This window comes from Populus nigra, chromosome 17, assembly GCF_951802175.1.
Source record: "Populus nigra chromosome 17, ddPopNigr1.1, whole genome shotgun sequence".
Taxonomy (NCBI): Eukaryota; Viridiplantae; Streptophyta; class Magnoliopsida; order Malpighiales; family Salicaceae; genus Populus; species Populus nigra.
In genome coordinates this window covers 10835382-10896503 of record NC_084868.1, presented here as the reverse complement: position 1 = coordinate 10896503, position 61122 = coordinate 10835382, and the positions used below count along the sequence as shown (strand labels likewise).

At 33.8% G+C, this 61122-nt stretch overlaps 7 protein-coding genes across 15 annotated transcripts; 5 read left to right on the top strand and 2 right to left on the bottom strand.

The window, feature by feature from the left end:
* Nucleotides 1-1559: 1559 nt before the first annotated feature.
* On the top strand, nucleotides 1560-4862 carry LOC133677104 (putative pentatricopeptide repeat-containing protein At3g13770, mitochondrial). The gene is made up of 2 exons (XM_062098936.1): nucleotides 1560-2111; nucleotides 2749-4862. Exons 1-2 carry the CDS (start codon nucleotides 1622-1624, stop codon nucleotides 4191-4193), a joined length of 1935 nt encoding a protein of 644 aa, XP_061954920.1. The 5' UTR covers nucleotides 1560-1621; the 3' UTR covers nucleotides 4194-4862.
* A 526-nt stretch (nucleotides 4863-5388) lies between these two features.
* On the top strand, nucleotides 5389-8910 carry LOC133676486 (uncharacterized). 2 transcript variants are annotated; one of them, XM_062098157.1, is made up of 2 exons: nucleotides 5389-5848; nucleotides 8046-8567. In XM_062098157.1, exon 1 carries the CDS (start codon nucleotides 5490-5492, stop codon nucleotides 5832-5834), a length of 345 nt encoding a protein of 114 aa, XP_061954141.1. In that variant the 5' UTR covers nucleotides 5389-5489; the 3' UTR covers nucleotides 5835-5848; nucleotides 8046-8567. The 2 variants fall into 2 exon arrangements, with proteins under 2 accessions (XP_061954141.1, XP_061954140.1); XM_062098156.1 differs by lacking the exon at nucleotides 8046-8567 and adding an exon at nucleotides 8645-8910 and having other exon boundaries at nucleotides 5390-5848.
* Nucleotides 8911-14192: 5282 nt separating this feature from the next.
* LOC133677210 (uncharacterized) lies at nucleotides 14193-19466 on the top strand. Of its 4 annotated transcripts, none has more exons than XM_062099100.1 (9): nucleotides 14193-14301; nucleotides 14946-15019; nucleotides 15124-16261; nucleotides 16355-16646; nucleotides 17120-17329; nucleotides 17528-17701; nucleotides 18143-18337; nucleotides 18446-18559; nucleotides 18854-19466. In XM_062099100.1, exons 3-9 carry the CDS (start codon nucleotides 15180-15182, stop codon nucleotides 19208-19210), a joined length of 2424 nt encoding a protein of 807 aa, XP_061955084.1. In that variant the 5' UTR covers nucleotides 14193-14301; nucleotides 14946-15019; nucleotides 15124-15179; the 3' UTR covers nucleotides 19211-19466. The 4 variants fall into 4 exon arrangements, with proteins under 4 accessions (XP_061955084.1, XP_061955085.1, XP_061955083.1 ...); XM_062099101.1 differs by having other exon boundaries at nucleotides 14204-14430; nucleotides 14946-14992; XM_062099099.1 differs by having other exon boundaries at nucleotides 14204-14430.
* Nucleotides 19467-20583: 1117 nt separating this feature from the next.
* Nucleotides 20584-23651, bottom strand: LOC133677208 (probably inactive leucine-rich repeat receptor-like protein kinase At5g06940). The gene is made up of 2 exons (XM_062099098.1): nucleotides 21232-23651; nucleotides 20584-21095 (listed from the first exon to the last, which is right to left on the bottom strand). The coding sequence occupies exons 1-2, from the start codon at nucleotides 23522-23524 to the stop codon at nucleotides 20725-20727; spliced, it is 2664 nt and encodes an 887-aa protein (XP_061955082.1). The 5' UTR covers nucleotides 23525-23651; the 3' UTR covers nucleotides 20584-20724.
* Nucleotides 23652-36578: 12927 nt separating this feature from the next.
* LOC133677355 (zinc finger A20 and AN1 domain-containing stress-associated protein 8-like) lies at nucleotides 36579-38779 on the bottom strand. Of its 4 annotated transcripts, XM_062099345.1 has the most exons (4): nucleotides 38633-38779; nucleotides 38474-38533; nucleotides 38122-38173; nucleotides 36579-37424 (listed from the first exon to the last, which is right to left on the bottom strand). In XM_062099345.1, the coding sequence occupies exon 4, from the start codon at nucleotides 37409-37411 to the stop codon at nucleotides 36899-36901; it is 513 nt and encodes a 170-aa protein (XP_061955329.1). In that variant the 5' UTR covers nucleotides 37412-37424; nucleotides 38122-38173; nucleotides 38474-38533; nucleotides 38633-38779; the 3' UTR covers nucleotides 36579-36898. The 4 variants fall into 4 exon arrangements, with proteins under 4 accessions (XP_061955329.1, XP_061955328.1, XP_061955330.1 ...); XM_062099344.1 differs by lacking the exon at nucleotides 38122-38173 and having other exon boundaries at nucleotides 38633-38778; XM_062099346.1 differs by lacking the exons at nucleotides 38122-38173; nucleotides 38474-38533 and having other exon boundaries at nucleotides 38633-38778.
* A 3609-nt stretch (nucleotides 38780-42388) lies between these two features.
* Nucleotides 42389-45343, top strand: LOC133676891 (chaperone protein dnaJ 6-like). Its single transcript, XM_062098677.1, has 8 exons — nucleotides 42389-42776; nucleotides 43593-43691; nucleotides 43784-43885; nucleotides 44217-44276; nucleotides 44369-44475; nucleotides 44567-44649; nucleotides 44838-44928; nucleotides 45011-45343. Exons 1-8 carry the CDS (start codon nucleotides 42648-42650, stop codon nucleotides 45219-45221), a joined length of 882 nt encoding a protein of 293 aa, XP_061954661.1. The 5' UTR covers nucleotides 42389-42647; the 3' UTR covers nucleotides 45222-45343.
* A 2182-nt stretch (nucleotides 45344-47525) lies between these two features.
* LOC133677202 (serine/threonine-protein kinase Nek6-like) lies at nucleotides 47526-52396 on the top strand. 2 transcript variants are annotated; one of them, XM_062099086.1, is made up of 15 exons: nucleotides 47586-47674; nucleotides 47908-47964; nucleotides 48087-48211; nucleotides 48565-48631; nucleotides 49098-49163; nucleotides 49292-49338; nucleotides 49570-49615; nucleotides 49701-49781; nucleotides 49867-49909; nucleotides 50014-50063; nucleotides 50326-50407; nucleotides 50486-50535; nucleotides 50676-50749; nucleotides 50922-50973; nucleotides 51052-52396. In XM_062099086.1, exons 3-15 carry the CDS (start codon nucleotides 48093-48095, stop codon nucleotides 52198-52200), a joined length of 1926 nt encoding a protein of 641 aa, XP_061955070.1. In that variant the 5' UTR covers nucleotides 47586-47674; nucleotides 47908-47964; nucleotides 48087-48092; the 3' UTR covers nucleotides 52201-52396. The 2 variants fall into 2 exon arrangements, with proteins under 2 accessions (XP_061955071.1, XP_061955070.1); XM_062099087.1 differs by lacking the exon at nucleotides 47908-47964 and having other exon boundaries at nucleotides 47526-47674.
* Nucleotides 52397-61122: the final 8726 nt, after the last annotated feature.

Sequence of the window (61122 nt, the reverse complement as noted above, 5' to 3'; positions counted from 1 at the left end):
TTGGTATGAAGGGTTCTTGCATGGAGGTGAAAATTTGGCACGTTAGGAGTTTACAAGGGCTTTGTGTATAAGATTTGGTAATAGAAAAGATGTGGTGGGATACTTTAATAAGCTAGCACAAAACAAGAGTACGAATGAACATGTAGAAAGATTTGAAGAACTCAAATCTTAATGAATGCCCTGAATCGTTCCTTGCCTAAATCATATTATATTTCCAGCTTCGTAAGTGAATTAAAGGATGATGTAATGCTGAAAATTCCCAAGCCTACAGTGTTGGTACAAACTTTTGAACAAGCTAAAGCTAAATGATAAGAGGAGTCCAATAATACCATGGCTAAAAAGAACCTATTCAATCCAAGAATTGCTCTTTCATGTAGCGTGGATCGAAAACCAAGTAAACCACAACAAAAAGCTCTTGCCCATTCTAAAATAGAACTGCCTTGCAGTTAAAGACAAGACTTTAAAACTTTACATGAGTAGAGAAGGAGGTTGGGGCAATGTTTTAGATGTGCAGAAAAGTACGCACTTTGATATCAGTGTAGCATGAAGGAAATACGTGTGATAGGAGTAAAAATGGATAGGTTCCTGGATGTGGAAGAAGGCAATAGTATGAAATTATAGTTGAAAAAGGCGTGTTCAATGAGTATGGAAGAGCGGTCAAGTCTGTAGCAAAGCCTGTAGCAATCTTGGACAGGAAATTGATGAAGAATAACAATCAAGTAGTGGTCATAGAATTTATTCAATGGTCATATCTATTCCAAAAGAATACTACCCAGGAAGAGTTAGAAGAATTGTCCAAACAGTTCCTAGAATTCAAGATTGATTATTGAGGACAAGAATCTTTCGAAGAGAGGAGTGTCGTTACAAGCCGAGGAGTTGAATGTCAAATCAATTTTAGAGGGAAAGAGCAGCAAGTAACAGTTGTAAAAGCAGGTATAATAAGCATATAATGGAAATCAGACAGTAAGCATGTGATAATACATAGCTAGATCAGTTAGTTGTTAGTTGAAAAGGTCAGTTTCTAGTTAGTCAAGTAGTAGAAGCATGGTTGTAGTCTACTATTATATGTAAACTTGAGAATAATGAGCTGGGAAAGCAAGCATTAACATTAGGTTAATTTAGCAGTTTTGCTGGTAATCTTCCTTGCTCTCAGTTTTCTTCTACTCCTCTCTTATTTTTCTTACAAACCTTGCTTGTTAAGGAGACATTCTCAATAGATTTGTTTTAAGAACTGATCGGTCTTCAACTGATTCTTGAGAGGCTCGGCACCTTTTACCTTTTTTAATAACATCATTTGACATTGCTGTTCATCAAGATTTTATACTTGAACATAAAATGTTGTAATTTGTAAGGAGTTATTTTAATGGTTGAAAAAGTAATCTCATGTTTCTAAATTTTTTAGGTTTACCCTTTGATGCAGCACTAAGTAAGATTTATTAAATTTCTTGAATGCATTAAATTGAGATTAAGTTTTTCGAAGAAGTATTTAATCTCGGTTAATATTAAATTAATATAGAAATTTGTCTTATCATTGAAATAAATAAATAAATAAACCGGAAGTGTCAAAACTGTTCCAAAACTTTCATCTTTGTGGCCAGCACCAGTAGTATCATTTTAGGACATGAAATTGCTCTCATACATCGACTTGTTTCTCCACTATCCTAAACATGCAAACGCTTCTATCCTTAACCAATTTACTCGCCAGCTAACAACCCTCTCTTCCTTCCTGCCAACTAAACCAACTAATTTAAATGTTCTATGCACTAAAGGCCAACTGCAAAGGGCACTACTAGAAATGGCAATTCAAGGTCCTGAAATTAAGTTTGATGGGTACAATATGCTGCTAAACGAGTGTGTCAATAAAAGGGCTGTTAGAGAAGGCCAAAGGGTACATGCCCACATGATCAAAACATGTTATTTACCACCCGTGTATTTAAGTACTAGGTTGATTATCTTATACACGAAGTGTGAGTGTTTGGGTTGTGCAAGACATGTGTTTGATGAAATGCGTGAGAGAAATGTTGTTTCTTGGACTGCAATGATTTCGGGTTATTCTCAAAGAGGGTTTGCATCTGAGGCATTGCATCTTTTTGTACAGATGTTAAGATCAGGTGATTTTTTCTTTTGTTTCCTGGTGCTTTAGATGAAGTTATGGTTAGTAACAAGTGATATGTTTTGGGGCGTTGTATAAGTTGTGATTAGTTTAGTATTACATTAAGCTTTTATTAATCTCAAATGTGTTCTGTAGCAGAATTGCTATAAGGTTATTGGTGTATGGGTTGATTATAATAACATTCTTTTTTCATGTGTTAGAGGAAGATACAGATCTATTGTTTCAATTTTGAGTTATAATGATGGAAATGATCTTATGCATTTTGTGAGATTAAAAGTTAAATTGCCATGATACATAAAGGATGACCTCTTAAAACTGTATAAGCTCACAATGAAACGTTTTCATATATATTTGCATGATAGGAGTCAGGTAAGCATGTTTGATTGTAATTTGTTTACTATGTAAATGACCCTTGCAAGCTAGTCAGAGCATGCATTTTATTTTTTTTTAGTCTGCGCTACTTGAACGACCTGGTGGGGAGACCATTGACTGAATATCCCAGCTGACAAATAGAAGATCTTGATTCCCATAGAGATTCAGGAACTACAGTCCATGGTGTCCATTATAGTGAATTAAGTTCTTTTTCTCGCAGTGCTTAATTACATTTTACTAATACCGATATGCAATTTGTGCAGATACGGAGCCAAATGAGTTCACTTTCGCTACTGTGCTCTCCTCTTGTACAGGTGTTTCAGGGTTTGAGCTGGGAAGGCAAATTCATTCTCACATATTCAAGAGAAACTATGAAAACCATATATTTGTTGGGAGCTCACTTCTTGACATGTATGCCAAGGCTGGTAGAATCCATGAAGCTCGAGGAGTTTTCGAATGCTTGCCTGAAAGAGATGTTGTCTCCTGTACTGCAATAATCTCAGGCTATGCTCAATTAGGCCTTGATGAAGAGGCATTAGAACTATTCTGCCGGTTACAAAGGGAAGGAATGAGTTCAAATTATGTTACCTATGCCAGTTTGTTGACTGCACTGTCTGGGCTTGCTGCACTGGATCATGGCAAACAAGTTCACAGCCATGTGCTCAGATGTGAATTGCCCTTTTATGTAGTTCTCCAGAATTCACTGATTGATATGTACTCAAAATGTGGAAACCTTAATTACGCAAGAAAGATCTTTAATAACATGCCTGTGAGAACTGTTATTTCATGGAATGCAATGCTTGTGGGGTATAGTAAGCATGGTAAGGGGATAGAGGTGGTTAAACTTTTCAAATTAATGAGAGAAGAAAATAAAGTCAAACCTGACAGTGTCACTTTTCTGGCTGTTCTATCTGGCTGCAGCCATGGAGGATTGGAAGATAAAGGGCTGGAAATGTTTGATGAGATGATGAATGGGGGTGATGAGATAGAAGCAGGGATTGAACATTATGGGTGTGTCATTGACTTGCTTGGGCGTGCTGGCCGAGTAGAAGAGGCTTTTGCATTGATAAAAAAGATGCCTTTTGAACCTACCGCTGCTATTTGGGGTTCACTTTTAGGAGCTTGCAGAGTTCATTCAAATACTAATATTGGTGAATTTGTAGGTTGCCGTCTTTTGGAAATAGAGCCTGAAAATGCTGGGAATTATGTCATTCTCTCAAATTTATATGCCTCTGCAGGGAGGTGGGAAGATGTGAGAAATGTAAGGGAATTGATGATGGAGAAAGCTGTGATAAAGGAGCCTGGAAGAAGCTGGATTGAACTTGACCAAACCATCCATACCTTTTATGCAAGTGATCGGTCCCATCCTAGGAGAGAAGAGGTATTTTTGAAGGCAAGGGAATTATTGGTGAAATTCAAGGAATCTGGCTATGTTCCTGACCAGAGTTGTGTTTTATACGATGTGGATGAAGAGCAAAAGGAGAAAATACTTCTAGGCCATAGTGAGAAGCTGGCTTTGGCTTTTGGACTAATTTCTACTTCTGAGGGAGTCCCGCTCCGAGTAATAAAAAACCTCCGGATTTGTGTTGATTGTCACAATTTTGCCAAATTTGTATCGAAGGTTTATGGAAGACAAGTGTCTATAAGGGATAAAAACCGGTTCCACCATGTTGCTGGGGGAATTTGTTCTTGTGGCGACTATTGGTGAGTTTTGATGATTTTTTATAGGATATGTGTTGGTTTCTGCTGCTGGAGACTCTGGGAAGGTTATTCAGTTGTAGTTTCTAGTGGGGAACAACCTTACTCAAAAAACAACCTCCGTAACACCGTCGCGGTTGTTTACCAGCTCTATTTTATTTGATTCACCCAGCTATCCAAGCCCAGAAAGATCAGTTACAGGGAGGTGGACTGATTATGAGATACATCTGTCTAAAAGCTTCTGGTTAACCAGATGCATGATGGCTTGCTTCACCATCACAGGTATTTTCCTTCCTGTTCAGAGTTGCATTCAACTGCTTGAGAACTTCAGATATAAAGGACTGCACAGGCTTGAAGAATTTAACACCTGACATAGAGATATAAAGATAAAGAATCCCTTTTTATAGCTGGTGGAGCAATCATTCATAACCAGGTTTTAAATTAGAGAATGGATGGTTCTTACCCAGAATAGATGAAAGTTGATGGGAGGATGTTCATGTGCAAACAACACTTTCACCATAGAATACTTCTGAATAATTGCAGTTTGCTTTGTCCCTCACGCCTGCATTTTGCACCATCATATGGATCCTACTTCTCTTATCTGATGTAGCACTCATTTAAATTTTCTTGTACTCATTTTCAATGTAACTAGTATACAAAGAATTGACTGTCCATTAAACTATATATATATATATAATGAAAAGAACCCTAACAGTGTGTGTGGAATATTGATTAATGGAACAGAAAGAAAACAAAAGAAGTAAAAGGGATGAAGAGAAAAGTTAGATTCCAAAATTTTCTTTTGTATAATAAAAAATTTGCTCTCGAGTCTGGAGGAAATGGGTGAAAATTAAAAATTTACTGAAAAATTTTCAAATAATATCCTCAGCAGATAAAAATGTCAAATATAAATCAGGAAATTAAAGTAGGAAAAAAAAATAATTTGTTAATTTACCCTTTTTTTTCCACCAACTTGGCCAAACAAGAGACATTTCTTTAATAGGAATGCTCAATTTCACTTTTGTGTCCCTATAATTATAAACTCAAGGGAGAAAAAAATACAAAAATGATTCACATAATTGTTTCAAGAAAAAAAATATAATTTTTTTAAATAAATCTCAATTTATAATTGTCCAATCAAAATGTTTATCCATTCCTAAAAGGTAAAAGAAAAAGGAAAGCACATTTAGACGACAGTACGACGCTGTTTTGCGTCGTTTCCAAAATTCTTCAAAACAGACTTCTCTCGTTAAACTCAGTCTCTGTGGGCTTTCTTCAGATTTCTCTCTAAAGAAAACCCAAAATAATGCCCTTCACAACGGCATCCTCCATGCTCCGCCACCGCATCTCCAGCGCCCTCCGAACCCGCGGCGGCGCAAAAGCTGGTCCCAGCAGATGGAAATCTCCGGGACACGAGGAACAACCCAAAGGTCACTTTCTCAATCGGACCCCACCACCACCAGGAGAGTCTCGTAAATGGGAAGATTGGGAGTTGCCTTGCTACATCACCAGCTTCTTAACCATTGTGATCCTTGGCGTTGGTCTCAATGCTAAGCCTGATCTCACTATTGAAACTTGGGCTCATCAGAAAGCACTTGAGCGACTCCAGATGGAGAAGTTGGGCCTCTCCGGTTCTGCTGATTCTGAGTGAAATCGGAGATCTGGGTATGCTTTTTTTTTTTTATCAAACCTTTGTGGGATTTTTCTGGGGTTGTTGATAATAACGTGTAGTCAAATAAAAAGGGTTTTTGACCGACTGACTGATTGACTGTCTTCTGTAATTTGGATAATTTTTAAAGTAAGTTTATTTTTTGGTTAATGTTTCTGGTAGTATTGTGATTTTCCTTTGCCAGTTATTTGGTGAATTGAATTGTCTGTGTGGATGCACTTTCTTTGAATTGAATTTGAGTTTTGATTATGTTAATGTGAATGTGACTTGTCAGGTAAGTTGTTTGTTTCTTAATGAGAATTTTTTATTCATTTTTTTATTAGCATTTTAGTACCTTTGATCAATTAATTACCGTGTTTGAAATGCAATGCGGGGCAGCTTTTCATGGGTTGGAGCTGCTGAGCATTATGTCTATGCGGGGATTTTCTCTCGTTGTTATATTTTCTGATGTTGGCATTGTGTGGTCGAATAGGGTTTTTTGATTGTTGAAAAGTGTGCTTATATGGAGCCTGGTTAAGTGTTTATTACAGCATGACTGTTACACCAGTTTAGAAATTTTTTGGTCAGAATTTTTAAGTGATTTTGATTTCGATAACATGTTGGATTTAACTTAAAGTTCCTTCATGAACTGGATCACTGAATTTGAATTGGCTAAATACTGGTGTGATTAAAGGATATAATTATCCAGAATTCTGCCATGATGTTTCTGGCATATTTGATGTTTGAGGTATTATGAGTCTTCATAACTCTGTTATGGTCAGGTTAGGATTTGGGACTTGGGATACTGAAGACATGATGATTATAGTACTTCAGGAATTTATCGTGGTTGTATCTATGATTTCTAAAAATATTGAGGCATTGGGTGTTTCATTACTATTTGACAGAAAGATGCAATATGCTATTGTGGAAATTACATAATGCAACCTGGATGTGGAGTTTCACTTTCACGTGCCCAATATGCATATAATCATTATTTGATATGAATATATTGGATTCTTGATGTAAATTTGGATGCTTCTGCAAAAACAAAGTTAGCAAGGGGGTTGCTGGAGAGAACTTTTATATATGGTTTCAGGGGAAGGTGGACTGATGTGTTTTAATTAGTACCTAGCAAGCTTTATGTGCTGAGATTTGTTGCATTGTCATTTGTGCTTTTTGGTGGTGTCTAGTGAGGCATTACTTCAAACTGTTTGGACTGTTCAAGAAGCCTGTTGGAGAAATGACTCGTTAAGAGTATTATAGGGAAATGGGGGATTCGTGACGGGTAGTTGCCTTGGTAAGCAAGGTTCATGTAGAGGGGTGTGGCAAGACAGTGTCCTGTAGGTGCGTTGCATGATAAACTTCTGCTTAAATTTGGTGTCCTCTCTGCATAATACCATTAAAGCATGTGTGGAACAGGCTGTTGTATCCATTTAGGAATTTACTAGCTGAATTTCAAAAGAATGGCTACTTGTAGTATCTTTGGAGATGGATAGTAAAACTGAGATGCTACCTATGAGAGATGGTTGTGTATGTAGGTGGACAGGTAGCAGGACAGCAGAATGATAACACACCACAGTGAATGGCACAATTAATTATCATGCATAAATTCAGACAGTTTTTTTAGTGTGAAATCTAGCCGCTTATAATTGAGTGATTGTTAGCTTTGGTTGTTTGATTATGGTTTTCTTCACTTGTACAATTCAGCTTCTTCTGATTTTTTGATTTATTATTTTTAAATTATTAAGTTTATATATTGGGTTCTTTGAAGCTTTTATTATTACTACAGCTTTGGACAGTTTTTCTTTCATTGTTGGACCTATATTTGCCTCGAATAGCAAGGTTTCTTCCCTTGTTTAATGGAGTGGTTTAATAATTATTTGTTTGCTTGATTGGGATTTCTTGGAGCTCAGGTGAGCTCAATCTTTGTATTAGTTGGGAGGCTGTTAAACTTCTAGGTCTTGTGCACCTTGCGTGTTAGTTGGTGGTGATATTAGCTGCTTGCATACTTGGTTATGATAGCGTGGTTGTAATAGCGTGGTAGGAAGTGTGTCATTATCATGTTCTGTCTTAGAATTGAAGTTAAAAATCTCTGACTAGTTCTCTATGGTGCAAAAAACTGATGCAAGGTTCTAAAATTGAAATTTTTTTAAACATCTTGGACCTAATGTTTGATCTGCCTAGGTTGCATATAAGTGTTCTTTGTTGTTAAAGAAAATGCAGGGAAGTATGGGGCTTGCATGGGGATTGTTGCATAGGAGTCATGGATGGTGCTGTGGTAAGGCGCTATGACATGGGCATGAAGCATGGTGAAAACCTACCTTTGTGGCCGTCCTCAATGCTTGATCTGCAGTGTATTTCTAAGAATAAACCAGAGATGAACCTTGATTTTATTCAATTATTTGGGTTCATTGGCAGAACTTGTGGGGATGCATAATTGATTGTTGAGGTGATAGACATTGTCATTTGCAGAATGTAGGAAAATGAACTACTAGTAGCTTTGAAGTTTCAATGACCATTCACAGGCTGACCCCTTATCCTTTGTGGTGTTTCTTACCACCTTTTCTCTTTTGGCAACTCTGATGGGGTGGGGTGTGAGCAAGGTTTTTGAGTTTATTGGGTCATTCTTTTGATTAATGATCCTACTAGATGTTTTTTATCTGCCATATTCATCCAACTCGCAGATGCCAGTTGGTTGGGACTGAGAAAATGAAGAGATAGGGATTTTCTTTGTCATGCTTTATGTTCATTTCTGTTGACGAAAGCTTGTGTTCCAATTCTTCTTCTGTCCTGGCTGCTGCTCTTCTTAACAGGGTCTGCTTTCGCTTTACGAATTAGCATGACCAGTTGCATAAGATCAGCCTGGATACACTTGCTCCCAATCGGCGAGGTTGTGCCTTCAGCTCACCTACAATAAAGCGAATTTTCTTTCATAACCAGAGCAATTTCTCTGTTTGGTTAGACTATTTATGTTAGTAAATATGTTGTGTAATTATTTTTTGATCAGTTGAATGATGCATCATGTCTCAAATTACTCTGGGTGTTGGACATAACTCTTAATAATTCCTAATTTTTCATATGTCATGGAAGTCTCCAACTGTCAATCCGGATGTACTCTTTCATTTGTTTCGAAGGGTGGTTGAGACTTGAGACTTGAGAAGGGTTTTCTGTTAGTTTCCCGGGCTACCTTTGGGCCTGTACAGACCAATCGAAGGCCTCTTTTGTAAAAGCTTCAAAATGGGCTCTTAGGGTTTTAATTTTTATCCTTTTCTCTTAGGGTTATGAGAAAGTAAAAAAAAAAATGTTTGGTTGATAATACAAGATGTTGAGAAGCCATGGAGCCTTTTGTAAATTGCAGTTGCTGGTGTTTCTTCGACATTTCATGGGAAGTAATAACTCCTAGGAGCTACTGATATTTAATTACAATAAAGAACAGAGGTAGAATTTAAACTTCTAATCATTTGATAAAATGGACTCTCATCTCGTATCAATTAACAAAAAAGAAATATACATATTTAGTTCTCTAATAAAAGTTATTCTATGTTTGGTAGTGCCAAACTGTATTTTTTAAAAATTTAAATTTTATTTTTATTTAAAATTAATTTTTTTATATTTTTGAATTGTTTTAATGTACTGGTTGTTAAAAATAATTTTTTAAAAATATATATTATTTTAATATATTTTCAAGTAAAGAAATATTTTTTAAAATAATTGTTATTTTATTTCTACACACCTTTTGTATATATAAAGGTTTGCCTGAGAACTGGACGATCTAGGCTTTATGTTATATGATTTACAAATTATAATAATATCAGAGACCGATGACATCATCATGTAATGTCCTTGAATGATTTTTTTATTCTTTTTATAATTTGAGGTGTCCAAACCAGTTTACGCGCATTGCAATTAAATCTCGAACCTACTAAATACCCTGCAAGCTCAGTACATAGGTAAGGCACTGCGAGGATGATATGAATGTACAGAAAAAATCACACCTGAATACTAAAAAAAAGAACAATTCACTGTCATGATCGCTACGTCACGACCTCAAGTGTCCTTGAATGATTTCTTAATTGGAAGAAAAGTCACCAAAACTGCTTGGCAAGTGATCCCTTTCCTTTCCTTTTTTGTTCTTCTTTTGCCCTTTCCTTGTTATTTATAGGCCAAAGGCCCTTTTGTTTAAAGTGCTTTTATTAATGTGCCTCTGGAATTCGCAGAAAACAGCAACAATCTGTACAATTATTACAATCCCAAAAAGTTGTAAAATGTGGGGAAGCCATGATCATGAAGTTTAATTTGTAATATACCTAGCTGAACACACCAAGAATCTATATATATATCTTCCCTTTAATTCTTACAATTGTACAAGCAAGTCAAGCGGTGCAGATTCTAACACAAAACATGAGAGGAGCTATGGGAAAGAACCACACTGGTAATATGGCACAGCAAATCTCTGTCAACAAAAAAATCCCAGCTTCTAAACTGGATAACCCCGCTATAATCAAAGATTTAATGAGAACAGATGATGAAATCCATGGTGCATCATTTCCTCAAATTTCTTACAAGAAGTAGTTGTGATTCTGACATGGTACCTAGCACTGCCAGTGAACTGGATTACAAAACTATAACATCAGCACCCATTTTCACACATCATCTGTCTTCATTTCAAGCTTGACGACGATGTTCAGTCGATCAGCAGGTTTATCCTTCACTGACAGTTCTTTCATTGATGTGAACAAGGTCTTAAAATCAAGGAAACTTTGTCATATGCACTTGTTGCTCTCTTGATCAAGGTCTTGTAGCAGGTGATTGTAAACGACATCATGATTTTTAGTGCTAATAAATGAATTTTCTTGCATCATCAAGTCTGGTAGGGAGGGGGCAGTTATCGTGACCTGTGGTTTAATTAATTATTGATTCAAATGCATTGTTTGTATATTATAAGTGCAATTTATACAAGCATACTTTGTAGCCTGAATAGCTGATTTAATGATTTTGTTTAAGCATTGTTAAATGTCATAATATATACCTCAATATTCCCACTAACTCCACTAACAACGGACCAAGACCCTAAACATTTTCCAATTAATATGAATCAAAATAGTTGGCTGGTCGTGGATTGAACCTTGATTATTAAACTTTTCCATATCCTTTAAGATGAACAGGAATTTATTTTTAGATAAATTAAAAAAATATTAAATTAATGAAACTTAATTGACCTGGTTAAAATGATCAGATTTGATCGACAATTTAAAAGATAATTTTTTTAAATAAAATTATATCGTATTAATAAAAATAATTGATTGAATAACTTGTAGGTTAACTCGGCTATCCAATTCCTTTACTTTACTAAAATAGTTGCCAAAATCAAGTTCTACAAATATGAATTTATCTAAGAGGAGGGTAAAATTGTTTATAAAAAAAAATAAAAAGAAATTATATAATTTACTAGCCTACCCATTTTAAAAAAAAAATTAACATGGGTATTCGATTAACTCGGGGATACAAGGTCTTGTTATTAATAATGATCAAAATTCTTATACGATGGTAAATCAATATTGAGCGTCACGTAGACTCGTTCTAAATGAACCTAGGGTTTATTTAGGGTTTTTGCCACAAAGATCCATACATGATTGCTAATTGGATGCATCCTAGATTTGGGCAATTTTACTCCTCTTTCTAGATAAGCTGTGGCTTTGTGGGAAGGTGAAGATTTACTTCTTTCTCCAGCTACACTGTTGCTTTTGTGTAAAAGGTGACATGAAAGGCAGAGAGATCTCTTTCTAGTCTTTGGCAACGTTGTTCACACTCTTGAATAGAAAGTCATTGTCGGTGCGTTCAGCTGGCCTTGTAGAAAAGGACACAGATGACGGTGCCCTCATCTTTCACTCACATTCAGTGGCCTTGTAGAAAATGACACAAAGTTAATCTGCACTCGAGTTTCAATTAATTTTATTTTTTTTATTTGAATTTTTTTATGTCATTAAATTGTTTTGATGTTATGGTTTTTTAAAAATAAAAAAATATAATATTTTAAAAAACAATCCCAACTACATTTATGAATCTACCCTATTTATTTTCGGGTTTTAAAAGCGTTTTTAAAAAAAATTAAATTTTTTATTTTTTTCTTTGCTTCAAATTAATATTTTTTGGTGTTTTTTAAATCATTTTAATGTGCTGATATCAAAAATAATTTTTTTAAGATTAAAAAAAAAATTATTTTGATACGTTTCCGAGTGAAAAACACTTTAAAAAACAACCAAAACTACACTCTTAAATACACTACACACATATATTATATCAAGATAGCTACGTCAGTAGTCATGATATTATTATAAGGGGTTGTTTGAAAGTGTAGTAAAGATTGTTTTTATAGTGTTTTTAACTTCGGAAATATATTAAAATAATATTTTTTTATTTTTTAAAAAATTATTTGTTATAACAATACATCAAAATAATCAAAAAAAATTAAAAACAAAATTAAAAACACTTCTATATTTTTATTAAAAAATATAAAAACATTAATTTAATATTTTAAAAGAATAAAAAAATAATAATTACTACATTATGAAATAGACACTAATTAATATTTAACAGGGTAACTTATCTCAGTAGAATTATGTTACGTGATTAAAGAGAATGTTTGAGGGTGGAGTAATAATTATTTTTTAAAAAATATTTTTAATATTAATATATTTAAACAATTTAAAAATATAAAAAATAAATAAAAATTAGGAAAAATGCTTTAACCCAAGTAATATTTATAATATTAACAATAACATTAAACTTGCATGACCCAAGTTTAAGTGGGTCTGATTGTAATATCAAACCCAATAACCTTGAATTAATTGGCCTTGAGATTTGTAGGGCTTGAATTGGTGATCTCTAGAGAGTAAATTCAGGGTCTAACTAATTGAGCTATACTTTTCAGAATTGATTCAATTTAGATCTTGTTTGAGGAAGGGTGTGGTGGATATTTTTTTAAAATGATTTTTATTTTAAGGTATATCAAAATATTTTTTATTTTTAAAAAATTATATTTAATATTAATATGTCAAATCAATATAAAATAATAATCACAACAGGGTTTCAAAACAGTGACTAAACTTGCTGAGTTGGTGACAACAATTTATGGCAATGTGGAGACCATGGATCTCAATATCCATCCAGTCAGTCAGACATATCTGGACTTGTCAGGAGTAATTAATACTCGGGAAGCAATCGTAGAATTGGATTAAAGTTTTTTAATACGGAAAATTATAAGCAATGGTCCTACATTATCTCGAATGGGAAAAAAATCTTCCAATAGATTTGCTGTTTGACCTGAAAGGCAAAGAAATTAATGGCCGTCTAAAGTCATGAACATTTAAATACCCGAAACACCCTCACCCTCCTCCTCCCAAGCTATTTGCTTTCTACCGTCATGGCCTTGTTTTGTCCACGATCCCTTCATTTTCTTTTTATTGTTCTCAGACAATTTCTCAAAAGTATTTAAATCGCAGTTGATTTTTGAACTTATCTACTCAAAAAAATTAACTCAAGATTTCTAAGATTAAACTTGGTAAAATCTGATCTCTCTCGGATCTAAATTTTATGGTTAAACAAGTTTGGGTTTTACTATTTTTTTATGATTGAATATTGTAAAAAGGTAATTTTTCATTAAGTTTACCATAAATAACTAGCTTTTAACTAAACTAGTAACTTATCTACTCAAAAAAATTAACTCAAGATTTCTAAGATTAAACTTGGTAAAATCTGATCTCTCTCGGATCTAAATTTTATGGTTAAACAAGTTTGGGTTTTACTATTTTTTTTATGATTGAATATTGTAAAAAGGTAATTTTTCATTAAGTTTACCATAAATAACTAGCTTTTAACTAAACTAGTATCCTAGAGAGAAAATTAAAAATGTCACCAACTTAGAAAAAAAAGGAAAAATTCTTGATTAAATTGCTTAAAAAATACAGTCCTAAAATTTGGTATACATGGACTACTTTAATCCACAACCTTACTATATTGAAAATATATACTATAATTCTAAGAGTAAGTTCAGCGTTGCAATTGAATCACTGTTTGCAATTTAGTTTAAATTAATTTTTTATTTTAAAATTATTTTAATATATTGATATAAAAAAAAATTAAATAAAATAAATACTTTTAAAAATAAAATTTACCGAACATTATCTAATAGTGAAACAACGAGAGATGGCAGTTTAGGTATACCGAAAAACTCTTCCACGTAACGCGTCAAACCCCAAACTGGTTATCCCCAGTCACCTCCCTCCCACCGACAGCCTCTTCCCGGTCATAAACGTGTCCGTGCAAAAATGATGCCCTCACCTTTTTAAATGCCAGCCAGCTTCCCGCACTCACTCATTGCTGGAGCTCTCTCTCTCTCTCTCTTCCAGTTGCAGTATAAAGCTTCCCAGTTCACATGCCGTTTTAACCACAGAGAGAGAGAAAATGAAAGGTAATATTTGTAGTTCTCACTAATTTGTTTATAGACAAGTGATAATCCCGAAGAGAGGAAGATCATTGTTGCCTCTCTTTATCTTTCTCTGCAAGCATTTTTTGGAAGCTGAGCAAACAAGACGATACGGTAACTTCTTCTTTCATTACTTTTGTTTTTTAACCGCGACAACAGCCGCTTAGCTTTCCCTAGTCGTTTCGTACAGTCCTTTGCTGTCGTTTTTGGAGCCATTAATTAGAGAAGACGAAGTGCATTGTGTTTTCTCGATTTGTTGAAGGTTACAGTTACAGATTATTTATTTTTGTTTGAGAAGTAAGTGATGGTGTAGTAGATCTGGTTTTCTGAAGGTGATTGATTATAGTGAATGCTTGAAATTGGATTGGATTTGATGCTCTTTTTACCTGTGTTTTATTTTTATTTTCAATGGAGAACAACTGGTTTTTGTATGTGATGCAGGATCTATTGTAAAATAAAATAAAATAAAAACGGTGTCGTTCTTCTTCAGAAATATCTATTCTCACTTGTCTTATTTTGAGCCAGCTAGTTTTATTCCTTTTTTTTTGGTTGGGAGTGGTCAGTGTACCGAGACTAAGTTTTATTTATATTAGCTTCTAAAACTATGGAAACTTGCTTTCTTATTGCAGGCTTTGCTCTGCAGAAACTAGAACGAGTTTCCTTTGCTTGTTACAAGGTGAGGGAATCAGCTTCTGATTGATAGGTAGGTGTGATTATGAATCTGGATTATAGCGTTAATCATCTGAACTTTAATATTTTTTATTTATTTTCTGGTTGGTTAATGATATTTTCTCTTGTTGACCGCAGCTTACTCGCTCGCTCGCTCATTTGTTGCGGAAGGGAGGAGGTGAGACAAGTTAAGAATGAAAGAGAGTGACAAGAGAAGAACTCCCGGTAATAATCAGTCGAAGCGCTCGGGAAAAACTGAAAGGAGAGACCGTAAACCGAATCAAACGACGAAGGGGATTGAATCTAAATCCTTGCATGCTATACCAGACTCCTCCAGTGCTATTTTAGTAAGTGATTCGAACACGGGCTCAGAGCCCTCTGAAGTTTGTGATAGCTTTGTTATACATTATGTGGATAATGTCAACAGGTCTGAGGAGGCTCCTCAAGATTCAAAAGCCGATTCCATGATTGCCAAAGTCAACAAGGATGAGGCTTCAGATGACCATTCTGGTGACTTAGATAGAGAAGCTAAGGAGGGGAAGGAAGATGAGTCGGATTCTGAGACAACACAAGATTCTGTATCATCTCAAGGGGATTCGGTGACAGCTGAGGGTGAGAAAGTAGAAAACGTTTCGATAGTCCCAAAAACAGTTTCCAATAAGAATTTATCAGAAAGCGGTCCTCCGCGTGGATCAAGGGTGAAATCTGATCGCAACACTAGTATATCCAGGTCTAAAGCAGTAAATAACACTCCTAAAAAACCTGCAAAAACAAATAAAGGGCCCTTGAAAGTTACTTCGAAAAGTTCTTTTGATAAGAATTCTAAAGACATGAGAGTTCCTCCTAAACCTTCATTAGAATCTTCTGAAGGAGTTGATGATAAGCCTGCAGAAGATGTCAAAGAAATAGATTTTTTAGATGAGGCCTCAAATGGTACTCAGAGTGTTGCAATTGACAACGAAACAGATGGTGCTGAAGAAAATGGTGAACACGAGGATGAAGCAGAATTAAATCAAAGGATTGAAGACATGGAAATGAGAATCGGGAAACTTGAAGCAGAGCTCAGAGAAGTTGCTGCTCTTGAAATTTCACTTTATTCTGTAGTCCCAGAACATGGGAGCTCAGCACATAAGGTGCACACACCTGCAAGACGCCTTTCCAGACTCTACATTCATGCTTGTAAGCATTGGACTCTAGTTAAGCGAGCTACGGTTGCCAGAAACACTGTTTCAGGACTTGTATTGATTTCCAAGTCCTGCGGTAATGATGTTCCAAGGCAAGTAAATATCACGTTTTATATTAAAATTTGTTTCCAAGTGTAGCTATTTTTTCATAGTGGACCAATAAGATTTTCGTTCTGTTTGTGAAGGTTAACATTTTGGTTGTCCAACACAATTGTGCTGAGAGAGATCATTTCTCAGGCATTTGGAAGTTCACGGCACTCCAGTCCCCTTGCAAGGCTTGCTGAGTCCAATGGGGGTAGCAAGAAAAGTGAAGGGAAGCCTACAGCACTGAAATGGAAGGGTGGTTCTGGTAGCAAACAAGTTAACGGTTTTATGCAGTTTGCTGATGATTGGCAGGAGACAGGAACCTTTACTGCTGCATTAGAAAGAGTTGAATCATGGATATTTTCCCGTGTAGTTGAATCCGTATGGTGGCAGGTAAGAAAGAGCGGGGATCAGTAAATTTTATAATTTTATTGTTGATGCTTGTAGGTAAACCATAATTATTGAAAACCCCTTTTTTCCTCTCTCATTTTTTTTAGTAAATAAATTCCAGGCCTTAACTTTATTTAGTAAATAATCATATTTTCATTAATTCATTGTTAGAAAAACTGTTTGGGAATGTAAAGTGTAAACAAATAAAGAGTGGCTTAGAGTCAATCATGTAATAGCATTATAAAGCCCACTAGAAGAGCCAATCTATTATGATCTTCACTTAATTTACTACCCAATTAAAACTCGTACCTACAAATACCTATAAACACCTAGGAGGGAGTGTTTCTTTCCAATATGGGATATAAATCTTTTTATTTTTTATTCACTTACAAACTATACCAGCATTCATGTTACGACCTTTACATTTTAAATTCATTTATCTTGGTAAACTTAATTCTATGTTCTGATGTTTTCAGGCTTTGACTCCACATATGCAATCTCCTACTGGGGATTTGTCCTCCAATAAAACCACTGGAAGGTTGCATGGACCAGCCTTGGGTGACCAGCAGCAAGGCAGCTTTTCTATCAACTTATGGAAGAACGCTTTCCAGGATGCTCTCCAACGACTATGTCCTGTTAGAGCAGGAGGTCATGAGTGTGGTTGCTTGCCTATCATTGCAAGAATGGTATTTAGTATTTCTAGTTGTTTGCCCTTCCTTTTCACCTGCAGTTTCTATATTGCAGTCTTACACGCATGACATTATAAGTTCAAGCCCGAGAAATATCCCATATTTCATAAATTTTTAGCTGACTGTAGTCTGGTTCTGGCTTTGTTCTCAACTCTTGGCTTGGGTGGGTTACTTGGAATTTAATTTGTTTCACAGGTTATGGAACAGTGTGTTGCCAGGCTAGATGTAGCAATGTTCAATGCTATTCTGCGCGAGTCTGCCCATGAGATTCCAACTGACCCTGTTTCGGATCCTATCTTAGATTCCAAGGTTCTGCCAATTCCTGCTGGAGACTTGAGCTTTGGTTCTGGGGCACAACTCAAAAATTCTGTACGTATTAGTACAGCCTTAAAATGATTTTACTGCCTCGATCATTTTACAATTGCTTGAAATAGCGAGTACTATTCTGATGACTATAATTCTCTTCACTCTGGCCGAACAGTTTATTAAACTTGTCACTTTGCACTGCTCTGCTAGATAAGCGTACTGTACCAATGGAAACTCTTTAGGCTTAAACATACTCAGTGAAGCTTAAATAGCACGATGTGGTTTTCATCACTCTGGCCAAACAGTTTATTAAACATGTCACTTTGCACAGCTCTGCTAGATAAGCTTGCTGTACCAATGGAAAATCTTTAGGCTTAAACATACAGAGTGGAGCCTTGCTAGCTTGATGCGGTTCTTTTCTGCATCACATATTCCTCTGCAAAATCAAGTTGAAAGTTTACTTTCTACAAGTGTTAAAACATCAGTGGCTGACTCTCCATGCAGGTTGGTAATTGGTCTAGGCGGCTTACTGATATGTTTGGTATCGATCCTGATGATTGCTTGAAAGAAGATCAGCATGGCAGCGAGGATGATGACAAGCAAGATGGTGAAGCTAAACCCTTTCTTCTTCTTAATGACTTGAGCGATCTTCTGATGCTTCCAAAAGACATGCTAATGGACCGATCAATTAGGAAGGAGGTTGATTTTATAGTCTTATTGCTTTTGCATGGAAACATATGTTACTTGCACAGCCTTTGACTTAATTAATTTCACAACTGATTAATTTTCTACCTTTATGTTTCAAAGGTGTGCCCATCAATTGGTCTTCCCTTAGTTAAGCGGATACTCTGCAATTTTACTCCTGATGAGTTCTGCCCAGATCCTGTCCCTGGAGCTGTATTGGAGGCATTGAACTCCGAGGTAAATCTTTCTTTCCCGTCATTTCAATATCATTTTGATGTTTAAAGCCGGATAGTTTTGGGAGAGCTGTCTTTTTTAGAGATAATACTGTCAAGCTTCGGAGATAACATGCTTAACAATGAAAGAATACCTGGTTGGAGTTCTTGGACCACCTATGTTTTACAAGGGTGCTGATGCTACCTCGTTGGCTTATATTATATGCACATTTGCCTTCATGTCAGAATACTAAGCAAAAACAACAAATATAGAAACTGATGCAATAAGCCATCGGTGCATGTTTTTGACATTTGTCAGAGTACCGTGGAGTGGAGATTGTCAGGAGATGCTGCCAGAAACTTCCCTTATACAGCTGCCCCAGTTGTGTACACCCCACCTTCCTCTGCTGATGTGGCAGAAAAGGTTGCAGAGGCAGGGACCAAGTCTCAGTTGTCCAGGAATGTATCTGCTGTGCAGAGGAAAGGATACACCAGTGATGAGGAACTGGAGGAATTAGATTCACCTCTTACGTCCATAATTGAAAGATTGCCATCATCCCCAGCTAGCATCATGGCCAATGGAAATGGAAAACACAAGGAATATGCAGCAGCAGCAGCAGGGGATTCGATGGCAAATGCAAGGTATGAACTTCTTCGTGAGGTCTGGTCTGCATGAGGATTGGGAGTTGATCTTGCTGTACATCTTTTCTTTTCTCATAATTCCCTTCTTATCAATGTAAATATGAAGAAAAAAAATCACTCTTGAAAATAAGCAGTGAAAGATGATTCAAGGTTTCAGGTTTGTTCAAATGCAGCAGCAGAAGCCATGCCATTTGCTTTCTTGTAAACTACAGTTTTTTAGTTGCTATGAATTGTTTGGATGAGAATATCAATTTAATTCAATAAAATTACATCATCACCATTTACGTGCCTGGGAGTCTTGTTTAGTTCAAAGAAAGCAGCGGTCAGATTTCACGGTGTCAGAGATGGCCAGTTCGCAGGCGTTGGCAGGACATGGCACTAGCTGCTAGTCAGAGGGCCAAGACTCATGGGCGCCGCTCGTGACTTTGAGTTTGTAAGCTCTTGGCTCTTGTGGAACTCGTGTGGGTCTGTTCCTAAAAATGAAATAAAAAACGAGATGGTTGCCTTCGATATCGAACCCGGCTTAGGGTGGCTTGGTGGCCCAGAGTCTAGTTTAGGTTGTCTTGTCTTCTTTAAACCATTTTGGATATTGGAACTTGTGTGATTCAGTGAATTAATATGTTACTCGGTTTAACTCGTGAGACTTGATGGAGCCAACTTCAATTAAAAAGAAAATGCTCTTTTTCTTAAACTATTATGTTTTAGTTTTTGTGAAAAAAACAATTTTATTTTCTTCAAGGAAAGTCACTATAACAACATTATTTTGGGATGGGTTGATTTGGGTTTATAATTTGAATCAAATTTGAGAATTATAATTAATTGAATCAAAACTAAATAAGTACTAAAATAAAAAATATAGGTGGTGTTATAAACAGTTCCAAAAACCCTAGTAATGAAACAAAGAAAAAATACTTCACAAATTAACTAGTTTTTTAGCCATAAGCCCTCCACTAATTAACTATTTTCCCGTCAACAAATCAATTAGAATACATAGGGTTATTGATTAACACACGTGATTTCCACTTAATAGTCTTAAATTCGAACATAAAGAAATGGGATGGGCTTTAGCAAAGAAGAAAGAGGATCCCCACTGTGTAAACCTAGTTCTTCCGGGCTTTCCAAACCGAAGAAAAGGGTGTGGTAAATGACATGAGCATATTCATGCTTGGGCAAATTCCTCAAATTTCCACTCCTGATTCTGCTGTGAACTTTTAAATATTTTCAGAACAACTAATATCATGTCTCGTCATGGAACGAGTCGAGATTTTTACCATTAGCATTGAGCAAGCTAGCAATTAGTTCTTTTAAAATAATTGCCCAAGCATTTTGATGTTTTAACTTGTTCGATCACTGTCCTGGCCGAAAGGTCCAAAACCCCAAACCCAAAGTCTGGCGGAGCAGAGAATATCATACAAACTGACACATTGTTTCTTTATGTTTTCTTTTTAAGAGGAAAGTCATAACGAGATGTATGAAATCAAGTTTCATTTACATACAAAGACCAGAAGCCAAGAAAAACAAAGAGGGCTAATCTTCTGTTTCGAATATTTATACTGGGACTGAGTTCTCCTCGGGAGTGGACAAGTATGAGTCTGAAACGTGAGTTTTTGAGCCTAGAGACTGAAGTGCTCTAGTGACTTCAAGCATTGTTGGTCGTTTCTCTGGCAGCACTGAAGTGCAACGAATGGCAATGTCTAGAGCTGCTAGCATCTCTTGTTGGGAAGAATTTGATATCTTAGAGTCAAGAACTTGGACAGCTCCATTTGTGATGTTGATTTTCCTCCGGACCCACTTCACGATATCAACAGAGTCAGCTGGTTCTGCTCGGTCAGCTTGTCGGCCTGCTATCAGCTCTAGAAGCACCACACCGAAGCTGTAAACATCCATTTGCTCGGTTGCTTTCTTTGTGTATCCACATTCTGCAATAAGCAGCTAATGAGAGAACAATTCAAAGAACACGCACAATATGGATCTGTGAAGCTAATTTTAAACACGTGACAGAACAATCTGATCGCTGTAAATACAAAATACTAACTAGGGATGAAAGAAGTGTACCAGGAGCATTGTAGCAAGAGTTTGCAGATTCTGAAGCAACAGTTGTTTGAAATGAGGCTTCTCCCACGATTCGGTCGAGAGCAAAATCTGTGAGCTTTGGTTCAAAGTCCGCATCCAGGAGGATATTAGTCGACTTAATGTTTCTGTGAAGTAAATGCTGGACATAATGCTTGTGAAGGTATGCCAATCCTTGAGCAACCCCAATGGCAATCTTCAACCTATCACTCCATTGCAACTGAAAGTCCGGTCTGCTAATTAAATCCCCTAAGCTCCCCTTTTGCAAGTATTCGTAAATTAGAAAGATTGATTCCTCTGAATGGCAAAATCCAAGAACTTTAGTGATGTTCTTATGTCTGATCTTGGCTAATGTCTTGACCTCAGCCTTCAATGCTTTTGGAGATTGGTTCCCGATATTGACTAGCTTCTTCACGGCAACCAGTTCACCACTTGGTAAACATATAATGTACACTCTACCAAAAGCTCCACCATTTCCAACAGAACTTTTCTCATCCATTCCCATGACTAAATCATGCTCTGTGACTCTGAGAGGATAGAAAAACACCGAATGCCAACTACCCATTTCAGATTTCCATTTAGTGGATCGATGGAACACGAAAAACCCAGCAGCAACAAGCAAGACTCCCAGACCAAATGCTATAGATATAAGGGCACATGCCAATGAACTAAGACCAGCAGAATTGCGATGTCTTGGCAGATCATCAAAACAAGAATTGGGCAATCCTGGGCCACAAAGGTGAGGATTTCCTTCCAGGAATGAAGCAGGGAGTCCAGAGACTAGAGCTGGGGGGACTTCTCCAGATAGAAGGTTGAAGGATACATTGAAGAGAGCAAGCTTCAGATTTTGAAGCTCTTCTGGGATTGAACCAGTAAGGTTGTTATCAGAAAGATCAAGGTAAGTCAGCACAGGCAAATCGGCAAGGGATGGAGGGATTTCCCCAGTAAGACTATTGTCTGCCAAAGACAAGGAGACCAGTTTCCTGCACTTTTTCATCTCTGGAATTTGACCAGAAAGAGAATTGTGGGATAAGTTTATGATACTCATAACAGGGGAATCACAAAAATTCGGAGGTAATTCACCATAGAGACCATTAAGAGATGCAGAGAATCTATACAAGCTCTTAACCAGACCAAGACCATGGGGAATTTTTCCAGTGAAGCTGTTGTTATCTATCTGAACTTGCTCCAATTGAGCTGCCATTGACATTGAATCTGGTATTGCACCAGAAAATCTGTTGTTCTCAGCTCTAATTAGCTTTATTTTGCTTAGTGACCATAACCCACCTGGGAAATCACCAGAAAACTCATTGTTTTGAACTTGAAACCTCTCAAGATTAGAGCATTCACTAATGGAGTTTGGTATCGAACCATTGAAGAAATTAGTGTGGAGACCGAGGTTTTTAAGGCCTGGTGCGCTGCATATATCATTTGGAAATGACCCTAAAAGCTTGTTTTGAGAAACATCAAAAGACACCAAGTTCTTAGAAGAAGACCCTAGTGTTTGAGGAATCATACCACTCAGATTGTTCTGTGAGAGGTCCAAAATGGTTAAACTTTGCAAACCCACAAAAGAATCAGGAATTTGACCATAAAAACCAGAACTTTGCAACAAAAGCTGCTCAAGCTTCCCAAGTTTCCCAATCTCACTAGGAACACCACTCATCAAGTACAAATTTTGAGACAAATCAAGAACAACAAGCTCAGTGAAATTCACAAATACAGAAGGAACACTACCTGAAAGCAAGTTGCTTCCCAAGTTGAGTACTTGCAACTTCACCAATGAGCCAATGCTTTCTGGAATCCTTCCCTCAATATGGTTCTTGCTAAAATCAAGAACTCTCAGAGACTGAAACTGAGAAATCTGATCTGGGATAGGACCCCAGATGAGGTTGTTACTGACATTCAAACTCTCCAAAGAACTACATTGAGAGAGGTGTAAAGGTATAGGCTGGTTAAAAAAATTGTCAGCAAGATTGAGAAGAGCCAAATTGGTTAAATCACAGATTGAAGAAGAGATTTCACCAGAAAGATTCAAATTTTGAAGGTTGAGAGAAGTTACAGTGAGTGAAGGTGAAGTAGAGCAGGTGATTCCAGTCCAGTTACAGTGATGGGCATTTGAGCTGTTAGACCAGCTTGAAAGAGAGTTCTTGGGGTCTTGAATGGAGTCTTTGAAAGAAAGGAGGATATCAGCTTCAGTTGAAGAAGCTGCTGAGCTAAACATGAAGAATGCGAGGCTAAGACAGAGAGCAAAAGTGTATGTGCAGGCGGTAGCCATTGGAGGAGAAAGTGAGAGAGAGAGCCTGGTTGTGTTATTTCGATGTTTTTCTATTTATCAGTGAAGCGAGGACTGTGAGTGAGCTTGACTTGAAGAAATGGTTTGCCAGATGTTGATGGGTTAAGAAGAGTATTCATGTATAAAAAAGGCCATTAGAAATCTTTTGGGTGAAAGCGATAACAAAAGTGATTCAGATTTTAGCATGTATTCGAGATACAGTGGATGAATGATGCTGATTTTTAAAAATATTTTTTATTTAAAAATATTTTTTTATTTTTAATATTAACATATAAAAAATATTAAAAATCAATTCTAAACGCATAAATAAACAATACTTTATGGAGTTACCTTGTAGGGTTATGGGTAGGGTTTGCTTTAACAGATCATTTGGAATTGCGTTATAAATAATATTTGTTAAAAAAAATATGATTTTTTATTGTTTTGATGTTTAGAATGAAAAATATTTTTTAAAAAATAAAAAAATATTATTTTAATTTATTTTAAAATATAAAATAATTATTATCGTAATCTCAAACACCCTAAATCAACATTGTTCATCAATCAATAATGATAAAAAAGTTATCTAATATGAAATGAAACAAGGTTAACTCTCCATTGATTACTAAGAGAAAGAAGGATTAAATTTATTTCACGGTTAGTTTTTCTTGTGGATCATCTTATGACCTTCATTTGGATTAAAAAATAAGATGATGCCAAGGCGAGGAGGAACATAAGCCATAAATACATCTAGGGTGATTAAATTAAATTAAAATAATTAATTTTTAATCAACATGAATATTAGAGTCAGTTTGCATATATTTTTATTAAAATTATTTTAATTAAAATTAAAATAATTACTGCAACTGCTGGTGTGTGGAAACAAAGAATATTATGAAACGTACATTATTAAGTTTGTCATATATGGTAGAGGCATAGACAGGCACAATCAAAGACCTGTAATTGATGTGGGCCCCGTCATCCTCGAGGCTAAGAGTGTAGAACAAACAAAGATAGGTTAAATTTAAGAAAAAAATTTAAAATTATTTTTTTATAATTTAAAATTATTTTGATATATTAATATTAAAAATAAATTTTAAATTATTTTTAAATAAAAATACTTTAAAAATAATAAATATTCTTAAATATTATATACTCAAAGAATTACCCGTGCCACCCAACCATTTATCATTTTGAGATAGAAAATGGAAAAATAGGCAGCGGTCCACTTGATTTTTTTTTCTGTTTAATGTGGGTGTCTAGATCAGTTTGCACGCACCTCAACTAATCTCACAGGCCTTGAAATTAACGACCATATAAGCCTCCAGTGACTATCATATGAGCAATCACAGGGCTCGAACCTGAGACTACAGAGAAAACAAACCTTTTAATTTCAAACTCTTCCCACTTACCATCACTTATATTTGTCTTTGATATTACAGTTACCGCCACAGCTGTAAAATAAAATATAACGTGTTTTTACTGTATACATTTCTGTACCCACCTTCGTAAATTATTGACAGCACTGTTGACTTTTTCCTCTTCTATCTTGATCGTTGACCTTTATCTCCTTGCTATTTCATCCTCGTGATTTATATTGTCATAGTTTTATCTGTTAAGATTTACTTCACTTTGCACGCCATTATTGCATATACGAAGTGTGAAAATATTCTGATATCAAATTAAATATTAATATTATAAAATAAAACTTTGATTTATAATTAAAAAAATAAGAACAAGGAGTAGAATTAAACACATCAAACAAACAACAAAGCACTTTTCGTTTTCAGCTAAACATGGAGAAGTTTAGTTTAGTCATTTAAGTTTCAATTTATGTATTATTTGATCCCTGGTATTTTAGAATTTACATTTCTCTTCCCAACTTTATTTTTTCACGTTTCATTCTCTAGAAATTAAGATAAAAAAAAGTTCGGCTAACTATATTACAACTACAAAAAAAAATGATATTAAAATCAATATGTTCATTTAAATAAAAAAATTTAATAACAATGATTTTTTCATTGAACATACCGGAAAAAATAAATTAAAACCGGGAAAGTTTTTTTATTGCGGTTTGTTTCTTCTTTTAAGTGATTGGATAGTGTTTTATTTTTAAAATGGGTTTATTGAATTTTTAGGGTATTCTTGAGATAAAAGAAAATATGGTGAAATTTTAATTTATAAATAAAAAAATTGATCACATAAAAACAATTTAGTAGACGATATATTGTATATCCTATTAAAAGAAAGAGAAAAAGGTGCCCAACCCTAGGTTTTTTTCGCTTCTAGACTAGGTGGGTGAACTAATCTTTTAATTATTTTTTTATTTGTTCAAATTAAATTATAGAGAATATGTACAAAATTACCGGGTTATGTCGTGACTTTAAAATAAAATTATAGTTTGTTATAATTAATAATACTAATGATTCTTTTAGGAACACTTATATATGAATTTAATATGTGGTTTGTTTTTGAAAAAATCTCCCCCGAATATTTAGTGAGAATAAAATATTTATTTTGTTATATTTTTATTGTCATTGTTTTATATGATTGTTCCAAAGTAATTATTTTTTCGTGGAAGCAAGGCATGACTTTTTTGTTTTTCTTCATGAAAATTATGATAATCCTTTTATTTTAAAAATCTTATCAGCAGAGGCATGTTAAAGATTTGAGTAATTTTATTATTAATTTTAAAAATTCATATACATGAATTAATAATTGATCTTAAAAAAAATTATATTTATTTAATAATTCAAGGCAGAAAAATTACAGGCTACACCCTTGCTTACCTGTAATAAGATATGTTTTTTTTTTAAAAAAAAAAAAAGAAAACACGAATAAAAATATGTTTCTACCATGGTTCCCGACATCATGCAGTGGAAAAAACTATTATAGCTTAGAGACAGTCTTTTTACTATTGTGGTGAAAATATGCAGATGACAGTGTCTGCCCCCCGCAACCAAACAGTGACAGCTACATTTGGACCACTGGATCGAATACTATCTATCGTACGGTATATAAATGGCCGCGTGTTGAGCACATATGCAATCCTTCTATCCGTTTGTACCCTTTCGTTTTAATCCAAGAATTCTCGACTTTATAATTAATTACCAAATGTTACCCATCTAATTTTCTTTCTTGTATATCTAACATGAATTATTGTATATTTTATATTTACGTACTCGCCGGGGGATTTTATCGTGTGTGTGTATATATATAAAGATCAAAACTTATATTCCCTTGACAATGGGACTAAACAACATATAAATATGTTTGTTATTGTTTTTTATTTAAAAATATATTAAAATAATATATTTTTTAATTTTTAAAAAGTTATTTTTGACATCAGCACATTAAAATAATATAAAAATATAAATAAAAAAATTATTTTTTTAAAAGGTTTCAACCATGTTTTCAAACACAATCTAAAATAGTAGTGTTTGGGATACAGTTAATACCGTTTTTTTTTTAATTTTAAATTTTTTTGTTTAAGATTAATTTTTTATCTTTTCAAATTGTTTTAATATATTATTATCAAAAATAATTTTTTAAAAATAAAATATTAATATATTAATATTTTAAAAATTAATCACTACTATATTTCTAAATAACATTAACAAATGTTGAGTTCATGGTCTTGGTTGATAGCCTAATGCAGGTGGAAATGGGGCATCACAGGTTAATAATTGCAATTGGAGTTGACATTTTGTTTGACAATTTTCACAAAAACGCATCAATTTTCAAAGATTCTCATCCAAACCATCATCAATGTAAAACGATGAACAGTCACAGATAGTAAAGGAAGTGCACAAGAAAATGCTCCATAAACCCGATAAAATCGTCAAAGTGATGAAGTATTATCTTATCAAAGCCGTCGTTGAAAGAAATAAAAAGTAGAAACCAGAGGCCATTTTGGCTCTCTGCGTCAACTTCAAGAGCCATGTAACGTTGTCCTCGAGTGAACAAAGTGATGTATTTCCGGGCATGAATTATCGAACCAAGACCAGGAACAGGACACTGGACAGTGACTCCAACCAAAGTCAGAACAGACGGAATAAAACAAGAGAAAGAGGAACAGAAAAAATAGAAAAGGAACCAACCACTATAAAAGAACCCAGAAAGTCTTCTCTTCTCGTGAGTGAAAGAGAGTGGTCCCTGAAGATTCCGAGAAGAAGAGACAAGAGTCTACCTCGCACGTACCGATGTGCCTCCTCTTTTCAGTGACCCATAGACATCATCTTGCATGGGTTATGTCATCGCTATCCTACACTGTTGTCTTTCAAGGCCCAAAAATACCCTAAAACTATTGCATGAATGTTAGTTTTACTCTTCAATGATTTTAATTTCTCAATTAGTGTTTTCCGTTAAAAAAGAAACGATAAATTTGTTATAAAATGACATTATCTCTTGAAATTTGAAGGATGAACTTGATACAAGATCTTGTTTTACAGGCAGAAACGAAAGATGATTGCAGAGTTAGAATGTGTTTTACAGGCAAAATGTTCCCTTGTTATCGTTAACAAGATATTCCCAGAAGGGCTTCATAAACAGCATCAAAAAACAAGAAGAGAAAGAATGAGGATGAGAGTGAGAAAGAGAAGGAGAAAATTGGTGTTTGGTCACTGTCTGGTTACAGTTTTGCATCGATTTTGATGGGTTCTCTCTGGAATAGCAGGAAGATCACCCGGTTTCACCGCTGAGTTCATGAGGTGATGTCGTACAGCAATTTGTTTTTCTTTCTCACTGCTCAGATTAATGGTGAGGATCTGCTAGGATACTCAGGACAAATTCTTTTATTACAATTATAGAGTATCTATCAGGACCATCTTTGACTGGCAGTGAATCCAATCAAAGATCGGTCCCAACGTGGTCGACTACATGACGATTGATGCGGATTGGATGGTTTTGAAATTTCCTTCGTTTTGTTACCTATTGTAATTATGTTAGCTATACTTTTTTTAAGTGATTTGTATTTAAACATATATTAATATAATATTTTTTTATTTTTAAAAATTTATTTTTAATATAAACACTTCAAAATAATCTACAAATTTATTTTAAAATAGAAAAAAATTTAATTTTTTTAAAAAACACAACCACACATCTAACACAATCAAAGCCTCAATCAGAGTTGATTTGGTTGAAAACTCAACCATGAATTAGACAGGTTAATCTAAAATTGGTTGATCAAACAAAGTTGTAATTTTTAAAAAAATATATTAAAATAACATTGTCTTGATAGTTTTTTAAACTAAACTAATATAATTTTAATACTAAAAATAACTTATTTATCAGCGCAGTACGATCAAATACTTGGATCCTTCCGGTTTTATAACTAAATCAATTGTTTGTGAGTATAGCGGAGTTATATTTTTTAAAAATTTTGTTTTCTTAAAAAAAATCAAGTTAATATTTTGTAATTGTTTCTATATAAAGATATCAAAAAAAAATTTAAAAAAAATTAAGAATCACAAGCATGCTCTCCTATTGTTGTGAGTAAACAATTTCTGAGGATTTCGAAACTATTCACCTCCTCAAGCATCTTCCTATACATGAATAGTACAATTTTTTGGATGTTTTGGTACATACAAATTTTTAATTTTTAATTTCTCATCAGTAACCGCAAAGCCAGGGAAGGAGACAAGCTCTTAAATTCGAGCCCTTGTCCTTGTCGTTCAACCAGTAACGAATATGATGGGATTGATAATGGAGCCCTCTTTAATATTATTTCTGGGAGGGTCAATGGAATCTTGGGTTAGCTAAGAAAATATTGGGATTTTAGGCCTTCGAAATATTTATTTTCTTTCTCAATTCCATTTATTTGTTGACGTAAATGAGATTTCTTTCCACCGATAAAATAAGTGACTGTCACCGTAAATCAACTTGTTTGAAATATATTAAAATAATATATTTATTTATTTTTTAATATTAACATGTTAAAAAATAAAAAAATATTTAATTTTTAAAAAAACTCCTGTTAAAATGTTATTCCGAACACCCTTTAAATTTAGCATTTCCTGGCATGTCTCTAGGTAGAGAGTCTCGTAACTCATTTTATTTTTCATTTGAGTTCAAAATCATCTTTCTTAGGGATGATAATGATAAATATGGATTGGATTAAACTTTGATTCTAAATAATTATATTCGGGTTATTGAATTTCAGATATTAATTTGGATATCCATTATATATCAATCTTTTTTTTTAAAGAGTAAATAAATATTTTTAATAAATTTGGTTAATTGCATGTAAATAAAAATATTATTAACATATAACCAAATATGTTTATTTAAAAAACAATGCATTCATAAAAAAGCTCTGTTTGTTGTTGCATTTTAAAAGAGTTTTTAAAAAAGTTTAAAATTTTTTTATTTTTTTTTAAATTAATATATTTTTGATATTTTTAAATAATTTTAATATACTGATATTAAAAATAATTAAAAAAAAAAGAAAGAAAGAAAAAAAAAAAGAGAGAGAGCGCATTGAACAGAACGCAGGACCTGAAGATTTATTTTAGTTCAGGGTTTATGCTAATTTATGTGACAATAAAATTTATGATGATTTATTATTATTTAAAAAAAGAAGGTGAGGGATTTTAAAGAGCAGCTTTAGTGGAGACCAGAATTGATAGCCAGGAAGGTTTTGAGTGACAATTGGCTGTAGTCCATTGACAGCAATGAGATTGTACATTCCGTACAGACTTCTCACTGCAGAGTAAAAAAACACGGCAGTTACAAACTGAAGGTTTTTTTTTTTCAACACAGTAAAAAAAAATGATAAAGTAACCCAGTTGAAAAATATATTTAGGCTACTGTTACACGAGTCGTAAATATTATGAGTAATTTGTTTCGAATTAAAAGCTTGTTATATGTGTATTAATTTATAATGATGAGAGTGAATTTAAATTTGAGTTTGTTATGATTATTGAGATTAATATGTTGAAAATCTACTTTAATAACAAATTTAAATGAAAAAACTATTTTAGTATGGAGTTGACCTGGATTACAAGTAACTTTCAAAATTTTACAAAGATATCAATGACAGATGATCCATTTAGATTAGGTGATAATAATAGCAGACAAGTATATCTAATGGAATTTGTTAACATAGAGCCCCAATTAAGTATGACATCTGCTCCATATTTTAATGAAGAGTCAAAACTAAGTAAAAACAACAACGTTTATATGTAAAAGTGTTATTAGAATGAGACGTATTGTAGTAAACACCACATTTAATTTATGTCATGGTGGACTTTAAGAGATTGAAAAGGTTGAGCGTTTTAAAGCTGCATTAGCAGAAGATAAGATTGCTTATCATGGGAGTGTTGGGGATGTTAACTTATCTACGAGTATCCTAAACCTGTTCACAATCATCTCATGCATGTCCACGAGTGACTCATGCCCATACACTAGCTGGGATGATATTAACCATCCTTAAACCTTAAACTTACGACGAGACAAAAAGATTATGAGACATAATTATATATTATAATAATTGTGGATATATATATAATTAGTTTTATTTTTAATAAAATATTATATTATTTTAAATGTTAGTGTATATTTTTTACTTATAATTTAATATATTATACGCTGTTTATGTAAAGTATATTTTAACAATGAATAACTGGTTACTTGTGATTGAATGAATTAATGTTTTTTATATATATATATCTAAAATAACGCGATTCATAAATAATATTTATAATAGCTGAATCGCATATTAAACATGTAACTCGGACGTCACAATATCTGTGACTCTCTAAACTCTGGCGTACTCCTAAATATTTTTCCTGTTACTTTACAAATTAACTATTTTAGATGTGATAACTTACCAAAACCCCAACGGTAAACAGCTTCCTACTTTATTTCCAGTTGACTTTTTTCACCCAAATCTTGACTTTAAACTGTAAAAGTGCAAGGCTGGAAGAAGAACACCATTATTGCATCCTGTGGCGAAAGATCTACTAAAAATTTTCACTGCCAGGCCCGCTTTAAAAGCATCCCAGGAAAATTCGAATTTTTATAAAGTATAAACATTAGCACAGTTTAGGGGAAAAAAAGAAAATTAGCATGGACAAAAAAATATATTTAAAAAATAGCATAGAAAAACTGCAGTTCTCGCTTGCGAATTAAAAAATAAAAAAGCACAGGTGAGAATTCCGGTTATAAGCAAATTAGGGAAATTTAATTGATTATTTTAGTGATCCGCATTCTTTATTGTCTTTTTTTTAAATAGATAAATTATGAAATTTATATCTTATATCTTATTTATTTTTATATTTTAAAAGTGTTTTTAAAAAAATTAATTTTTTTTATTTTAATTTGCTTCAAATTATTTTTTTTATATTTTTCAGATCGTTTTGATATGTTAATATCAAAAATAAAATTTTAAAAAATATTATTTCAATGTATTTTAAATAAAAAATACTTTAAAAAATAATCGCTGCTACAATATCAAACGGGTTTCAAGTATTACATAATTTATGATTTAAGTATAACATGGCAATGGCAGTTTCTGTTTGAATATTTTTTTATTTTTGGGAGCAATGTGGCAATGGCAGCTGAGAGACTAGAAATTATCATCTAGAGAGATGAAGGGTAATTAGTCAATGCGGTTATAATATATAGCCCAAAAAAACACTACTATAGTAAACATTCAAGGGGTAATTTTTCTTTTTCTTTTTCTTTTTCTTTTTTTCAATGAAGAACATGATTGCCATTTGGGATTTGTATTGTTGCCTTTCCAACTATATATAGTGCATTATTATTTTAACAGGGAAAAAAACTATGGTGCATTATTAAATTAATTCAATGCGATTGCTAAAAGGAGGCCATGTTAGCTCATAATTTCGATTCACTATTTACCCAAAAGAGGTCCAAGAAAAATTGAAGGCAAATCCCCAAATACTTTGTATCAAGCAACCATCATTGGCAAGAGTCATTGTTATGTAATCAAGAGTGGTCGAAGAAATGATTGAATATTTTCTTATACAGGGCTGGCTGCTTCGTTAGTTTTTGCTGGCGAGTCAGCCCCATTCAAACACATATCACCGTGGATTAATTTTATTTCTCCCACAAATATTTCTCTTGGAAATTTCGTTGTTTTGTTTGGCGTAGGGCTGGTAGATTAGAATGTCAACCAATTACACGTTGTTCAACAACTAAAAGTTATGCTCTAAACTATGTAGTATAATAATAATAATAATTTAACCAGGAGTGACCTAAAAGGTTTACTTGTAAGTATAATTAAACAACTAAAATCTCCTATTTCATAAAGTTTTGCATGCATATTATTATTCTCTAGTGTAGTAATCAATAGTCAACTTTAAAATGATAGAAAGACAGTCGTCTGAAGCATCCAAGGCCATAAAGATACAAACTCCTGTTGGCGAGAGAGAGAGAGACTAGGGAGGTTTATGGGTGTTTGAGCTAGTATTTTGGCTGTAATATTCCCTAGAGAGAGAGAGAGAGAGAGAGAGAGAGAGAGAGGAGGGAGGTTTTATGGGTGTTTGAGCTAGTATTGTGGCTGTAATATTCCCTAGACGGAAGCCCCTCCTCCCTCAAGTCCCAACAAAGGATCTGAGGGTGCCCTCTTTGTCATTTGATGAAAAAACCAGGCATGATGTGGTGGGCTGTTGAAAGTTTGCTATCATCAAATTTCACTTATTGCATTGAAGAAAGCTATAAGAACAATACTCAATACCCAGCATTGCTTTCAACAGACGGTGGCGGTAGGGACACCACTCCTTTGTTTTGCTTGCCATGTTCCTCTATGTCCTCCTTGTCCGACTATTAATAATTATCATTATTTGGTCACAGGATTTAACCCCTACACATTAGAGTATAAATCTTTGACATACTTAACCCCCCAGGGTGAATTTGATTACCCCCTTGGATTCATCAATATTACACTTTTTTATTTTAGGAGTGTTAAAAAAAACTGACTTATCTATAATATTTGTATTATCTAACCTAATACAGCATATCAAAGTCAAATAATATGATTATTATGAATGATAATGAGTCAAAAAAACTGATAAAAGATATTATAAATTAGATATGGGATGGAATTTTGAAAACTCGCTCAACCCGGCTTAACTTATATAACTCAATACAAGTAATCTAGTCCTTGATATAAATAATATTTTTCTTTCTCTTCTTCATTTCTTTCTTTTCTTGCCCTCACACTCACAACTATCTCTTTCATTGAATCTTTTTCCCTTCAATTATTTTCTTCAAACTTCATATACTTAATTACTTATTTTTTTTTTATCTCTTGCTCACGTAACTGATATACTTAATTACTTATTATTTTTTTTATCTCACGTAATTGATATACTTAATTACTTATTATTTTTTTTATCTCTTACTCACATAACTGATGCTCTTTATAAGCAGTGAACTTAAAATTTCTTTTAAAGTTTGATCTGATGATGAAGTGACAGTGCATTTTATAATTTATTATTTTTTGTTGGTAATTAAGAAACCGTGAGAAAACAAATGAAAATTTCTATAATCTAGGTTGAATTTTTATTTTTATAGTCAAATCACAACCCTAAAAACACTTTATAGTCTCTTTTTGGTATATTTTTATACTATATTGTACCCTAACTGTTTGATAATATACTTTACTATAATTTTTCTTTTGTTTTTATGTGGAAATTATAAGTTTTTATGTTGCCCCTAATAAATGCATTTTAGAGGTCTTATATAGTTTCAATAATTGCAATTCAACATTTTTCTTAGGATCGTCGGAGAATAAGGGAATCAATATGCTCAACTCATAAATATTTGTAATATCTATAAAAAATTTATCCCAACCTACTCGGGTAAAATTAATAATTAAATGTGTCTAGTTTAAATTTTGTAAATTATCTTAAGTTGGATTAAATACAATTATCAGTAAAGAACCGACCCCCTCTATCCATGAGTAACCCTTCTTTTTTTATCCACGTGGTTCTAGTCGGTTTTTTTTTTCTATTTCAATCCTGTAATTTCAGTAAAGATTCAATTTTATCCTTGACTGTAAAATGGCTTACGACGTCTAAAGGAAAGCAGTGCCATTTCACCTTTTTTTTTCACTTTTTCATTACTCTTCTTTCTTCCTCATTTTTATACTCAATCCTCATACATATGATGTTATCTATAAGAGCAATCGAAACAAGGGGGAAGAAAACTCAAAAAACAAGTTAAATGTTGCGCTCTTGGTTGATTCTCATGAGCTATTAGCAAAATATGGGTAACAGATTTTTTTTTTCAAAACTAAAAGGGTAAGTTGGAAATATTCGGTATAAGGATAGAAGTGATACGGTGGTGGATCAATAAGGCAAAAGGATATACCTCACCAAAACATAGCTTGAAAGTGAAAAGGAAAGCATGAAGCCCACCCATGGTAGTCAAGCTCCCAGTCCCTCACAGCAGGGAGAGGGCCTAAAGAGAACTGCAGCTGGGCTACTGGACTCGAAGTGTATTTGAAATTATAATAGTTTAAAATATTTTTTAATTTAGAAATATATTAAAATAATTTTTTTATTTTTTTAAAATTATTTTTAAAATTAGCACATTAAAATAATTTAAAAATATTAAAAAAAATAAAATCTAAAAAACCAGGATGACAGACTCCACTTCAAAGCAAGAATCCCCGGAATGTAAAAATGCCCAGTGTTTATTCTTCCACTGCCTCTCTAACATCTTCTCTCTTCAAATGGGATGTTATCAATTGCTCTAAAGGCAGGCAAATGGGATTTCATCAAGTGCTTTATTGTATGCTCACATTTTCACAGGCATATAAAATCAATTGACAACTAATGCATTTCCATGCGAATTTTCTCCATCGGGGTTTGGAAGGACAACAGAAGTTGGTCTAATCACACTTTTTTTTCAGGAGACAAAAATGTCACATGTCGAGAACCCAGGTACCCTGCATCTATCCCTACCTTCTCAACTCAGAAATCCAGGAGGTCAATTGGCAGTAAGTTTTAGCAAATGAGGGGCACATCAAGCTCGCAACCGATGAGCAGAGCCACCTCCGAGAAAAAAAAGATTGACGTAAAGAAAAAGGCAAAGAAACCAAATACCCAACAACCATTCTAACCACATTACAGGCTTCAACAACTTCATTCGCAGTGAGGTTCACTTTAAACATTGACACCAATGTCAATTATTACGTGCTACTGAAAGTTAATGAGTGCCGGGGGGGGGGGGGGGGGGGGGGGGGGGGGGAGAGTGGAGAGCCTCGGAGGGGCAGCTGTTCAAGTCTTTGCCACTAGGCATGTTCAGGCCAGCAGGAGTTTTGATAAGAAACTGAAGATTGAATTCCAATCCGATCTTGAACACAAATTAAGTTTCATAGAACTTTTGGGTTACAATAAAACACAACCAAAACAAAGTGATAAGAGAATATAATAAATATATTCAACATCAAGGACATGAGGGAAATGAGGCTAATATAATCTGAGCTTGCCGTTATAAATGCACAACAAAAACCAAGATGGAAAAACCACCTAATCCCATCAAAGGAAGCCTAAGAAACGTTCTCCCCGAAGCCTGTCCCAACTCAAGAAAAACATGGATGCATAGTTGATAAATGGAGGAAAATAAATTGTACCTTTACCTTTAGCAATAAGAAGAATAAAAACCAAGTGATCATCTATAGCAGTCACGCAACAAATTACATCGAGAAAAGGAGATGCCACAATTTCTATCCTGGGACAGTGTATCCAACAGTTTAGCACAAAATGCACCAATGCATAGGAACTGTCAGTTCTAATTGACTATATTAGGAGGAAAGCATTTCGACAGAGAATAACACCAAAAGACCACATATGAAAAGTTTCTAAAATGAAACACCCTTGAGCCTTTTGATGGTAGACATCTACAGCTCAAGGAACCCTTTATCCAAATATAAAGCAAACAATCGTGCAGAAAGTGAAAACAGGCTGCCAGTAAATGGTTTTACACAGCATTGCTTCAGACCATTGAAGGGCTGATAGCTAGGGTAAAAGCATTGAACAGCTAAAAGATTTATGAACAACTGAAAAATGTACACATATACGCATTGGGGCAGATCAATTTTCCATGCAATACCAGAAAGAAATGCGTACCAGCCAGCAAATAACATGACAAAGTAACCCATAACAATGTCCACAAACCAACACAAATAAAGACTTGCACACTGGAGCTAACAAAGGAACCCTCGCCAATCAACTAGAAATATAAAGTTCCCTGGACTGCGACAATGTCCTATCATGCCCTGAACCATTTTTATCAATAAAGGACACTAGACAGGACAACGCTGCCACACTTAAACCAGGACGCATGGACAGAAGGAGAAGAATCATACTTGATTACATAAACAATCACTTCAGTCCATGGCTCTTAGATCTTATCAAGCTTCTCTGCCTTGACAACTGGGTTGGCTTTAGCAATAGCATCACGAGCAGCAGTCCGATAATCAAAGGGACAGTCATGCTTGTCAGAGTAACGATGAATTGCACAGAACAGGTTTCCACATCTACAACCGAACCCTGTTAAACCAACACGCTTTCGGCAAGCGGTACACCTACTAGGTCCCTCTTTTGCCTTCATCTCAGAAGGCTTGCTTGAAGCAATGGATGGTTCTGTGGAGATGATTTTCACCTCTACAGGTGCAGCTTGTACATCAACAGCACCAGCAACCACAGGTTCTTTTCCATTCCCACTAGAGTTTCCATTCACAATGCTTTCAATGGATGATGCTGCCAGTTGGGCTTGTTGCTGGTTCAGGATGATGTCCTTGTGGCACTTGGAACACATGTTCATGGTAGCAGCACTTCCAAAGAAGCCACAGTTGTTAATGCAGAGGATGGGGCCCTCTGGAGCTTGGCATCCAGTCTCATCATGAGACTCCATCTTCTCAAAAGTCCTGCAAGGAAATCACCTCATGATATACAACCAGAGCACACGAGCAAACACCACAACCCATTCACTGCCAGACAGATGCTAATTTTCATAGGATATGAGCACAATCCTTTACATACACACCGAGCGCATGCATCCTTTGGTTCAAGCATACAAATAGGATGTTCAACTGCCTAATAGCAAATAGGAAAAAGAAAAGGAGAAACAAGGTTATGCAAAAAGAGCAACTAATTTTTACCTACAACGTCAAGGGCACCCTAGTTCACAAGTAACTGAAGTTTCCACACAAACAGGACATAGGCTCTCTCTTCCTTCCATAAAGGGGAAAACAAAGGAGAAAGAAGACAGCGCCAAATGAGAAGAGATTCATATGCATGAGCAGTTGAGAGAGTTTAAACAGCTAGAAAGCCATGCCTTCCTATGCAAGAACAATATATGAGGGACCTTCTCATGCAACACACATCCTCCCCGTCCTGAAGCTCCCAGTCAAGAGCCACACTATCTGCTGCTTTTTTTACTCAAACCAAGCACCTTCCTCTTCGGAGAGAGAGACAGAGAGAATCATTACCAAACAAACATCCATAGGTAAAATAAAACCTTCCCAGCTTCAGCGTAACTCCCTAATTACCTAAAATGTCATCTACCTATCACTTTGAGGAATTGTTACTCGTCAAAATTGAAACAAAAACAATCGTTTTCACCTTATAAAATGACACCCCAGATGCCCAAAACAGCATCTAAACCGATCAATATCTGTGAAAACAGCCATAAACACATAATTGACAATTAAAGCATAAATTTTTACCATCAAATTCACTCCAAAACGCTAAAAAGTCAGTAAATCATTGAGAAATTCACTTCGAACATGCATGGTATACATAAAACACTCGGTTTCTCCATTAATACACGGAATTCAGCATCCAGAAGCCATGATATGCAAAGTTTTCATTTAAATTAATTAATCAGGATTCCATTTCATTTACTTTCTCATCGGTTTCAATTAAAACACAAATAATAAAACCAAAAAATGTTAAAAAAAATAAACCCACTAACCTCTTTAATAATTCTGGCCGATCTTGACTAACAAAATCGAACCAGGTAGTTTCTATCAAGCTAAAAGCAAGAAAAAATATTCAAAATTCAATTAGAAAAAAAAATCAATTAAATTAAGAAATCTAGAAGAAGACGAAAAAAAATCAGAGACAACCTCACCTTAATCAAAGAGATAGAATCAATCGTGGGTTATTATCGAAGAAATCGAGACCAAAGAAAGAGGGAGAGAGACGGAGAGAGATTGGGTTATTTTCGGTGGTGTTTGTTTTTTATATTTCTGGTATTTTTTAATTTTCTAATACTAGTTTTTCTGTATATATACATATATCTATTTAGGGCTGATGGTGTTTATTTGGTCCTTTAACTCTCTATCCTGTCTTATTTTGATCCTTTTATTATTATTTTTTCAAATGTCATCTTTATAACTCTTTATTCATGTATTCATGAGCTCGGTATAATACTAATATCCGTCAATATATGGCACCAAGTTATTGAAACTAACCACCCTGTGCTCAAAGCTATGTTTAAAAGCTGGTTTTCTCGCATTGTTACTTGAAATATTAACCATATGATTACCTAGAACTCACAGTAAATAGATCTTAACTTTGAGAAAGGTAATTATAATCCACACCAATCACACACTCTCTCTTTCCATGCTTTCCAAGTCACTTCTGATTATTTTTTATTTTATTGGTCAACAATTTAATTAAAAAATTCTGATTATTAATCTCTAGTTATGTGTTTAGAATCATTCTTGTTATCCGTATGTATCTTTTAAAATACACGATTATAGGGGTATTTGAGATAGAGTTTTAACTAGATTTTTCAAAAATCTTAAATTTTTTTTGTTTAAAATTATTTTATTTTTATTTTTATTTTTTCAAATCGTTTTGACATGTTGATGTCAAAAATAATTTTTTAAAAAAATATTATCTTGATACATTTTTAAGAGAAAAAACACTTTAAAAAACACAATTGTTACCACTGTTAAAAACACCCCTATATCTTTTTAAATAACTATGGATTAATTTTCTTTTCAAAAGATAAAACAATCTTTTAAAAGTTTTAAAGTAGATGTTTCATGAACTAAGATGAAAGGGGACAAAAAAAATTTTAAAAATTAATTTTTTGTGATTAAAATTTTATATTTTTATTGCCAATTTGCTTATAGGTTTCTGATCCTGCTAGTAATAATAAAAATAAAACAAAAACTTTGATGTAGGATAAGTGAATTGTATATTTAAATTGAAAAGGCATAGGAAATATTAGCATAAGATGACATGTTGAACATCATTTATTATGATTTAACATCTTTTAAAACAAGGATCACGTTATTAGAAAAATATTATTAAACATAGGGATAATATTGAAACACGACATAATAGAGGGACTAAACTGGGGCAACTTCTATAGTTGAAGGCTCAAACACAATCATTTTTCTTGTAACGTACTTATATCTCATTATTATTTTTTATATCACTTTTTTGTCTCTGCCAACAAACTCCTTCCATGGAGTCTGTCATGTTCTGACTATTTACCCTCCGAATTTGTTTTTTTTTACTTCTCTAACCGTTACTTTGATGTTTGTTCACTTGTTAGATTTTATGTATTAAAAGTGTTTTTAAAAAAATTAAATTATTTTTTTAAATTTTAAAATAATATTTATTTGATATTTTCAAATGTGATATTAAAAATAATTTTTTAAAAATAAAAAAATATATTATTATAATATATTTTTAAATTAAAAAAATCATAGTTTTAAATATGTATCAGTGTAGTGGTGGGCTGACCTGTCTCGGGGAGCTCGTGGATAGGGCTAGCAAAGTTGAATCGGTTTTGTCTCGTATTGTATTTTTATTTTATGGATTAATTTTTTTATTTTTCATTTAATTCTACCAGGCAATTATCAATAATGATGATTTCAAAATTCAAATGACGAGTTTGACACTTTAATCATGTTTGTTTGTTCATTGTTGTGGGATTAATGAATATCTTGATTTCTGGTTGGTATATCATCATTATTCTTTGTAATAATTTTTATTTTTATTAATAATTCTTAATGTGTGTTCTTGTTACACTGTGTTTTTTTAAAATAAAAATATATTAAAATAATTTTTTTTATTTTTTATATTAACACATTAAAAATATATTAAAATATCTTAAATAATATTTTAAAAATAATAATAATAATAATAATAAATACTCAACATAATAAAATCCCAACTCCAAAATTAATTATCAAAAACAAAAGTTTCAACCACGTATTAGTTTTTTTTTTTTTTTTAAGGATTTAAACTACAGCTATGTTTTTCATTCAGTGTCGACTCAGAAGGTTGTCAATTCAATTCTCCCGTGTTTGGAATGGCAAGTATATCTTGTTATAGTTTAAAAAACAAAATAAATTATAATAGATTTCATTTTATTTAGAATTTTGGTTTGTTTTGATTTAAAAAACAAAACAAATCTGAATAGGTTGTCAATTATGATCGGAATGTTCCGGTTTTATTTTGACCAAATATTTTTTTTATTTTTTTAAATATTGTTTAATTTTAAGATATCAAAAACATCTCTTTATCTAATTATTGGATTAAACTGGTATTTTACGAGGAGTCTCCTTATATATTTTTATATTTCAAGTTAAAATTGTAGGGTAGTCGAAGTTTAGAAAAGTCTTGTAAAATTGGAGGTAGCATTTTCATAATTTATTTTTGAAATGTTTTTTTTTGTTATTTTTTTATATTAGATTTTTCTCGTTCTCATCATTCAACAATGGGGTTATTGAATTGAATTTTATAATTTGTTTTGATTTGTTTTATTTGAGGTTGTTATGATCTCATGACATGGGTCACGAATTTGGAAGGTTAACCCAAACTGGCTTAGATTAATCAAATATATTATCATTTTAGTGTTTTTTTTCTTAAAAAAATATGTTATCTTGAATTTGTTTTTAGACAAACTATATTTTTACCAGTCATCCATGTTGTCTCTTGGCCCATCAAGTCGATCAAGTCATGTCGATTCAACTCCTATTTTTTTACTTGTGTTTGAAATCTGAACTACATAATTTTAAATTAGTTTATATTTGAATTTGAATTAAAATCATGTTTGTTGAATTAATATTTTGAAAATATAACTGAGTTTCATAATTTATTTTGATTTGTTTTATTTATAGTTATTATAATCTCATGAACTAGGTCACGAATTTAGAATGTTAATTTAGATTGATTCAGATCAATCCAGTATATTGTTATCTTAAAAGAATATGTCATATTTATTTATTTTTTATCAAGTCATATCAGTTTAATTTTTACCTTCTCTACTTGTTGAGTATGTGTGTGTATGAAAAGTACAACTCCAAAACGGCATGCTGAAATTCTCCAAAACCGAAACATGCCTTCAATTGAAAAAATAAAATGTCAACCGAAATAAAATGGACAATCTTAGTAAAAACATGAATTATATACCATGGTATTTGATTTGATTCAATATTTTCTAAGTTTTATTAACCATTACATATTTTAAAAATAATTTAATTGGTAGTTATTAAATATATTGGTTCACCTAAAAAAAACTCTGCACACCAAAATTAAAGAGACTTAATTATATGTAGATTTTATTCGAACAAAAAGCTCTTTTAAACAAAAGCAATTCACAAAAAAAATAATTAATAGTAATTATTACAATAATAATTATAATAAAAGTAAATCACAAACATTTATTCACAAATCAATAAACCATCTTTGATTTATGGTTTTTTAAATTATACCGTGTTCTAATTGGGTCAATTTTATATATTACACTTAATTCCTGCGAACCAATCAGATATTTTTTCAAAACTTTTACATTCGAACTATTTTCTGACATTACCAACATTTATTTTTCAACTTTTAAACAGTAACCAAACACAGCCTCGCCTTGAAATGATCGCACACGCAAGGTCCACTCAAGTGAAACTCATCAAAACCGTTTAAATAATGGGTCCCACATAAATTTCGCGGTTGAGATGTACCTTCACATTACACACCAGACCATCACAGAGGAGAGGAGCCAACAGATCAGAACATTCCGGCGGGAAATCGAGCAAAGTGGCGGGAATATAAAAAGAAACAAAACCTCACTTCACTCGTTTTCACTCTCTCTCAACCCACTCTGCACACAAAATTGAAAGCTAAAAATGGGAAGGAAGGGAAAGAAACCTAGGGTTTCTCGTGAAGAAGAAGAAGAAGAGATTGAATCCGAAGTAGAAGAGGAACATCAAGAGAATATGAACCAATCCTCTGCAAATGAGAAGAGTCTCTATGAGGTATTTGAACATTTATATTTTGTTTCATTGTCTTATTTAGTTTGTTTGTTTGTTTTACATGCTTTTAGTGATTTTTCGGGCTTAAATTTGAAATGAGGTTAATGGGTTTTTGTTATTTCTTTGAATTGTTATTTTTTTTTGCGCTTTGATTGCAGTTTAGCTCAGATTCTATTGAATGTTTTTATACGCTGTAAATGGGAAATTAGGGTTTCTTGTTTTTTCTGCAACTTTCTTCATTGAATAACTTGCAAAAGGCATTATGACAAATGCTGAATCTGTGAAACTGCGGTACGTAAATCTAATTGGGGAATAGGTTTAAGAACACGAGAAAGCATTGTTTCTTTTAGGAAATTAAGCGAGGGTTTGCAATTAGCATACAAAATAGCGAAAGAGAATTCGCTTTCGATGTTGGTATACTTGTATAGATATTGTTTATTTATTTGAAGTTTATATGTTTTGAGTAGAATAATTGATTGTGCTAAGAATATATTTGAGTAGTTTAAGTAGGTTGCAGTGAGTATTTATTTGTCGAGGTGCAGTGCAGATGGTAGATTGAACCTGTCCCTCTTGTTCTAGCATGTGGTAAGCAGGTGACTCCATGGCAGAATTATGCATTTTTGGTACTTCTGTTTGCTTTCACTTTTTGGCTCTATTTCTGCCTTTGGTGCATTGTTCACGAGTTAAGCGCTCTCTGTACTTCTGTTTCTTATCTTGTCTGAGCTCTGACCCCTTCTTGTCTTGCTTTGCTTTGTGATGCGGTTTATTATGCAATTTGTAATGAAGTGAGCCAACAAAATGGCAACCCACTTGTTGTAGGTTCTTGGTGTTGCGAAGACAGCATCTCAACAGGAAATAAAGAAAGCATACTATAAGTTGGCGTTGCGACTCCATCCTGATAAAAATCCAGGTGACGAGGTAATTTGTTTGGATTCCTACTTTTCTTACTGGCGTCTTTGTCTTTGTTTTAGTGCTATTTGTTTATGACATGTGATTTTGTCTCATAATAGGAAGCTAAGGAGAAGTTTCAGCAATTGCAAAAGGTGATATCGATTCTTGGTGATGAGGAAAAAAAGGCGGTCTATGATCAAACTGGCTGCGTCGATGATACAGTAAGTGCTTCTGTTTTAGCTATTTTTATTTGGATTAACGAGTCCAGGATTATAGGATGTTCTTAGGCTACTAAAATTTTCTGTATATGCCTTCAAGTATTTGACTTGGAAGGCAAAGCCAGTTTGCCATCCATTGCAAAATACTTGCAGTCACAGAGAGCAATGATGTGCCGGTTTCAATTTTCTTCTTCTTATTATTGTGAAAAGGAAAAAAAATTAATTCATTCCATTATTATGAAAAGAAAAATGAATGATTAGGTTCTTGGGGAATTGAAATGTTCTCTTTTCATCCGGCATTGAGAACCTCATTGATGCTTTTCTTGTTGGTCAGGATCTTGCAGGGGACGTTGTTCAGAATTTGAAGGATTTTTTCAGAACTTTTTACAAAAAGGTCATAATATCTGGTCCTGCATGTTTCCTGTTTTCATATACTATTATTTTGGCTTTCCAATAGCTTGAGTTGACACTGGACTTCAAAGTCAGGTCACTGAAGCTGATATTGAAGAGTTTGAAGCAAACTACAGGGGATCTGATTCTGAGAAAAAGGATTTGATTGAACTCTATAAGGAGTGCAAGGGTAACATGAGCAGGTAATTAGTTCCAGGCTTTTCTCCCAGGTTTCCTAGTTTGAATTGAACTTCCTTTTTCCAGACTTTATAGTTTGACACGGAACATTTTCAGGCTCTTCTGTTCAATGCTTTGCTCTGATCCTAAGCTTGATTCACACCGATTCATGGACATTCTGGATGAGGCAATATCTGCAGGTAAAAGTGGCTCTAAAATCTCTAAGATATGTTGTCAGCAAGTGTTCGATCTGGACATTTCAATAGGTTAAAACTTTTTGTACTCTTTACCATAACTTTTCATAAAATATGAGAAGCTGAGAGCCTGAGACAACATGGCTGGTTAGCTTTTGTGACACCGTTTTCTTTTTATTTGCTTTCTTTTATAGGAGAAGTGAAGAGAACCAAAGCTTACCAGAAATGGGCAAAACGAGTGTCTGAAACAAAACCTCCTACCAACCCTTTAAAAAGGAGGGTGAAGTAAGTATTCTAGGATAGGGTTTTTTCTTCATATTTTATGAAGTTCTTATTTATGACGCTATTATGTTTTTATCTTTTGCAGGTCCAAAAAGGAGCCAGAAACAGACCTATTTGCAATCATATCTGAGCGCCAAAGTAAGAGAAAAAACCAGGTGAATTCCTTTCTCTCGTCTCTGGAGTCCAAATATGGTGGGAGCAATTCAACTTCAGAACCCACCGAAGAAGAATTTGAAGCAATACAGGAGAAAATAGAAAGCCGCCGCAAGGGCTCCAAGAAGTCGAAGCAAAAGTAACTTAATTGGAATATTATTCAAATCTAGAACTTGTTTTTGTACAAATTCTGCATGCTGTGAGCCCCAGGTTCAAATGTCTTGTTTCTAGTTATTTCACTGAAAGGGATTGCTAGGCGTGTGCATTTGAGGTCTCTTCTTTATACCATTCTAGACGCACTGTTCCTTCAGGTTTTAACTGCAGAATCTAGATCCAGTCCAATGCCTTTTTTCCCGCTTTTTTCCCCTCCGGGTTGCATGAATCACCCCATGACTTCTCAACTTGCATTAAGCCATGTAAACAACTAAACCGTTTGATGATGGTTAGCTTGGATAATGCAAGGTGTAAACCACGACCTCGGCCTCGGCCTTGCTCCTGTCTCCAGTGTTTTTGAAGAAATCCAAAGTCACCTCCGGTCTCGGTCCTTGAGCGATGGCTCTTAGAGCCCTTAAGATGTGCTTCCGGCCCCTTAGGATTTTTGAACGGCGCTGAAGATGGCCCTAAAAAGAATAGAAGTGGGTGCAGCTTTCAAGGCAATATTGTATGCAAAGCAATTTATCTGGATTTCATACTACACAATCGATGAGTATTCGGCAATAGCTTCTTTCCCTGCTACGGGCGGATTATTGTAAACCGTTGATGCATAATGAGACAAACTTGAACCTTTCGTGGGGCTACTGCTAGGAAAAGTGTCAAGCTTGACAAAGGAAAAGAAAAGGAAAGGCTTTATTTAACTAGACTTTTATGCCCTCTCCTAGAATTTTACTTAGATTTGTGCATAGTTGTTAAACCTTTTTAGAAAATCGGTGATTATTTTAGGTTGAATTGAAACTGTTTTAGGTTAAATTAAAAAACACATTGATTCTATAAAATTTGGTTGACGTTGATTTATAACTAAATTGACTCCTTACTTGGTTAATTTGGTCCATCTTTATTTAAATGTTTTTAAAGAACAAAATACTATTATTTTAATAAAAATAATTTATTCAGGTTAATACAATGACCTATTAATTAACAAGATGAATCAATGGCCTATTTATTTTTTCTAAATCAATCTTCGAACCGGGCAATCCCAACTCGGTTAATCATCTAAATGGTGGTTCAGTGGTAAGAGTTTGGAATCAAGAGGTTTGCTATCTCTGTGATCTCAGGTTCAAGCCCCGTAGTTGTTTATATGATGACCATTGAAGGTTTACATGGTTATTAACTTCAGGGCCTGTGGGATTAGTCAAGGTGCGTACAAGTTGACCCGGACACCCACATTAAACTAAAAAAAAAAATTTAAATTTGTGAGGTGGGCATGTGCTCAGGGAAATAACTAGCAAGCAAAGCAAACATTTGGTACCCTTTGCCGCTGCTCAAGATGAAGGGTCCAGTTTTATCATGAACATATGCTGATTTAGATCTGGTTTGATGCAGGCGGAAGCCATATCTTAGCTGATTCTTCGCACGAGGAACAACTTGAGAATTTTTTCTCTTCCCTCTTCATGTTTAGCAAGAAGATCACCATTCACGCTATATTGACATCATAACCTCATCGTTCGACACGCAAGCTCATGTCATTTCCCTATCGGACATTAAGTTTTGGGGTCATTATTTTCCAAAATTAAAAGCAACTTCACACGCTTACATCCTCTGGTCCACCGACCCAGCTACTCACTCAATCACGGAAGACCAAGCCACAAACTTGGCCTCCATTAAATATATTTGAGCCTACTCACTTATTGGCTTTCACTTAGGGCCCAGCAAAAGCATTTCCGAACCCCATGATTATACCAAAGATGCATATCATAAATTATTTTATTGGTTTCAAAAAAACAAAATTTTAAGACATTCATCATGTACCCTTAAAGACAAAAACCTACATCAATAACAGCGCAAATATCATGTAACTTTCTGGTAGGTGCTTGAACATTTTTTCTTTTTAGAAGAGTTTCAAAAGAAATGTGATTATTTTTAGGTATTTTTGGATTATTTTGGTGTGATAATGTTAAAAATAAATTTAAAAAAATAAAAAAATTATTTTAATATATTTCTAAATAAAAAATACATTAAAAAACAATCACCATGCTGATCTTCGAAACCTAAACCAGCTTCATATTATAAAATAAGATATCTTTTGTTCTAAAATCAAGTTGTAAGGATGGTGACTTCACAACTGAATGCCAGGAAACATTCCTCTGCGGCATGAGTGATCTTCCATGAACCTGTAAATGAAAGCAAAGCCTTTTCCTTTTTCTTCGATCTACCATACCTGTCATTGATGATGCCCTTGTTATTATTCTATTTCTCTCTTCCATTTTTCTATTTGGTAGATAGATAAACAACTACCATATAAGTACAACTCTCTCTCTCTCTCTCTCTCTCTATATATATATATATATATTACATAAATGTGCTCCACATTACTTGAGTGTGTCTGTGACACTGTGTCCCTTCACCCCCACCTCTCCAACCCCTTCTTCCTCTGCTTTTGGTAAGTCATCAGTCTTTAATTTATTTGACTTGTCCTTCTTTCTTTCCACTCTTTATTTCTATCATAATTGTGGAATGTAGCTTTACTCAACTCTATTGTCTCTTTTACCTATAAGGCCCAAGAAACTCACTGTACATGGTTGCTTCAAATTTCAATAGTGTCTCTATTCCCATCTTTTTAGCATCGATTTCACTCATCTAGAGACTAATTAATACTGTCTGTACTACCACTAGCTGCCAGTACTGGCCTTTTTTTCTTCGAAGTTTGCATCGTTTTTCTTCTCCTGCGAGGTAAAAGTCTTTAACATAGAACTTAGCCATGAGACCCCAAGATTTCTTTTTGTGTTAGAATTTGTAAAATTTGCTTCCAATTCAGCCACGACTCATTTATGCTGTGTGGCTTTTTGTTGTAGGTTCTCATGGAGGCAGATACCGGTGAAGTGAAGTCAAAGATGGAAGATTATGAAGTTATAGAGCAGATTGGAAGAGGAGCTTTTGGTTCTGCTTTCCTTGTTCTTCATAAAACTGAGAAAAAAAAGTTAGAAGTTAATTTTGCTTGTAAATTTTGGTTCTTTTCTTTATTTCCATGGATCTTTTGCATATAACTAGAGCAACCCACTTGATTAATTCAATCGAATTTTCATTGGTGTACTAGCATCCAAAAGATTGGTTCTTGGTATTGAATGATCGAAGGATATGAACTGTTTTTTTTTTTTTATTGATTATGTTAATTTGATTTCAATTATAAACACAAATTTTTTGATCGAAATTGTGAGTTTGGCTTCACAGGGGTAGGTAATGGTTGTGCCGGCACGATCCTTTGTCTTCTAGCAGTCATTGTCTCTGGTCTAAATAGTTGATTTTTGAGGTTCTTTTTTTGCTTTTTGGTAGGTATGTGTTGAAGAAGATTCGGTTGGCCAAGCAGACAGAGAAGTTTAAGCGCACAGCTCATCAGGAGGTGACCTTCACTTTTTTATACTAATCCTTTTCTTTTCATATGGGAAATTGGATTTTTTTTTTAATGTTAATAATGAATAAACTTTTAGATATTTTCATGTTATTGCTTAAGAAATTTGTTGCCAATTAGTCATCTGATTCATTTTACTCATTAGGAGCCTAGAAAACTAACTAGGATATTTATATTGTTCAGATCTCATTTGTCATCATCTCTACTTTAATCAACTTAATCATGACAGGTTGTTAGAAGTACATGTATTTTTTGTATAACCTTGTGAACAAATTTTTAATGTTGCCCCCTTTCCTCTGCACTAGTTGCTGTTTTGGAAATACTAATCAAATTGTAAAATACTTTCTAACCTAGGAATTTTTCAATAGTTCAATGATGATGATGATTATATAATCACAGCTTTTCATATTTTAATCAATGCATAAAAGACCAAAATCTTGGTTCATATGTTCTGCAGATGAATTTGATTGCGAAACTAAACAACCCTTACATTGTGGAGTACAAGGATTCTTGGGTCGACAAGGTAACCGCATCATTTCTTAATGTTCTTCTGTACAATTTCATGTAAATTATTACCTTTGAGATTAACATGGACTCTGAAATGGTTTTCCACCTACAAAAAAATGTTTATGTTTCTCTATGGTATTGCAGGGAAACTGTGTATGCATAGTAACAGGCTACTGTGAAGGAGGAGACATGTAAGTTTATGTGAAAGCATGTATCACTATTGTTGATAGGATAAGAGATGTAATGTAAATATATTTCTGACCAGACACTTCTAAGATATGAGATCTTGATCTAGAAAGTTGATCTGTAAAACATTCACATCAGAAGATAATATAAGAGTATGGCTAAAAATTAAATATGTTGTCAGAATACTTCATGAGTGGCTAAATGAAAGCTCTTTCCTTTTCTTTTCCTCCAACCAGTGCTGGGATTATAAAGAAAGCGAGAGGAATATTTTTTCCAGAGGAGGTAATCATTTAGGTTTTCATATGCTTCAAGTTTATCAATTATCACCTACACCTTATGAACACCATTCTCCTGTTTTGTTTCCCAGAAACTTTGCAAATGGCTGGCTCAGTTGTTGCTAGCTGTGGACTACTTGCATTCTAACCGTGTCCTTCACAGAGATCTAAAGGTATGCTTAACCTCACTCAAGAGATAAAGGAAATCTTACAAATAGTTCTGTTGCTGACATAAACTCACTGATGACTTCATTCCAGTGTTCCAACATATTCCTTACAAAGGATAATGATATTCGCCTAGGTATGTGAGCCAAAAGAAATACTAGCCAGAAGGATTTTCTTTTTCATTGGGCTTGGATTTTATATCTTGGTTTCTTCTTAGTGTATTTTGTGTGGCCTGAACAGGTGACTTTGGACTTGCAAAGCTGCTCAACACAGAGGACCTTGCTTCTTCGGTATGGACTTGAATGCATTCCTGTATATTACTGGTTTACTTTGTTTAACGTGTTAATTGAAATTATGCCCCTGATTTTGAACTGTTACAACTTTTCCTCTCAAAATCTTAATGTATTTAACACCTGCAGTTCAGAAGTTTGAGGTACCATTTAGTGTCTCAGTATGTTCAGATTCAAAATCCTAAGAGCTGATGTTTGAACTGCTTATCTTAAAATGGTTCTTTTAATCTTTCTGTTTTCTATGCCTTCACATGTCGCGTAGGTAGTTGGCACTCCTAATTACATGTGTCCTGAGCTCCTAGCAGATATACCTTATGGCTACAAATCTGACATATGGTCCCTTGGTAAGAAATCTGACAGCATGGTTTTGAATTCATCAAATTTACTGCTTCACTGGCAATAACATCTTTCTGCTGTTCCAGGATGCTGTATGTTTGAAATTGCAGCACATCAACCAGCATTTAGAGCTCCTGTAAGTACAAGCCTGAGCTGATGTATGTATGTGCATGTGTGTGAGAATGCAGTATCACTATAATTTGGTTACCAGTAAAGCTCCTACAGTTTATTTCGTATGAACTTCAAAGTAAGATAAATAAACATTTACTTGAACAGGATATGGCTGGACTCATCAACAAAATAAACAGATCCACCATCTCTCCTCTTCCAATTGTGTATTCGTCCTCTCTGTAAGGGCCGTCTTTCCCAAATTTATCACGATTCCATTTATCTACTATTAACACCTATAACAATAGGCATGCAATATTTTTTTTTCCTCGTGTAAATCCATGAGTTTAGTGGTCTGAATGTATGAGATGAGTTCTCTTGGTCCAAATATATGATATGAGTTCCATGCTGCAGGAAACAAATTATTAAGAGCATGCTGAGGAAGAACCCAGAACACAGACCAACAGTGAGTTTGATCTAAGTTTGTATTCTATTATTTTTACCACCACAATCCATTCTTATACCTGTACCTTTAACATAACAGGCAGCAGAATTATTGAGGCATCCACATTTGCAACCACAACTCCTCCGGTGTCGCAATGCATCTTCAGTTTTCCTTCCATTACATTCCATAAACAACTCAAAGGAGAAAACAAGAAGAAAATCATTGCCTGCTAGACTTAGTGCTGGCAAAGACAACAGTGACAAGGAAGTTGGTGCATCAAAGAGGAAAGAAAATGAACATCCATTTGAGATAAACATGGAAGCACATCGAAGCAATTCACATCAGATTGACAAGCCAACATCAATGTCTAGCACAGATGATAGCCTTGGAAATAAGACAGTTGATCCTACTAGCTGTTCAGTGGAAGTATCTGATGGTCCAAAAGACAGCTCCACTGATTCTGAAACAAGTGTTTGCAATGGAGAGAAGCAAGCAGATTGTAGCAGTCCACCCCAAAAGGATGGCACTGAAATCGAGTCTACCTCTGAGAGCATTCCAAATTCTCAGCATAAAGAAGAACCCAGTGCCGTGCATTTTCAAAATTTGCAAGAGGTTGATGCCAAAATAGTGACCACAAAGTATCAAGCAGCATTTCGCGGCGGACAAATTCCTGAAGAAGTTCAAACAGAGGGGCAGGGTGATACAATAGATGGAACTGGGAAACCGGAAATTCCTAGCCTAAGTTGTGCTAATCATGATGCTTCCTCTGATGATAAAAGCCCACCATCAGCTGCAGACGAACCTTCTGCAGAGGCACAATGCTGTTCACAGAAACCAGAAAGTCCCGATGTATACACAGAAAGTGCTCATACAGACTACTTGTCATCTGAAAGTAATGATGTGCTTCCATGTAAAAATAAAATACGAGCAAAACCAGAAAACGACAATTGTTCCACGGAGACACAGAAAGATGATATTCATGCGATGAGTAATGCACAATTGCTGAGGACACTTGCTGCACTAACTGGAGAGGAAACCAAGAGAGAGTGGGAGAATCCAAGTCAACAAAGAGCTGATGCTTTAGAGTCTTTGCTAGAGCTATGTGCACGGCTACTTAAACAAGAAAAAATTGATGAGCTTGCTGGTGTGCTAAAGCCATTCGGAGAAGAAATGGTCTCATCCAGAGAAACAGCAATCTGGTTGACAAAAAGCCTAATGTCTAAAAAAAAAATTAATGGAGGGACCTGATACTTGAGGTGATTCCAACTAATTTATTCATTGCTGGGAGAAAAGGTATCTACTTAATTGTGCTTGACATATAATGTGTTTTTCCAGAGTGGTATTGAAGAGCATAATTGCTGATTGTTCATAATTGCTGGCTTTAATGGAAATAAACTCCTCTTACGAGGGGAAAAAAAAACATCGTCTTTACAATTTTGTAGAACCATGTTGTGAAGTGGGTCAGAAGGCATCAAAAGGCTAATCCTAAATTTATGCAGATGCTCTAACGCAAGTTGCCTTTGTGTCCGGTATTTGCTGAAGAACACATCATCTTTTAAGCAGTCAAATAGATGACTGATCTGCACGTCCATGTTACATGTATGTTGACGGACCTTTGAATTTTGATATGAAAGATAATTCAACGAGCCTTTGAACAAAACGTTTTCCTCTAAAATGAATACTTTATTGCCACTCAAATGGAGCAGGGCTGTGTTTTGTTCCTTTTGCCAATGAATGAATGGATTATTCTTTCTGCAAATTGAAAGAAAATCCTTTATTGCAACGCATCAATCACAACTAGCATACAGAAATGGAACCAAAAAAAGAAAAGAAAGAAAAGATCTGTAACGAATCGATCAAATTATACAAACAAAAATTAATAATCCTTAACCACCCTTGTTACATAAATCAATCATTTTCCCCATCCCCTCCTTTAAAGACACCCTTGTTTGTTCCCATTCTTTCCTTGATGTATATCCATTTTTCTCCAGTTTGAATGAGCTCACTGGAAATAATAGGCAAAGAATGACACAAGGGAAGCCCCAATCAAGGATCCAACAACAGGCAAGGTTGCGGATGCCCCGCTGGTAGGGGAGGGAGCCGGTGCTGAGACTTCATCAGCTGCCAAGGCTGCACTCATGGAGGCAGCAACGACGAGGACAGCACAGGAGATCTTCTTCAATCCCATGACGCAAAAGAGTGATATTAGCTGCCTCGACCTGCCTTGGTGATGAAGAAAGGGTTCTGATTCTTTATTGCTTGATGTTTTTTCTTAAAAAACTTTATGCACGACTGAATGGTATCAAATGGTGGCGAATGGTATTTATAAGGAGCATTGAGGTTATTTTAAGGAAGAAATTGGTTAATGTTAGTTTTGCAAGGACTGGTTTCGCATGTTGTAAGGATTGACAAGGTAGCTGGCAGGCTCAGTGTGATGTCTCCTTGTAATACATTTGCGGTAAATAAAATTTTGGCTATAAAATGGCCGGTCTTTAAGCACAAATTATCAAGAACTCATAGCCTTGTTTTTCCTGGGAACATACCATGAGTCGTTCGCAGAAAACCAAGACGGCTGAACTATTTTTTTTTATTAGAGATTTTAATTAGGAATGCAAATTAATGAGCGTAGTCGTTCTTCTAAAATATAAATAATACAATAATTTTAAATTATACTATCATTAGATTGGAGCTCTGCTTACTATGGGCTTGGTTTAAATTCGTTGGTTGAGATTAATAAATTAATTTGAATACATTTTCAAAGCTCACTCTATAAACAATCGAGTTTGAGTGCAATTAAGCTTGGCTCGTTAAATCTGCCAAGTCAACTTTGTTAGGCTCGTAAGCATATTCGTTTGTTCATTACTCAATAAAACATGCTTTATTCACTCTAACAAGTCACACCAATTTTCACAAACATACTTGAATAAATAAAAAACAAACAAATAATATTAAAAAATTAAAATCAAACATAAGATTCAAAATAAAAAAAACTACCAGCTTTAAACAGATTACATGTTTATACAATATAAATTTAAAATTGATTTTTAAAATTTATTTTGATCATGAATAGACCTGACATAATTAGGAAGAATATCCTTTCTTAAATTAAATAACAACTAAATTAAATAGCACAACTAGGAGATTCGCGCAAGTTTACTTAATTGTTTCTCCCCTTTTAAACTCATGTTTTTTCAGTTTTATTATTCAATGTTTATTTAATTGGAGATTGGACCCCGTTATTTTCTTCATACAAGATTTTTCATTAATTTTAAAAATAATCGTTGCTATCTCATATATTTTTAATTATTGTTCTTTGTTAGATTTAACTTTGTTTAAAGAATTTTTGTTTTTGAATTAAATTAATTGATTAAATATAAGTAAGAGATGCTCACTTCATGATATTTTGCTTGGTTTGCTTTCTGAGTTATTACTCTGACGACATGTACGGTCTCTTTCAATATCGTTGTGCAGCCTTTCACAATAACGCTATAACTGTCTCGGTGAGTTTTTTCTAGTGGTAAAGCGATGTCCATAATATAGCGATGATGAGTCTCCAATTAGTTTTTCTTTCTTCTTCTCCTGGATATGATATTGTCAGCTTATTTTTTAGAGTTAATTATTACTAATGCCTCCTCTTTATTTACTATTAATTTATGTTTTTAATCATATTATTAAATTAACTAAATTTATTAAATCCAGTTAAATAAACTATATATGTCTAAGATTTTTTTTGCTTTTTTAACCTATCCCGCCATGTAGCTTGACCACCAATCTCTTTATATCTAAAAATCTTCATGCCATACGTCCCCTAAAGAATGCATTATCGATCTTGAAAATCCAGTGAAGTGAAACTTGGTTGGCTAAGGTTTTTAATTAGACCATTCAAGTCATTTATTGAGGCAAACATAATAAAAATTGAAGTTGATTAAGGTCTTTTGTAATGGAGGATCTCGAATCCATAATTTGTATAAAATGTAAAAAATATATTTTTTATTTACTTTTTTACTAATTAAAAAGGAAATAAAAATCTTAGTCTGCGCGTCCACCAAGTGACCCACAAGGGAATCTATTAATCCAGGTTTCGGATTAGATTTGATAACGAGGAATCTGAGTGCCATTCGACTAGAATGACAAGGGGAGACCGCTATTTTAGTTAGGGTTAGTTTGTACCATTTGAGGCGATTTCAACTTGCACCCTTTCTTTTTTAAATATCTTTGCTCTTCTACAATGACAGTTTACCTGTTTCTTTTCCATGATTAACGCTATCAAAGCCGACATGCCACCTCGCTTTTCTTGACATATCAACTCACTCACCTAGATTTTATCAACAAAAATCCAACTCAATCATTGGTAAGATATGTACTTTAAATTCCCAAAAAAAATATATAAACTTGTAAGAAAATAGAGAAATATTTATCTTTATTCCAGTGATTTTCCTTGGGAGTAGAAAGGGATCCATTAAACTCAATCACACAACCTCAAATTAATTCCATTAAAGGAATTTATTTATATTTGCCTCTGATAAATTCAAACACGAGATAACTACTGCTTACTGGCTAAGCCAACACATGAATTTCTTGTAAAACTCGATTAGAAGACTATTTCTCGTCTGTCTATGTCTCGATAAGAAATTTGCCTAAGAGATGTTTGGTGATTGACCCACTCTCCAAATGCAACGCCCACGCCACGGCTATTTAGCTGGCGATAGGGAGTTCCCACCTGTCCAGACTTAAGAGAAGCAAGAAAAGAAAGAAGTGAAACCTGGCAAATTGGAAGGAACCATGCTAGCTGTGTAGCCAAAGCCCTGCCACGATCACTTGGCTATAATTCTTACCAGTCAAGAGAGAAGAAAAATATATTTTGCAGGGCCCAAATGACTACCCTGCACCTTATAAATGGTTCCCACAAGCCGTAACTAAAAAGGGACAATTAATGTGATCCCAACATTTCACATACTATATGCATAAAAATTGTAAGAACATGCGACATGAACTATATAAGGACCCTCGTAAACTCCATAGTTTCATCATTCTTGCCCTTTGCCTCATTACACACATTAACCCCAACAATTACTTAATCCATTAACCCCCTTCTAAATTCTCTTGTCTCTAAATTCTGGTGATCAAAGATAATGGCGCGATTTGGTGGTTCATTTACTCACATTGTGATGGCCATGGTGGTTGTGGCATTGTTACGTATTTGTGGAGTGATGGCACAGGACATTGCTCCAACACCAGCAATGGACACTGGAGCTGGGCTTGAGTTGCCGCTTTCGATGGCTGTGATCTCTTCTTCTATGATATTCTCTCTTCTCGCTCTTATGTTGCATTAGTTTTGCCAGTCTTGGACTCTTGGGGATTCAGAGAGGAGATGCATGAAGTGATATTTGTGGTTGTTGGGTTTGATTTTATTTTTGCATTGATCATTTGACAGGTTCTTGTTTATTTTCGAAATGTGATTTTAGCAATGTAATTGTTGTGGTTGAACAATATCATAAATAAAGCAATACGCTATCTGCTATTTTTAGAAACTAGATGCACAATTTGTTGTTAAGATTAATTTGGAGATGAAAAATCTATGTTCCCATAACCGGATTGATATGATCCTTCAAATGGAAGAAGGCTTTGAAATAAAAATTCACAGCACATTTCTTTTAATTAATAGTTGGACAAATAAATGAATGAGAGATAAATTTCCATCACTCTCTTTCAGTTTTATTGTATTACATAACTCTATTTCATAAAAACAAATTCAATTTATAACTCTTAGGATATATTTGAAATTGTAGTGGATGGTATTTTAAAAAATAATTTTTTACTTGAAAATATAATAAAATATTTTTTTTATTTTTAACATCGTCACATCAAAATCATAAAAAAAAATTAAAAAACATTAATTTAATGGATTTTCAAACTGAAATTATTTAAAAAAAAACACCTGAATTATGCCAAACTCCCTCTAAATATCAATTAGATTTCATAATTATGCAATAATAGTATAAAAGATCGGAGGCCAAATCCATTTTGTAAGACAAGTTTGCTAGATACGTCAAGCATACAATTCTATTGATAACCAAAGAATCAATTCAGACCTCAACTACATTAATTTGATATGTTTGGTAGGTATGTCTTAGTCGCTGAATTTCATGGTGTGTGTGTGTGGTACCGTACTTTACACATTGGAGAAGCGCTTGTGATGGCTAAGGAAAAAACAAACCGAGAAAAGTCAAATTTCAGACCTCGAGAGTTGGAGAACTCAAATTTCGCCACTGGGCCACCTCTCAGTGATCGAGAGTCTTCAAATCTCCATGCATGAGTTTTCTTTTCTCTGTGAAATAGTGGGAAGATGGATTGTTTTGAATGGAACGTTTATGATTTTGAAGAAGTATTTTCTTAAATATTTTATGATCGGATGTCTGACCAATTATGAAGAACAATGATATTGAATAAGCTGGGATAACTTCTTCTTTTTTTTTTTTTATCAATATAATCCTTGGAGAATGTTTTTGATTGTGAAATCAATAAAAAGAATCTAATCAAATTCACTAGAGCGATAAATAGCACACAAAAGCTAAGCCCATCTTACTTGAGAAAATAGAATTAAAACAAAAAAAAATTCACTTTCAACGTAAAATGCTAAGAATTATGAATTATCACACAATCAAATATCCAACTAATACGGTACAATGCGGAGTGATCTACATGTTATTCTAATCATAAATTAAAAAGTATTTGGTTATTTAAGATATATTATAGTTTTTCATATATAGATCATACTGAAAATTATTTTTAAAAATTTTAGTTAAAAAAATTAAATTTATAATTTTGTCAAAATCTATTTTTTCAAACCACAACTATAAAATAAACACAATAAAAATCAAAAGAAATTAGGGATCTTGTTTTAAAACAACTATCCAATATATTATACACGCCACTCGATTTTTTACCATAATAATTTGCCTCGCAGCCAGCCCCCAATTAATGGAGGTGCCGACATGCATGTTCTCACAGACCACCCATAATTAATGCTGCAACGTGTGAAACAACAATCCGGCCGCCCCCACCGGCCGAAACTTTAGACGACAAACAACAGCTGTGATTACTTATCAGGTGAACGTTGCCAACCAAAATTCTATAAATTGAGAGTATAAGACACCTCTTTTAGACCCCACACGCCGCACAAAACTTGCTATAAATTGAGCGTCAACAACCCCAAAGATACAATCAACACACTCTTGCTTGCTCTTTGTCTAAAACCAAACCAAAGTTACTAAGACGCATATAAAATTATGGCCCAGTTTAGCATCCCCAAGGCATTGGTGCTCATGCTCGTGATTGCTACATTTACTGCCGCCGTTTCTGCCCAGGATAGCGAAATGGCACCTGCACCTGCGCCAGGAATGGATGCTGGAGCTGGGTTCTCTTTGCCTGTTTCTGGTGCCATTGTTGGGTTCTCTCTTGTTGTTTCTCTTCTTGGCTTCTTGGAACATTGATGAATCTGTTGTTTCTTCAAGTGGTGTGAGGGTTATTTAATTATATATGTGTTTCGAGAATGATGGGTGATGGATCATTTTTACTTTCGATTCATTCTTTGTTTACGTTTGTTTACCATAAATAAAGATTAATGAATGAATTATTACTTTGATTTCTTGTAATTCTTTTCCTACTCTATTTCTTGAGCTGTAACAAAAAAAATTTTAGTCCTAACGAAAATATTTAAATGCACATTTTTTTTTCCTTTTCCTCTTTTTTTTTTATTTTATATATATATATCAACGTAATTAACATTAATGCATACTCTGTTTCATAGGAGTTGAGGGATATGTATGGTGACTGATTTGGCCAATTTAGACAAAATCAAACTTATGGGATTGGATTTACGCTCATTACGAAGCAAGGAAAATAAGAACTTATTATTTTCTTTTTATCTTTCTAATTAACAATGTTTCTAACACTAATCAAAGGAGATCATCTCTTATTTATCTAATTAATTCCATCAAGTGCTGCTATGCTAAAAGGGAGAGAAATTTGTGTGAAGTCAAATAGCAAAGCATCACCAAAACTGATAACCATGGTTTTAGGTCTCCATGTGATTAGAAATAGCTAGCTTTAAATCTTTTATGGAACAGCGGTTGGAACACAGCGGTTCAATCATGTTTTTAAAGTTTTTGAATTTTTTTAGTTTTAAATTAATATTTTAGTATTTTTTAGGATTTTTTTGATGTTTTTAAAAAATAAAAAAATATTATTGCCATATATTTTCAAATAAAATATATATATATTTTTAAAAATCCTTACTACTCTCCAAATATATTTTTAAAAAGATATTCATAATACTTTAAAAAAGATATCCATATCGTTTTATGTTCCAGGATTATTTGGTTAGTATGTTCATTTGTGCTTCTGCCCCATCGTATCTGAAAAACAATGAAAAAGAAGAAAAGGAAAGGGAAACTAATTTTTATGTATATACATATTGACATACAGAGTCCCATCAGTACAGCAATGTTAAATACCATAAACCTCCACTCGATCCCTCACATATTTAAAATCCGGATATAACTCAAGTTGAACCAAAATAATCATAGTTTTAAAAACTGATCTAATAATTAATCTGGTCTAATAATCAGGTCACGGGTCAGATAAGTTGAGTATGTTGAATATATAATTATGATGTTTACTATATGCCTTTCAAGATTCCAACAATACTTTCATCTTAGTTTAGATCATTTTTAAATAAGGTTTTTTTTATAAAAATAAAAAAACTCAATTATCTTTCAACAAAGTAAATTAAATATTAGATTTTGGAGAAAACACAGCATAAAAAGTGAAGGAAAACACTAAAATCAAGGTGATGAAAGCATGTAGAAAACACTTCATTCTCCCTCTTTGATAATAAATTTTAAAAGCTAAAATGTTAAAAAATTAATTCCAGTAATAATCATAATTAATTATTATTATTTTCAAGATTTGATTAGTCATCATAAATCAAGAATTAAATATGAATATAGTAATAATAAATCTAAATTTTTGAACTAAACAAACTATTCAGATTTATAAAAAATGCTTTTGAAATAGATTATTAATATTCATGGCCTGAACAAGAAAAAATAATAGGCTAGAATAAATAATTCTTCATGGACCAAACCCAAGTTCAAAATTTGATTGGCAAAAATTAATATTTTACAGTCCATAACATTATTTAAATCCAAACCCGGGTTGTGAATATAAATTTAAATACTAAGCTTATTTTGATTAGAATTTTTCCCCTCTAAAAATTTAGATGTTTTTTAAGTTTTAATTTAGCTTTTCAACTTTCTATTTTAAAAAAAAAAAAGAAATTTTTTATATATATGATAAAATTCTTTTAAAGTGTTTTGATTTTCATCTAAACAAGTCCGTCAAAGATTAATTAATTTTTTATTCACTTATAATTTTTTATATTAAAAAACTTATATTGAATATTAAATTTTAATAAAATTTAAACTCAAAAAATGAATAATTTTTTTTTTAATTTGATTTTAAATACACTCGTTAATCCTATTTTAACAAATTTTACAAGAAAACGCAAATTCATTAGAGATTGTTAAAATATATTTTCCTATGAAATTTCTTTCTTGACCAACACAAAATATGGAAAGACAACCCATGCCAACCAAGTTTGAACTTTGAAGGCACCCATGCCATCGATGCTGAGCCCACCGACGTGGTTCTAGCAAAGAAAGACGTTCCATCTGCGACAACGTGTAAGACAACAAGGCGGCGCCCCCACCGCCCGGAACTTGTCAGACTACTTATCAAACCCACATGTCCAGTCTGTAATCTGTATAACTTTCACACACGTAGAGACAGATATTTTGGAACTGTTTAGTTGGGTTGAATTATTCTTTAATCCTGATAGTTTGAGCCTGATTATAACTTAGTCCTTCATATATTTCAAACCCAATAACTTAGTCTTTTCAATCTTCTTGACATATGACATATTAAATTTCTTTTTCTAGTTTTGTAACTAAATCTCAAATGCATATCATATTAAAAAAAATCAAATTAAATCAAAATGTACCTCTCTAGGCATTTATATTTTTTTAAAAAGGGTTATTTGATTGATTCATCTTTTCTAGGTATATTTTTCTATTTATCATTTTAATCTATCATTTTAAGACTTTTCAC

Excerpts from the sequence above, each read along its gene's own strand:
- LOC133676891 (XM_062098677.1), top strand. The coding sequence starts at position 42,648 with ATGGGAAGGAAGGGAAAGAAACCTAGGGTTTCTCGTGAAGAAGAAGAA. Across the intron at positions 44,476-44,566 it reads TGCAAGGGTAACATGAGCAG|GCTCTTCTGTTCAATGCTTT; the intron begins GTAATTAGTTCC and ends GAACATTTTCAG. Across the intron at positions 44,929-45,010 it reads CCTTTAAAAAGGAGGGTGAA|GTCCAAAAAGGAGCCAGAAA; the intron begins GTAAGTATTCTA and ends TATCTTTTGCAG.
- LOC133677355 (XM_062099345.1), bottom strand. The coding sequence starts at position 37,411 with ATGGAGTCTCATGATGAGACTGGATGCCAAGCTCCAGAGGGCCCCATC.
- LOC133677210 (XM_062099100.1), top strand. The coding sequence starts at position 15,180 with ATGAAAGAGAGTGACAAGAGAAGAACTCCCGGTAATAATCAGTCGAAG. Across the intron at positions 16,647-17,119 it reads TTGAATCCGTATGGTGGCAG|GCTTTGACTCCACATATGCA; the intron begins GTAAGAAAGAGC and ends TGATGTTTTCAG. Across the intron at positions 18,338-18,445 it reads ACCGATCAATTAGGAAGGAG|GTGTGCCCATCAATTGGTCT; the intron begins GTTGATTTTATA and ends TATGTTTCAAAG.
- LOC133677202 (XM_062099087.1), top strand. The coding sequence starts at position 48,093 with ATGGAGGCAGATACCGGTGAAGTGAAGTCAAAGATGGAAGATTATGAA. Across the intron at positions 48,212-48,564 it reads CATAAAACTGAGAAAAAAAA|GTATGTGTTGAAGAAGATTC; the intron begins GTTAGAAGTTAA and ends GCTTTTTGGTAG. Across the intron at positions 50,408-50,485 it reads ATCTGACATATGGTCCCTTG|GATGCTGTATGTTTGAAATT; the intron begins GTAAGAAATCTG and ends CTGCTGTTCCAG.
- LOC133676486 (XM_062098156.1), top strand. The coding sequence starts at position 5,490 with ATGCCCTTCACAACGGCATCCTCCATGCTCCGCCACCGCATCTCCAGC.
- LOC133677208 (XM_062099098.1), bottom strand. The coding sequence starts at position 23,524 with ATGGCTACCGCCTGCACATACACTTTTGCTCTCTGTCTTAGCCTCGCA. Across the intron at positions 21,096-21,231 it reads CTCTTGCTACAATGCTCCTG|AATGTGGATACACAAAGAAA; the intron begins GTACACTTCTTT and ends TGCTTATTGCAG.
- LOC133677104 (XM_062098936.1), top strand. The coding sequence starts at position 1,622 with ATGAAATTGCTCTCATACATCGACTTGTTTCTCCACTATCCTAAACAT. Across the intron at positions 2,112-2,748 it reads TGTACAGATGTTAAGATCAG|ATACGGAGCCAAATGAGTTC; the intron begins GTGATTTTTTCT and ends CAATTTGTGCAG.